Source organism: Anastrepha obliqua, chromosome 5 (genome assembly GCF_027943255.1).
Source record: "Anastrepha obliqua isolate idAnaObli1 chromosome 5, idAnaObli1_1.0, whole genome shotgun sequence".
Classification (NCBI taxonomy): domain Eukaryota; kingdom Metazoa; phylum Arthropoda; class Insecta; order Diptera; family Tephritidae; genus Anastrepha; species Anastrepha obliqua.
Genome location: NC_072896.1, coordinates 40,219,501 through 40,291,589, shown reverse-complemented (window position 1 = coordinate 40,291,589; position 72,089 = coordinate 40,219,501). Strand labels below are relative to the sequence as shown.

Genomic DNA, 72,089 nt, shown 5'->3' with positions numbered 1-72,089 from the left:
CTTAACCGTCACCATGATGATAGGGCGGTGTGTGAGTGTCAGCAGAGTAAAAACGTCTTAAGGTCGAAATATAAACTGCCACATTCAAAATCTAAATTCGAACGAAATCTGTCGGGTGCGCTAGTAGAAATAAGAAATAAAACGAAATATCCGATAAACGAATGTACCAAAAATTACAATTTCACTTTTAAAAACGCAAGAGTGTATCAAATTTTAATAGAGCACCCGCTTAAGTGAAAAATTTAAAAAAATATTGAGTATGGGAATAAGTTTCCGTCCTTTCTTAGCCAAAGTTACGAATTATTTAAACAATTAAATGACACATGATATTATGTGAAGTCTGTGCCATTGGAAGCTACAACTTTACTCCACCTTTCAGGCAGCATACGGATTCCTCTGACGAAAAATTCCACTTCTTTTGACTTGATTCATTCATTGAGTCAGTTGGCGATGCTCTCGTAAGAAGTGAACCGCTCTCCAATAAACGCTGACTGCATTGATCGGAACAGATGGTAACCCGAAAGTGCAATGTCTGGGGAATACGGCGGGTGTAGCAAGATTTCACTATTCAGTCCCTCTAAATATTTCTGGACCGATTTAGCAACGTGTGGTCTGGCGTTGCCTTGCAGCAAAGTTTGTCATGTCTACCGTTCCATTCCGGCCGCTTTTTTTTGAGAGCTTGATTCAAACACCAGTGATGGTTAAGGAGTTCATAATAGATGACACCCTTATTTTCTTCTGATCTCACCAGATGTATAACATAACCTTTGAAGCATGAATATTTTTTTCGCTGTCGATGGACCTGGTTCATCTGGCAGGCTCCAAAATTTTCGACGCCTAGGGTTATCATAATATATCCGTTTTTCATCGCCAGTGACGATGCGATGCAGAAAACCTTTTCTTTTCTATCGTTCAAGAAGCATCGTCGCCAAACGTCTCTCGATATACTTCTCCTTCAATCGATGTGGCACCCAGATACCTGCTTTGTGGGCTATTTCCATCGCAAGCAAATGTTTACCGACGGCTGATCCGCCAACATCCATCATCCAATAATTGTTGTACTCGTAGTTGAGTATCATCGAATTTTTTCAGTGCTCCTTCGCGATCTATACCACTCAAGTCAAGAATGTCAATGATCAATGATCAATATACGACACGTTTCAGCTGCACTTTTCTTTAAAAGATAATAATGAAGCATGACTTTCCGCAAATGCGGTTTTTTCGGGACGAACATAGACATTTTTGACATCAGATAAAAAAGGATCTTTACAGTTCAACGAATGTCAACTACGCCAATCGAGACCTTTGCGATATACACCTTCAAAGTATATTACTAGACCGAACACAAAAATATTTAGTATCAGCAGAGACACCTCTTTTACAAGAGCAGAAACTTATTCCTGTACCCAATATTAAAAAAAAAAATTGGTGAGACAATGCTTGAATATGGAAAACGCATACTAATAAAATAAAACGACTTCATTTGTAAGTAAATTCTATATTAAAACAAAAAAAAAAAAATAAAAGCATTTCCGCATTTTAGTTTACAGAAGCATTACCGCAGTTTTCCAAGCATTTCCAACAAAGAGATTACGAAAATACTAAATGTCTATTCTTAAGTTTTTCTCACTTTTTATATATAAGGTAACCCTATACATTTTTTTTTAATAAATTTATATTTCTCAGAGAAATGAGGATTAATTAATAAATTCGGTCTAAAGACTTCTTCATGTGATTTGACTAATGCCGAACTAAAAATGTCAAAATGACTGCAACTTTGTGCGATGGCTAATGTCTGTGTGCGTAATATATGTATATACATATACATAAATAAAGTTACAAACACTTTAAAATCAATACGTACGTACGCACGCACATAATAAACTATTAAGTCAATAAGTGCATATGGCAATTTTAAAAGAGCGGTCGATAACAAAAGTGTAAAAGAACTGCCACCGCCACTGATATGTACAATGTACATATATACATGCATACATTGTTTGCCGATTTTTACGACATATTCACATTTTGACTAGCCTCATAAAACGTTTACACTTTCAATAAATAATAAATTATAGTGCTTGTACTTCTGTAAAATATGGGTATTGCAATAAGGCGAATTTTCTCGAATTTATTGGCAATGGGCTCAATTTTAAAATGGAGGGTGAAATGTACCTCATACCAAGGCGGCAGCTTATGCAATCGGAAGCTTTCGATGTGGCATGTTGACTTACTTGCTTTACTAACTTTAGTGATATGAACGTGAGTAAACTCACGATACGTGTGAAGAGAAGTCAACGGGTTGCAACTTTCTAGACTGAAGTTTATGTACATTCCTGACCACAATAAAATTCTTTGAATTGCCCCGAAGATGAATTAGCAAGAATACCAATAAATTCTCCAAGCACGAGAGTCGTATGCCTTGATCAGGAAATTTAACCAATGTATTAGTGGATAATTATTTCTTTGAGTCTCGCACAGATGTAAAAGAGATGGACTATGTACAAGGTGGCGCAAAACTAATCGCCCCATCGGAAGAATTTTTGTAAATGGCGTCGTATGTCAATCATATTTGGCATTTGTCAGCTGCAGTTTACAAACATTAAGAGTGATCAGATTGGAGGTACTTTCTCCAATAGTTTTTTTTTTGACAGATTGATGCGTGTAATTACTGTCAAACTAAATACATAATTTGTTTTACAGCGTTTACAAATCGTACAATTGTGTTATGAAAATCGACCCCTGGCGTGAGTGAATGACGAACGGTATCGGGCCATGATAAAAGACTTTTTGATGCCGAAAATTGAAACATTGCATTAGTTAATCACGAGATACAGACAGAAGTACTCCAGCGAGTCAATCAAAATTGGGGTTTGAATTGGTGGCGACATTTGAAAGGGTTAGGTTAGGTTAGGTTAGGTTAGGTAGTGATGGTTGCCCAGAGAATGGGCCCACTTGGACGAAGAAGTTAGGTTCATCGTTTGTGATACCATTGCAAGAGGGGGAAAAGAAGTGAAGGAAAAAAGAGGACGAAAAGGAAAGGGATGGGGAAGGTTGAGTGTTTGTGGACTACGAACGGTGACTAGGCTGCGGTTGTGTTAACCTCTTTATGTTGCTGATGAAGTTCATCAGATTTTTGTTATCAACAAGTGCTATATCAGCAGGTGCAGAGAAGAAGTGAGAACCAAGATGTTTGAATCTTAGTCCCGCGAGAGCTGGGCAGCTGAGAAGCAGGTGCTGAGATGATTCCACCTCATCCTCCATACAGCTGGCGCAAAAAGGACTCGAAGTAATTCCGAGTCTCACGGCATGTATAGCCCGCGGACAGTGTCCCGTGAGGATGCCCACGAAATTCGAGAGATGAGATTTTGTCATCTTCAGAATATCCCTCGAGCGCCTCCTATCCAAACGTGGTCAGAAGGACTTCGCGACCTTACACGTTCGTGTACTTGCCTAGCGCTCGCTGAGTTGGTGCAAAGCCCATCCTTCCAGGAGTAGAGCGCAGGTTGTCAAAGGGATCCCGATCCTCTCCTTTCGCGGGCACACTACCTCACACACACTACTGAATGGTTCTACACAAAACTAATAAAGATTGCCCAATCAATTTGATCTAAATTGATCACCCTTTGCAAGCAATGAAGCGCGTAGAGACCAAAATAAATATTTCCATCACTCAAAATATATTTTTTATTTAGTAAAAAAGTTATTCAGAAACAGAATTGACAAACAGATGATCAATTTTGTGCCACTTTGTACAATTTAGACAGTAAGAATGGAAAACGGTATTGCTGAGTCATTTGAAAGGCATTCATTAGTGGTCCGTGTGTACCCAATTCTAAGGCAATCAACTGTTTTTACTTGATTCGATGGATGGATATTCCGATGGATCTGATCGACTTTATCTCAACTAACCAAGGACCATCCATTTATCTTATCATAAATGATGTGCGATAAATTATCGTAAATCGATGAACAATTGTTTCATTCATTCATTGTATCTCAACGCTGTCAGACAAAATTTCTAATTAATGGAACCTATTTACTTTCTCTTAACTCCTTTTAAACTGTATTAACTCCATTTCAGAAAATGTAAGGTTAGAGCCACCACAATGTTTGAGACCGATTTAAAAATTAAAAACTATGTGAAAACGTTGGAAACCCTTACATGTAGAATTTCTTAGATGAAATTGAAATAAATTTTATTTTCTAAAGAAGGTAATAATCTTAACCAGAACCATTGATGAATATGGCGAAACTCATTCTCTCATGTTGATCTTTCTCTGTATCGGAAATCTGGAAGTTTAGAGTACAATTATGTAACGAAAACTTTGTTTTAGAAAAACTTAAAACAAATGTTCTTATTTTAATTATATCTGCGTTTTTTTTTTTAATTTCAAAGAAAGAATTAAAAAGTTATGAATGTTGTATTCTTTCTATTGTTCACCATCAATCTTATATATATATTTATTTATTTATTTAATTAATTAATTAATACTCTAAAAATACAGTATTTTTTACAGACTATGAAACCAGATTAATTCTAAATAAATTCATCAAATTAAAATTAAACTCATAATTAATTAGTTTCAATTGTAATGAGTGAAAGAAAAAGATAACATTTCTTATAATTTACAGAGGAAGGTTATTAGATAATACTAAGAATTTAGTTCAACAATTCATTTAGTGTCAATTTGAAGTGGTTCCTTGTGGAAGAAAAACCCAGGCCATTATGATTTGAAAGCGAATTAAATTCTGCCAGAGTTCTAAACATCGGAATATTGGAAGCATAATTATGTAGTTCTTACTATCCCTAACCAGAAAAAATCGTGATTCCGTAAACTTTGCTGAGGAATATTGAAATTGATTTTCTCGAGTAGCGATGGGGAGTCAATAACCCCATTTATCAAATCGAAAAGGAAAGTAATGGAGGGAATAGTCCTTCTAATATCTAGTGAGCAAGCACCGACTTTTACAGGATGGAATTGATGAAATTTAAAGAACGCAAAGCATAACGCACAAAAGCGCTCTGGATACGTTCAGGGTTGAACTAATATTATATGACACGCATAATATGGTCTCCAAATAAAAACGGCGTATTCCAACTTCGAACGCACCAGTGACGTATATAACAAATTTAGAGTATATGGATCAACAAAGTCCGAACTAAAACGTCGAATAAACGCAAGTACGGAGTAAGACTTTGAAATGGTGTGATTTAAATGCTTTTGAAAAGAGAATTTAGAATCAAATACCACACCAAGATCCGTAATTTCACTTCGATTGGATAAACTAGAACCACAAATGTGGTAGGAAGTGGGTATAAGAGAACAAGATTTGGAATAAGAAATATAAAAAACTTGCTTGTATTTAAATCATAAGGTAGATTTAAATATAAGCAAGTTTTTTCTTTTACACCAAGCAACAACGTTATCTAAATCAGATTGGAGATTTAAAAAGTCCAATCCCCGAGTATATTTTTAAATCATCGACATACAAGAGAAAATTTGCGTTATTGAAACAATTAGTCATTAATAAAAAGTATAAAAAGTAGGGGGCCCAGTACTCTACCCTGAGGTACACCAGAGGATGCAATAAAAGAAATATATGACGCTCCATCAACATCAACAACACATTTCCGAGAGGAGAGATAGGATTTAATCCATTTTAAAAGAGTGGAATGGAATCCTATAGCACTTAATTTGGAAATTATAACCCTGTAATGTATTTGAAAAGTCTGTGTAAACAGCATCAACTAGAGTTTTTTTTTTTAACGATGATATACAATATTCAGAGAACACAGCAAGATTTGAAACAGTAGATGTTTCTTTCATGAAGCCGTGAAATATAACGATTAACTGCGAAATAAATTTTTTCTTTCACTATTAATTCAAATAATCTTGAAACCGTGGATCATTTGGCAATTGGTCTATAAATAGCAATATTGATTTTATTTCCACTTTTCAATACTGGATTGATGATTGTTACTTTTCAGGCATCTATATTATGAATTCTCCTCGTTCAAGGGATTTTTTAAACATTAACAAAAGTGGATAGGCGATTGCAGAACAGTTTTTAGGAAGATACGAAGATAGCCCATCTACATCAGATTTTGTTGATGTTTTGAGTTGCCGATATCAATATCAGAAAGCGTAAAAGTTACCTCGAGTGAAACTCATGAATTAAATCAGAGTCTACTTAAAAATTTGAACAAAAAAAATCTGCAAACAGATTGACTGCATCTATAGAAGTATGTGCTTCAGTTTCGTTATAGAAGACAACAGAAGGAATACTTGAGCTTGATTTCCTGGATTTAACATAACGCCAGAAGGAACTAGGATTTAATTTTATGTCCGATTCGAACTTGAGAATATAATTTCGCTTTAAATCCCTATCCAAAGATTTAAGTTCTCTAGAGAAATGTAGATATTTATATTTATCTGTGATAGAATGAGAAAACTTAAACTTTTTGAAATATTTATTTCTCCAATTTTTTAGTTTTCTCAGTTCCTTGGTATGCTACGGTACTCTATATGTGTATATACACATACAGTCTGTCTAAAAAAAGCGTGATCTGCAAAAATACTCGTTTTCCATTTTGTTAGGTTTGTGAGAAATCTAGAAAGCGTACGTTGTTTTTGCAAAATGTATGGAAAACGATTTGAAGCAGTGTTGTATGTACACACCTTAAAGGTCCAAAAATTTCAGGTGCATCTGCAGCAAAATATTTGAAGATGTCGAAGACGTTCACAAACAAATGGGTGCAATGGAATAACGAAGTTAAAAAAGTTGATGACTTCCCGGGATGTGACCCAAAAAAATATCTCTCCAAAGCAAAATCAGAAGATCATCGATTTGTTTGTGACACAGCCGAGCTTATCGTTGCGTGAAGTTAAATCTGTTTTAAGGAGAAGTGGTGTTAATGTATCCAAAGACACATTTCGGGGATGTTTACGTGCAGAAGACCTCAAATTCCAGATCACACTCAAAAAACGTTGCACTCATTATCAGTGATAATTTATCACACATTGAAAAACTATCATATAATTCTTGCATGGGCTAAGGAAAATTCAGAACGGCATCGGGCAACTGTAATATTCACGGATGAATATTCTGATTGGGCGCATAGTTTAATATTGATTTACTGCTGATAATCGGCAACTTCAACGAACAGTTAAGGATCATGTTTGGGGCTGCCTCTCCGAAAAAAGGTTTGTGTTTGCCGTCAATATGAATGCAGTTTTGTTAAATAAAATAATAATAATAAATAAAACAAAGCATTGTAAGCTGCGACAATTTTAGCACAACTAGCCAATCTTGGATTTGGACAGCAAAATGGGATTGAAATGTTGGACAGACGTTCACAGTTCCTTGATGTCAACGCTATTGAAAATGTTAAAGGAAATCAAATATGCACGGTCAACCAGTTATCAAAATGAATTCGGCTTATTTGGAGCCGATTACCTCCACACCTTGGGCAGAAAGTATGAGTCGAAGATCTGAAGTCATTACAGCTGATGGTGGTGACTATACATTTTATTGAGTAGATTGCATATTATAAATATTATAAGTCCATACAATGCAGTTTGTTATAATCGAATTGGTCAAATAGTTTCTAATTTATGGTGGTTACCCTTCTATTAGACCGACTGCATATAAGTATACAGGGTGAACGATATGAAGTGTTACCAATTTCACACTGCTTGTATCTGTAAAACAGCTCACGACATCAACGTCAAAATTGTTCTAATGACAGTTCAATATATTGTTTATAAGCCATCAAAAGCATTTGCGTCTCAGTTTTGTTGAATTTTTTTTTTTTTTTTTGTGATGGAATTCAAACGTAATAGTGTGATTGCGTTATATTTGGCAGGAAAATCACAACCAGCCATTGTTCGTGAGCTCAGTCACCTCAAAGTGAATAAAATGTTTGCGTATCGCACTATAAAACGTGACAATGATACTGGTAGCATTGCAAAGCGCTATGGAGGTGGACCAAAATAACCGCAACAACGCCAGCAATGGTTCGGAAAGTGAAGGCTCAACTTGAACGAAATCCACGTCGAAGTGGAAGAAAAATGGCCAAAGAACTGAAAATATCGCAAGAAAGCATTCGATGCATATTGAAAAATGAGCTCAAGGTCAAGGCTTACAAGTTCCCAAAAGCACACGATCTTTCCCCCCAGCAAAAAAAAAGTTCGGTGCGAAAGAGGAAAGGAGTTGTTGCGCTTGCACGAACGTGGCGAATTTCCTAACATTGTGTTTTCTGATGCAAAAAATGTCCCAATTGATCAGTTCATAAACACTCAAAACAATCGTGTTTACTTGACCGAACGCTCATACGGAAATTTGAGCCTACATATGGTCACTCGAAGCAATTTCCCATCGCAAGTAATGGTTTGGGCCGCAGTGACCGCTGATGGACGCTCTCCAATCGTTTTTATCGAGCCTGGTGTCAAAGTGAATGCGACTTATTATCGGGAAAATGTTTTACTCGTAGAAGCTGCTTTAGAGCCGTGGACGCAAACATTTCGGTCGTAGACCATGGACGTTCCAACAGGACTCGGCACCGTCTCATCAAGCTCGTGTGAACCAAGAATGGTTAAAAAATCATGTTTCACACTTCATTCCGTCCACACAATGGCTTTCGAATTCGCCAGACGTAAATCCGATGGACTATTCCATCTGATCCATTCTGGAGAGCAATGTGAGGACTAAAAAATATGCCTGTATGGATGCGCTGAAAAAAGCGATTATACGAGACGGGGCCAAAATACCTCAAGATCACATTCGTGCAGCATGCAACTCATTTTTTGACCGTTTGAAGGCTATAGTCAAGGCAAAAGGTGGTCATATTGAGCTAAAACGAATATACATATGTTAAAATTGTAATCGTTTTTGAACAATTTTGTCTTTGAAATCAATAAAAACTAATTTCGCACAAAAAAGTTACGGTGTTTTAAAAAGGTAACACTTCATATCGTAGTATTTAGTTGCGCTTACAGATCAGCGCTTGCCCGGCTCCTCCACTTATTGTGGTGTGCCTCTTATTATTATTGCATAAATGGAAGAATCGACAGGTTTATTCTGATTCTAAACGGCAGATGCTTTTTTATGAGGATCTTTTTTATGCACAAATACACTAGGAGGTTTGCCATTGCTTGCCGAGTGGCAACTGCTATTAAAAAAACGGTTTCTATCATTTGCTGTTTCGAGCCTAGTATTTTGAAATGGTGCATTTCCTAGTGGTACTCACGCACCGACCCATTCGGCTACGATGGGGTATACAAATTAATAAAATAATTCTTTTAGATAACTGCCTTAAGTAAACATTTTATCGCGAATTGTCATGTTCAGTGATTGATTAATTAATTAATTGTTAATAGGATTTTTTAATACAAATTTGGTAATAAAAATATTACTCCAAACAATCTCTTCGATTTTCTTTTAACTTCATTTGAATGCATTTCGTGGCATGGGCATTATTGCATTGTTATTATTGCTCTTCGTAAGCCAGTTAGCAACAAGATATTTTTCTATTCTAAATATATCTATTTTTACAACATGTGCCAGGATAAAAGCGACAAGTAAAAACTAACCACATTTCATCTCCACAAAAGGTCGGAGCGCGAGTAGCTCTAAGATATAATAATAATAATAACCACATTTCTTTGCATAGTATTTTATTTAATGGCTTTGCAAACAATGTGAAAATAAAAATATAATATGCATCGACTCTATTTTCGGCTGGCAGCCATGCTACATAATTAACATTTTAATAAGCTTATTACCCCAAGCTTATTTCAACATAGTGAAGTAAACAAACGTCTAGCAAGTATTAGTTCGGAACTTCGTAATACCTCTTCGTCAATTAATTATTTGTATTTTGTTTGAACTCGGAAGAGAATTTGTGTTTGTTTCAAATTGACTTCGAAATTGACTTTAAGGACCGTTATAGGGAGGACGCTTGGAGGGTACACGCTTGAATCCAGTCGGTTACGACGGCCTCGACTAATTCTTTTGATAATTTTGAATTTTTATCAGCATTTTTTTAGTTTTATAAATCATTAATATATATTATTTATCCATTTATTTATTGCGATCTGTTTAATAACATTTGTGATATAGTATGATGTATTTGCAATCATTCTGAAAGTTTTCGATTGGAATCTTTGGAGTATTTCGATGTTTGAGCTAGCTGCAAAGCTAACGTTGTTAGAAAGCTAAAGAAATGTCGATTATTTTAGCTCTAGCTCTAGTTGCAATAAATTTTCAAAGGCAGTTTTTTTTTCGATTATGAGTTCTCTTTGCTGAGCCGTACTATAAATAGGTAATAGTACTTAAGGATCATACTATACCACAGAAGAGGGCAGATCCACGGTAGGACAACTTCTGTTCCCTTGTTTGGCATTAATATATATATATATATATATGTTTAATTGGCGCGTAGACCCTTTTTGGGTGTTTGGCAAAGCTCCTCCTCTTATTTGTGGTGTGCGCCTTGATGTTGTTCCACAAATGGAGCGACCTACAGTTTCAAGCCGACTCCGAACGCCAGATATTTTTATGAGGAGCTTTTTCATGGCAGAAATACACCCGGAGGTTTGCCATTGCCTGCCGAGGGGCGACCGCTATTAGAAAAATGTTTTTCTTAATTTTGATGTTTCACCGAGATTCGAACCTACGTTCTCTCTGTGAATTTCGAATGGTAGTCACGCACCAACCCATTCGGCTACGGCGGCCGCTATTTGGCATTAATACTTCATGAATATTTCGCCAAAAACTCCACTTATATTGTTTCGCAACCGTCTTATTCACCTGACTTAGCTCTGTGTGGCTTTTGGCTATTCGCAAGCTCAAAAATCCACTCCGGAGATACCGCTTTGAAGCTCCTGATTTAATATGAATCGCTGCGTGCTTTGAAAGCTTTATCGGGTAACATTTTTTTGACTGTCTTCAAGGAATGAAAAAAACGTTGGCATAAGTGCATTGCGTCGAAGGGGGGTTGCATTGCAGGGAATGAAATTCACTTGGACGAAAAAATAAAAAGTTTTCATTTTATGACCGAATTCAACTCACTTTTTGAACACAGTAATATAAATATTTATTGACAAGTTCGTTAGCTGTGTAAGGGCGGCTGTTTACATAAGCAAAGTATACTTTAAACTCTAAGATATGGTTAACAATCTGTGAAATCGTACTAGTTCTGAACCAGTTTAGGTTTTCCCTGAAGCGTTAGTAAAGAAATTGATAAATAAATATTTAGCTTAAAACTGACTTTTAACTGATATTTGACTTAAATACAGTTTTATTACTTTGCATACATTCTAATCTTACCCCCGACCTAACCGCTTTAGAATCTACGCTTTACTCTACCACTTAACCACTTAGCCAGTATAAAAAAATACGAAGAAAAAACTACCTGAGGACTACACTTGGGATATTCCGGTAGTTTTGGTATTTGTGCTTACCTTTACATGTTCGCTTGATTACGATTCGTCGCATGTGTTGTTTTAGCACTGGAAGGCTTATTAGTAATAGAGAAAGTTGAGGGTGGCCGCTTCCAGTCAAGGACGCAACTAACTCATAAAATAGATAGCAGCGAATGTGCATCTGTATATTTGTATTTATAATGAATGTATAAAATAGAGGTAAATTCCAGTCTGGAAAATAAAAACATTCAATCAACACAATTACTTCCAGTCTGAATATTTAAGCATCATATTTACAATCGTTACGAGTTATAATATGTAAGAACGTGCTTATGGGTTTACATATTATATATGCATACGCACATACATATGCACAACGTGAACAGCTTGCCGGTTATTGCTGGTTCAGTGGTATTGGTTCACGCACTGATTGTTGGTGAGTGTCAATGTCGTCCAATGTCCTGTCAATGGTTATCATAAGTACACGCGTATATAGTACACGGCATGAGGTCAGTTACAATTACAAACATACATACAAGCAGTGGTAGTCAGGGAATTTGGCTTGGCCCTTTGTACAGCTGGACAAATCTCACGCGATATATGTATGTGCACACTACGCTTAGTTAGAAATCGAGTTTTTTCTCAACTTAACATAAATTAGTTTAAATGTTCAAGTAAATATCAACAAAAATTGTAGCTTTATGAAATCGGACGATTAGCTTTGTGCTATCGTTTAATTAATACTCGTAATTAAAATCGTTTCAGTTTTTAATGTTTGATCGGAAGAAAACAATGTTTTTATATACATACAGGGTGTACACGGTAATTGCGGATATGCATATTTGAGACTATATCTTCCCGAAATCATTATTTTTCTTTTCAGATAAGACATAGAGAACCACTATTTAATTCAAGAAATTAAGAGGCATGCAGTTATAGTCGCTGAACGTGCAAATCACACCAATTAAGAAATCTCTAACTTTCTTAAGTGCCCCCGTTCATTCGTTCGTTGGAAGTATCAGGCGGCGGAGAATCTGTTGCAAAACGCAAAACACATGAGGAACGTTCAACAGAATTTATTCTATAAGTGCAAGCGATCATTGACAAGGACCCTTCAAACTCAATGAGGGCCTTTGCGAGGAAGATTTATGTTTCTGAAAATCTCATCCGTCGAATTGTCCATGAAGATCTCTGCTAAAAGTCCTACGTTATGCGCATAAGGCAGTTTTTGTCGGAGCAAACACGATAGCAGCGAGTTATCCTGAAGCCGCTAAGATGTTATGGTGTTTTCTGACGAAACAAATTTTGTATAAACCCAAAACACCAACAGCAGAAATGACCAGAATGACAGGTGGCTATGTTCCAATCCTACAGTACAATCCATGTGCACGAAGTTTCCAGTAACTGTTATAGTTTTAGGTGTTGTAAGCAATAATGATCATGATATGCCACCACACTTCTTCACTCAAGAATTTTGAGTGAATTCTGCTGCATATATCGAGGTTCTAGAGGCAATAGTGAAACCCTGGATCGATAAGGTACGCGATGACCGCCCATAAATATTTCAGAAAGACTCTGCTCATTCACACAAAGCGATGGGGACACAAGATTGGGTGGCCGAAAATTTCCATGACATATAACACCGAACATATGCCCATCTAACTCCCCAGATCTTAGTCCCCTGGATTACTGCATAGTTGAATCATCAAACCCTAATTTCTTCCCTGAAGGCTACAAGTAATACCTTTATGGTCAATATGAATAAGGAGGATTTGATTCTGGCATACAATCGTTTCCGCATCCGGATCGAGGAGGTAATTGCAGTCAATGTAAATTTTATTGAATGATTTTATAAATATATTACCGTATGTACCCTGTAAAAATTTGTAATTGGCGCGTACATCCTTTGTTAGTTGTTTGGCTGACCAACCCCTTTGTGGTATGTGTCTTGATGTTTTTCCACAAATGGAGGGCCCTATAGTCTTATGCCACCTTTAAATAATAGATGGATTTTTTTACAATGACCTTTTTCATGGCACAAATACACCCGGAGGTCGCATTGACTGCGACCGACCGCTGTTGGAAAAAGTCTTTCCAATAATTTTGGTGCCTTGAGTTTCGAATCCGGGTTTAACCAATTGGTAGGCCGCACAACTCATTCGTCTACGCTGACCCACTCTTACATCATAAGAATTAGCGTTTATATGATAGTTTCATAGGCGCTTTCCACTTGTGATTTATTATGTATTCACATTACTAAAGATTGATCGTCTTTTCATTATGACCTTCGCCCACTCCCTTAGCTTTACTAGGCTGTTCAATAAGTTTTGAGGTTCGATTAGAGAAATAAAGTTTTAAGGTTTGAAATACACTTTATACTATACACTATACTGAATAAGTTTCCCTACAACAGTTTATGAAGTTCATCGCTGAAGTGAGAATCTGGATGAGCTGCAAAATACGCTTCCTCAGCTGTTATGGCCTTATTTTTTATTGAAAAACGCTCTCCACGCATAAATTTTTTTAGGTCTGGAAGCAGATAGAAGAGGCCAAATCTGGTGAATACGGTGGATGCCCTAACAATTCGAACTTTAAATCATGGATTTTAGCCATTGTCAAAATGCTCTTGTGACACGGTGCATTGTCCTGATGAAAAAGAATATTTTGGTTTTACAAACTCGATCTTTTTTCACGAATTTTTTCGTTCAGCTGGTCTAAAAGATGACAATAATATTCATCTTTTTCATCTATTGTTTTACAAGTAATCCACAAGTAAAATCCCTTTCGCGTCCAAAACACTGATGCTAAAGCCTTCTTGACTGATTTCCGGACACGAACTAGTTTCGGAGCCGAAGAGCCATGCTCACGTCACTCTTTAGTTTCTTGTTTTGATTTATGATCATGATGATGGACGTAAGTCTATTCCATAGTAATGAAATGATACACATTATCCACTTTATCCTTTCGAAAATGTTCTAGGTGTTGGTTAGAATGTTGCATTTGAATGTGTTTTTGTTCCATTGATAGCAAATGCCTCACCCATTGTGCATTTAACTTATTGAAACCCAATACTTGCGTCAAAATATTGCTTACACTACCCAATGAGATGCTTCTACTTAATCTCTTTCAGTCACGCGACGATTTTTCAACGCGATATTTTGTATTTTTTCACAGATTTCGGGATTGTAGATGTTTTTATACGTCCTTGACGTGGATCATCTTCAAGGCTTGTACGACCACGTTTAAATTCGGCAAGCCTTCTTTCTACTGTACTAATTGATTGCAAAAAGACTTTATACACTCTCAACATCTGTTTTCATAACTGGCGCGATGTCAACCACACCATCGAAAGCATTATATGCGACATTAAACTTCCTGCCGGTAGATCTGCAGGCAAAATATATCGTGCGTAGCACGGCAATAAGGCTCAACACTCTAAGTGTGTGGTCAAATAAGAGCTACGGTCACGGCAAAATCCTGGCTGGCACTTCGGAGATTCCCGGATTGGTGGACTATGCATTCCCGCCCACACTTACCATTATAACGTTCACGATCCTCCTACCCTCAAGGGAAGATCGGGAACGGGACGATGTAAGACAGGGCGAGACTATCCATGTATACACAAATGGCTCAAAGCTCGAGGGCAGGGTGGGCGGAGGTGTATACTCCGAGCATCTGGGAATCTCCTTCAGTTTTCGGCTCCCCGACTACTGTAGTGTTTTTTAGGCTGAACTGATGGCAATAAAGAAAGCCGGGACACTGGTACAGTGTGATGCGATATCTGGAAATGGCATCTACATTTTCACTGACAGCCAGGCGGCGAAACCCAAAACAGTCGACTACCTCCAAGGTAGCCATGAAATGCCGCACATCTCTTAATGAGATGACTGAGTAATTTCCTTGAAGAAATCGTAAGGAAAGCAAACGAAAGATAGCGTAATGAAGCCACCTGCAACTGTCGCCGACTCTCAATGCTAAACGCACAGAATCTTTGCTAAGCCAAACTAAGCACAGTCTTAGCACACTGATTTCAGTCATGACGGGATATTGTCTAATAGGTAGGCACGCCCAAAGGATGGGTGTTAAAGCACATGACTTCTGTAGAAGTTGTCTTGATGAGGAAGAGGAAGAGACAATCTTACACCTTCTGTGCCATTGTCCTGAACTATCCAGACTGAGATTTGATATTCTAGGCACACAATTTTTTAACGAATTGAAAGATCTCTAATAGAAATAGGAGCTATTCCAAAATTGTTGAAAAGCACACACTGATTTTAGGAGAAATAGGGAATGCTCCCACGCGGCATCAAAAGGGGCTATGAGCCTGAGTGTGTCCCACAGGACAACCGCTTCAACCTAACCTAACCTAACATTCGTTAATAAATTTTCTCTGCCTCTAAATTTTCCAAAATCAAAAAAAAAAAAACTGATACCTGATTTCTTCCATTCTAGAAAATACTGTGACACGTCGAAGCTAAACGAAGCTAATGACGAAAAGAATGAATTGACAGATTAAAATGTTAAATTCATATGAAGAGTGTACCAACATAAAAAAATTAGTCTAGTAGCAACGCCCTCTCTTATCGAACCGCAAAACTTATTGAACAACCTAGCATAACTTAACGAAATAGGGCACAATATTAAAAGTCAATATTCAGTACATGTGCACGTATATAAATATATAACGCAGTTCGTAAGGTGTTGAAAAGATTCGTTTACTTTGTTATTACTCACGCACTGCTAGTCATCAGTGAACACGGGTTCGTAAACTGTGCGCCGCGACACCCCAGGGAGAGAGTGAGACGATAGGTATACACAAAAAAAATGTATATTCTTAACAAACCGCTACAGGGAAACTAAAATCATGACTGAATTGCTTCAATACATGTTATTACTGTGAGAAAGAAAAATATACGGAAGGAAAGGCTTGTTATAAAATTTTGAAAGGCTTGTTCTAAAATCGATTCATGATCTGGGGCTAACTCTGCATAGGTGTTAGTCCAATTTTGAATATTCTTTCAACTATTGCTACGTCTTATTTGCGCGAATTTGGCTTTTCTGCAAGCCAAAATACAGATCACAATCAATCAAAATGTTAGCCCCAGTTTACGCATAAAAAATCAAACGCATCCTTTTCATTGATTATAGTATTGCATCTCTATATATACAAATGAATATCTGTTTAGGTGAGGCTTATAGAATCAATTATGCCCTGAAGCAAAATTAATTAAGTTCACATGATAGGTTCGGTATGATACCAGGAATGTTTAGAGCAAATGTACGAAAGTTACCAATAGATGGTGCTGCGTCCTGAGAAGTTCTTATCTATATAAATAAATATGAATCCGTCTTTAACCATGTCACACCATAACTTGAGCACCATTTTTCCGCTTCCATTATATTTTGCTTATTTCTGCCTGTGGAAGGTTTGTAAGGAAAAAAGTGTGTTGCCAGATTTTTGAAATGTTAGAAACAAAATTTTGCTAAAAATGTGTATCATTAACGATATTTTACAAAGAAAGTATGAAAATATTCAGCATAGAAAAATTAGAAAGTTAGATAGGGTTTGGATAGGGCTACTAAAGTAGACAATATAAAAACACTGCCATCAAACATTTGCATCTTCAAATTAAAATGTTAGATTTTTTACTTATTTCGCGAAGGTCGTGAAATCTTTCTGGTAACGTGTGAATCTGAATTTTTCGAGGGATCTTCGTAGGCTAACACAATCTCAGCTCTCAAATTTCGTGGTACCGTTACATTGCTCTCAGATGAAGATTGTATATTCTAGTTTTTTTTTAAATATATATATATGTCTTTATTTAGAACAACTTTACAATTAACAACTTAACAACTACTTTACACGAAGACCGTAAAAAGAATCATTTTAGCACCAGTTTCGCCAGATTACCAACTTGATTTAGCATTTTTTTTTTACCCTCGTAGTTTTAGTTCTTTGCGGTCCGTAGCCGAATGGGTTGGTGCGTGATTACCATTCGAAATTCATAGAGAGGTCGTTGGTTCGAGTCTCGGTGAAAGCAAAATTAATAAAAACATTTTTCTAATAGCGGTCGCCCCTCGGCAGGCAATGGCAAACCTCCGAGTGTATTTCTGCCATGAAAAAGCTCCTCATAAAAATATCTGCCGTTCGGAGTCGGCTTGAAACTGTAGGTCCCTCCATTTGTGGAACAACAACAAAACGCACACCACAAATAAGAGGAGGAGCTCGACCAAACACCTAACAGAAGTGTACGCGCCAATTAATATATTTATTTATTTTAGTTTTAGTTCTTACTTCATGACATTTTTCTAGCCTGTTCTAATTAAAAGTAATGTTTATAATTTTTTAAAATATAATTTTTTTTTAAATTAGTTCAATAATTCACTCTGTTTTATTTAGCTTTACTTTTTATCAACTTCTGGTCGCATTGCCCGCGATTGCAGTTTTTGTTGGTGTCCTTCTGCTTTCAGCAGTCAAATCTCTCTCTCGCTACTGCAGTGTTGCCTAGCTTAGGATATAAGAACGCACTCAAATGCCCATTTAAAGAAAATAAAACACGAAATTTTTATTAATTTACTTAAAGAACTTTGTCTTTAAAATGTGCGTTTTTATAAATAATTGTCTTATGATTATGTACAATTTAATTGATGAGTTTTTTGTTAAGAGAAACCGGGTTGTTAAGAGAACGACTTTTTGCTATATTTGAGGTTATGTAACAAGATAAGGTACTCTTTTTGTAAAAACATTGTTATGGTTTCTTCAGTATTTTCTGGTATTCTGTTTTTTCTGGTATCCTCTTGATGCCCTATGTCCCACTAAGGGTTAAGGACCGAAAAAAACGATTTCACCTCTATGGTTTTAATTCGCATTCAGTAAATTCAAACGCTTTTTGAAATGTGTAAAAAGGTTTTCAGTGTTCAAAAGAGTTGAGACAGGGACATTTAATGTTCTTGCATAACCTTAAAAGGAAGAAAAAATTAAATTTACACTTTCAAAATAGCAAGTTTTATAAGAATCAACAAACTTTCATTAACACTAAAATCTTCTTAGAGTGACCTTTTTTTAACATTCTCTTGTTTAATAATAAAGTTCTTTTTTAACTTATACAGCGTGGGCCATATTGCGTTTGCTTTTTGAACCACCTATTTTTTTGAGAATGGTAACACAAATGACATGTCAAATGTGTTCATAATTTACTTAAAGGTTTGACATTTACGAAATGGTACGCTATACGCTTGAACAAAATTGGGAAATATTGAAATCCTATTTCCAAAGGGGTGAGTCTTCTTCTTCTTTCACGGTTACAGTAAATGGCGAGCGTTACCGTGACATGCTCAACGAGTTTTTGTTTCCGAAAATTGAAGAGGATGACATGGACGACATTTGGTTTCAACAGGACGGGGCACTTGCCACACTGCCAAAGTTACACTCGTACTTTTGGCTACCGTTTTTGAAAACCGAATATTCAGCCAAAATTCCGATATCAATTGGCCTCCTCGGAGCTGTGATTTAAACCCGTTTGACTATTTTTTGTGGGGAGCCGTTAAGGACAAATGCTATGCGAACCATCCAGAGACGATTGATGCTTTAAAACACGAAATCGAAGTTGCCATTAATGAAATTGGAGCCCAAACAATCGAAAATGTGCTTAAAAATTGGGTTGATCGAATGGCCTACTGTACTATTACTATTTTTCATACATAAATGAAAATGTTCAATCTACAAAATAAAGAAAAAGTTTGAAAAAATATTGATTAGATTTTTTTTATAGCCGATTCAAAAAGCAAATTTTACATGGCCCACCCTATAGTTGCGGTAGCTTTGAATTAAAAACAAAAAGAAACAAGCACCAAATTTAAAAATTTTCGCATTTTGGGTGTAAAAAAAACTAAATTTATTGCGAAGAGCAAATGGTTGGCAACACTACACAACTTGGCAAAAGGGACGTCATGCTCTCTCTGATGGGCGCAATCGTGTTTCTATCATTCTTGAGTTGCCTTCACTTTATTTCTCTTGCAATAGTATAAGAAAGAATAAATTTGATTTCTTGGTTCAAGTGGGCCCACTCTCTGCGCAAGCATTCTAACCTAGCCCACCTATTTTTCGCAGAGGAAATTTGGAGAAAAATTCTTGCCCACATACTAAAAAATATCTTTCTTGATGATTATATGTATAAGTATGAACACCTATTAAAAACCTTGTAACAGTTTAATTCTAATAATATTACGCCACTATTGTGGCGCCTACATTTCCTGCGGCATATCAGGATTTTTACAGGCAGGCACCTCGTCGAAACTAACTTTGTCAAGAAATTAAATACTTTTTCGAAATTCACTTTTCATCACCTCTATTCCCAGAAAAAATGTCTCAGTAAACACCTGTCAACAAACATTCATGGACAATACTTAAGTCCCGTCACCAACCCGGAAGGATGTGGCCGATGGTTTCACAAAGTTGAAGGCAAGTTAAGCGATTAACTTGTGATGACGAAATTAAAAAAAAATACACCCATTTCGTTTCACTTATAAAATTATATCGAACATGCAGTAAAATAATGGCATGTGAAATCGAAAAAGAAGAATGGGAACTCACCAACTGTAAAACTATGAATGAAAAAATATTTGATAATAAATGTATATATGTCTAGTATATACATACACATATATTGTATAAAAAATGTTGTATAACGTAGTACGTTTTCTAGGCTATATATAAGTGCATACATATATTTGTATGGTCACGAAAGCCGCCTATCGATACCAGCCAAATGGTAACAAAATCAAAACACCTGCACCTTTGTGTCATGTCAGTGAGAGCACGCAATTCCAATAACAAGAACAAAGTAGCAAAAAGTAATATGTTCATATGCGTGTATGTATATTTGTATTTGTATGGTTAAGCACGGTAGAAAATAATAAATATAATACAAATGTACCTAATAAAGTATAACAGAAAAACTCTGTTGACTGCCAGGAGTGTCAATAAAATAAGAAGGGAGAACTACCTTGTAGCAGGACAATAGCCTGTATTTGGGTTGAATAAACAGAGAACGAAATGGTGAGCATTGCCAAAGAGAAAACCGGAGATCTCACAGGTTTTCCATTTTGTTAGCGACTAAGTATTTTACTGGAATTCTGGTTTCGTTTTGGGTTCACTACTGGACGGAGGCTAAATTGAAAAAGTGAGAGCGATTTGAAACTTCAATAATTCATGAACAATACATTGGCTGGAGACTATTGCTTGTATTTTTATTATGATATTTTGTATGGAAATTCATTTCTGTGTTGCACTATGGCGAGTGAGTGGTTTAATAAATATCAAATGCTAATTTTCAGGAGTATAGAAATTTTACTAATTTTTGTTATCCCATAACAAAATTTGGCATTCTGCCACATATCCGGTGTCCGGTGGCAGAATTAGATATTAAAAGCTAAATTAAAAAATTAATTAAAATGTAATTACTAATGACAAAAGTTTATTTCAATAATTCTAACAAAGAAGACAAGCGCGCGTTTCATTTTTTTTATTATTTCTTCTAAATGTTGACCATTACGTCGGATACACTCTTGGAATCGGTCCTCCGCACACAATTGGTCGAATTATTCCACTGCTTGACTATGCACACCCGACCGTCACTTTGGGACGGTGAAGTGGCTGCTGATATTTTAATAGTAATTATTCTTATTTACACCTCAATTTAAGTGCAAATGGGCTTCATCATTCCAAAAACTTCAAAAGATAGTGTTTATCGTACGAAATCGCTCTAGCACTGAATAAGAGCATGACCATTGCCTAGGCAAGACTAGTTTGGACGAACAAAATTGATTTCCCACACGAGGACTGGCGCTAACACTTTGCGGCAAACACCTTCTTTTTCGAATGCAGTCATTTAGACGATAAAATGTTAACTCTAACAATAGAGCCATACAATAAACCGGTTCATTCAATAGAAAACTAATAGCCGGCTATCGTTCCCACGACAGTCGGTTCTACGTTACCGGAACGACCCGGATTTATATCCGGCTAAGGACTGTCACTTCAGCAGTATTCCCCATATATGTATGTATGGGGAATGTTTATACTGCTACAACAACAACAACAGCTGGCTATCGGCTAAGCGCTTCGCGGACTCTTTGTGGTCTCCGTATAATTTCTTCAGGCGCTTCCTTCGCCATTGCAGGACCAACCGCGGTAAATATTTTGGCAAAACAAAGGAAGAGTGTATATTCAAGGCTGTCCGAGTTTGACGGTAGAGCAAGGCGGAAATTGCAGCAGAAGAAAGGCACTGATAAACCCGGTGGAACGATCACCAAAGACTAGATGGACACTTGAGTTAATACCTATCCTTACGACGTAGTTAGGAAGGAGCTTACGACGTGGTTAGAAAGGAACTATGGGAAAACAAACTAGAAAATGCCTCCTTAGATTTGACTCATAACACCACTTCTTAGCTGAAGGCTGCAAATAATTCCGTTAAGATCAATATTACTACGGAGGATTTGATCCAAGCATGCAATCGCTTCCGTACCCCCATCGAGAAGATTATTGCAACTAATAAAAATTGTATTAAATGGTTTTATACTCATAGATATATAATACCTTAATATGGTGAAGAAAATTCGTTGAACTTTAAATTTAAAATCTAAATTCATAAAATTTAGTTCAAAATAAGAACTAATTTGTTTTACTCTCAAGTTGTCCTAAAATCCGCAACTGAGAAGTAGAGCTCTCTCTCTCAGGACTAAACTGGCACTATACTAACACTCATCATTTCCATCCTAATATATGGCGCAGAAGCATGGACGATGTCAACAGCTGATGAAAAATTTTGGGAGCCTTCGAGAGAAAAAATTCTACGTAAGATTTTTGGCCCCCTCCGCGTTAGTGAGGAGTACCGCGTACGGTGGAATAGCGAGTTGTATGAACTATAGAGGGGCATGGATATAGTTAAGCATGTAAAAATACAGCGGTTACGCTGGGTTGGCCATGTCCCCCGTATGAAAGAAAACGCTCCAGCAAGGTGAATTTACGACACGGTACCCAAAAAAGAAGGCGAGGAAGAGAAGACCACATCTCCGTTGGAAAGACCAAGTGCTGCAAGACCTGTCTTCACTCGAGATTTCCTTCTGGCATCAACGAGCGCAGGGCAGAAACAGCTGGCGCGCCATTTTGGTCATCTTTTGGAGTTAACCCGAAACAGAGACATTTTTTCAGATATTGTAAAAAATCTATAAATATGTATTTATACGGAAGCATATTATTTTGTAAGCATATTTTTATTAATTATTATATTCATTTTATTATTATGCTTAGAATTTTATACATTATATTTTATGCATGATCGCTTACATCGCAAATAAAAAAGAAGAAGGTACTTATACTCATGCTATGATTTGTTCTTGTATCCGCAAAACGCTTTGAATTTCGAGAATTTCAACATATCATCGATCAAAATGCCGTATGTGAAGTTTTTTAAAGTAAATGTGGCCGAAGCTTCTAGACAACCCTATAATGAGGTGAAATAGAGAGTTTTCCGGCAGTCCAATATCAAGTGTAATAAAAGCGCGCCACTGTGCTAGAACTGCAAAACGCACTGTCTGTCTGTCTAACTACCACATCAACTACCACCGGACATACATATGTATGTATGTGCACCGAGGTGCATGAAATATTTGTATGAATGTCTATATCTTGGAAGGGCTGTGTTAGCCGCGCGACAGGAAAGTTAAAAACTCCGTCATTTGTCACTGTGGAAATTCAGTTTGATTTCGACCTTACAACATGTAAAACGTGCCACAAACTAAATACGCATTGCGCATTAAAATAAGTATTGTAATATAAGAAAGGAGTGATTAAAAAACGCTAAAAATGTACTACCACTCACACTCTCTCAGCACCCCAGTACAAACGCGAGAGCTGTATTTCGAGAAAAATTGTTTTCCAAATTGTGTGGATGTGAAATGAAATGCTATAAAATTACAAAGTGCTTAAAACACACACTAATATAATATAAGCACATATTTTATAAGGAGTTTTAAACAATGCAAAATTGAACAATAACATACATATGTATGTATGTACGTACATACTTATATCGATTGAATTTTTTACTGTAAGAAACGCAGTTGGCGACGTGCTTGTGAAATAAATGAACTGTGTGAAAACAATCCTTACGGGTTCTCATAGTTCAATATTTAATAAATTCAATATAATGAATTACCGAATTATTATTTCAAGTGAAACGGAAAAGTTTTCGTTTATTGGCCGAAATAATAACGCATAATTGCCGTGCCAGTGATCTTTTCAAGGCATAGGCAGCTAAATCTAATTCATAGTACGATAAAATATCGTCAGTGTGACAAAGTGATAGCGACAATAAACTTCACTCATACGTTTTGCTCTCCGTTCGCCCCAGCCAAAGCATCCAGCAAACAACGAAAATAGCGTCGATTCCGCTATACTGGCTACCGAATGGATAATGGGTATTTGTTTAGACACAGGTGAGCGAGGATTTCAATGTACGGCAAAAGGTGTTCCAAAGTCATGATATTTATAGATATGTAGTTTATTAAGTAAATTAATGTGGGGTTAGTACATATTATGAGCCGCCGTAGCCGAATAGGTTGGTGCGTGACTACCATTCGGAATTCACAGAGAGAACATAGGTTCGAATATCGGTAAGGACCAAAATAGAGAACAATTTTTTTCTTATAGCTGTCGCCCCTCGGCAGGCAATGGCAAACCTCCGAGTGAATTTCTGCCATGAAAAAGCTCCCCATTAAAAAAAATATCTGCCATTCGGAGTCGGCTTGAAACTGTAGATCCCTCCCTCCCTGTACTATAAACAGAGAAGCAATGGAACGTGTACAGACCTAAATAAAGATTTCCGTCACTCTAAATTAGTTTTCTTTTTATTTACTAAATTTGGAGGCCGCCGTAGTCGGAAGAGTTAGTGCGTGACTACCATTCGGGAGTGCGTAGATTCGAATCTTGGTGCATGAACATCAATTAATAGAAAAAGTTTTTTCTAAAAGCGGTTGCCCCTCGGCCGCAAATGACAAGCCTCCGAGTGTATTTCTGTCTTGAAAGATCTCCTCATAAAAATAATTTGCCATTCGGCGTCGTCTTACTAACTGTAGGTCCCTCCGTTAGTGGAACAACATCAAGACGTGCACCACAAAAAGGAGGAGGAGCTCGGCCAAACACCTAACAGAAGTGTACGTACCAATTATTATTATTTTTATTAATTAATGAAAAATGAAATTGGGTGTCTAATTTTGTGCCACCTTGCATTATGCAGATGCCCAAATAGAATTTTTTTTAAGCGATCATTCACCGGCTTCGGTTGCTTAAAAGATGCATCACCAAATTTTTCCGTTCCTTCGAGTGTTGCTGTCGGATATTTAACCTTCATCTTAGCTGAGCGTTAGTTACAATTTAGTCTATGAATTTAGAACTCAGCTATACGTACCACATTTGCCTATTCAGTGATTCATTCAACGTTTCTGTGTACTCGTGGAGATTAACAATGACATCTGGCCTCTTTAATTATATTTGGTATAAAAGCGTTTCTGTCGTGAGTTCGCCGATTTCAAATATTTTAAGGCTTCTTCGTGCTACCGATTTGACTGTGTTTTCAGTCTAAATCTACGCAATAACTCTGTTGTTGGGAAGCATTTAAGCGAGCTAGAAGATTTCTATTTAAATCTTTGATTTGACTGGGGAGTCAGTAGTGAAGTTATTTTAGTTTCATATAAAAAAAGTTTTTATTTTTTAAAGTAAATGCAAACATATGGGTAGTCCTTAAACAGTTTTCAAATTCGATTTCAACTTCAGCGCCATAATGCTTGTATTAAATATTTTTACGCGTAAGTATCGCATTATGAATAGGTATAATATTATATAAAGGGTGGTTAAATTTCAAGGGCCGATGTTGAATGTGAGCCACACCTAAATGTCAAGTTTTTTTCTGTATTTGAACCATGGAAAGATACACAATCGAGCAACGCGTTAAAGCTATTCAGGCTTATTATGAAAACGGGCGTTCAAATCAAAATGCATATCGCGTACTTCGTGATTTTTTCGGTCAATTTAATCGTCCAAATGTGCGTACAATCGGAAAATATATGCAAAAGTTTGAGCAAACCGGGTCTGTAGGAGATGTGAAAACACCAGTGCATGCTCGTACAGCTCGTACTGCAGAAAATATTGCTGCTGTTCGCGATAGTGTGGTTGAAGAGCCGTCCACCTCAACTCGCCGTCGGGCCCAACAATTGCAGCTCTCACGCTCGTCGTTGATGAACATTATGCATAAAGACTTGCATTTACACGCTTACAAGGTGCAATTGACTCAAGAACTAAAACCTCTTGACCATTTCAAGCGTTGTCAAGGTCAGAATGGTGGCAGGAAATGCCCACAGTGAATGACCAATTTTCGAAGAAAGTCATCTTCAGTGATGAGGCACATTGTCACCTCAGCGGATTCGTCAATAAGCAGAATTGCCACATTTGGGCGAATAATAATCCAAGAGTGATTGCCGAAAAACTAATGCACCCACAAAGAGTGACTGCTTGGTCCCGTTTATGGGCCGGTGGCATCATTGGGCAGTATTTTTTCCAAAATGAGGCCGGTCAAGCAGTTACTGTGTGTATAGTGTTCGCTACCATGAGATGATAACCAACTTTTTATGTCCCGAATTGGAAGATATGGATATGGACGATATGTGGTTTCAACAGGACGGTGTCACTTGTCACACAGCTAACGAAACAGTGGCTCTTTTGCGCGAAAAATTTGATGGCCGAATAATCTCACGTCGCGGCGATGTCAATTGGCTGCCAAGCTCATGTGATTTGACACCGTTCGACTTCTTTCTTTGGGGTTATTTGAAAGAAAAGGTGTACGTCGATAAGCCAGTAACAATTCAAGAGCTAAAGGATGAGATAATACAGCACATTAACGGCATAGAACCTCAATTATGCCTCAGCGTCATCGAAAATTTGTACCATCGGATGGAGGTGAGCCGCCGAGGCCGCGGCGGCTATTTGGCCAATGTTTTGTTCAATACGTAATTGACCATACCAATATTATCATAATAAAGAGAAAAGATAATAATTTCCTAAAAAAATTGTATTTTATTCAAACTCAACACCGGCTCTTGAAAATTAACCACCCTTTATAATTGTACAACAAAAAATTAAGCACTGGCATAAATTAGCCGATAAATATGCTAATTAACTCTGCGTTAGTGAAACACAAAATCGGACCGGACAAATAAAGTGAGGAGGTACTTAAATTCATCAGAAGCCTCCAATTTTAGGCTTGCGGTCAAGCACAATAGACCATATCAGAAGTCGTAGATGATTATTATCTAATAATAATAATAATAATTCAATTTTTATAGGACATAGTTAAAGAGTAATGTTTTAAGGCATCATATCGAAAAATATTCTATGTATTTCGTTTTTTTTTATTCCATATATTTCTTTTATGCGCCTCCTTTTCGAAATCAGAGCTGTCTTATGCATTCATAAAAATAAAGTATAGGGTGATCAATTAAGAGGAGTTTTTTTCATTTGCGCTTTTTTTTACAGATCGCGCGCGAGTTGTGGCAAACTGTCATCGTGGATTTGTTGAACAGCGTTTGTCATTTCATCATGGAAAAACTCACACCGCAACAACGTCTACAAATTGTTCAACTGTATTATGAAAATCAGCGTTCTGTTGCCATACAGCTCGTGAAACAATGACTTTATTGAGAAGTCATTTCGGAGAGCAGCTGATTTCACGTTTAGGACCTGTGAGTTGGCCACCAAGATCTTGTGATATCACACCTTTGGACTTTTTTCTTTGGGGATTCGTCAAGTCCAAGGTCTATGCTGATAAACCAGCTACGATTGAAGCTCTAGAAGCCAACATTACGCGTGTTATTCACGACATACCAGTCGAAATGCTCGAACGAGTGATTGAAAATTGGACCTTCAGAATGGACCACCTTAAGCGTAGTTGCGGCCAACATTTGAATGAAGTCATATTCAAAAAGTAAATGTCAAAGAATGTCCTTTCAAATGATAAATAAAGGTTTTGAACATAATTTACATTTCTGTTTTTTTTAACTACTGAAAAAAGCACCTCATGATTGATCACCCTATATAAACTCGTAACTAGTCTTTGGTCAAAAAATATCCTTGGAATAGTAGTTTCTTCTTCTATCGTTTATATTCTAAGTTACAGACTAAGATAGTTCAATAAGTTTAGTTTAAAAGTTACATTAAGTAGTTTTGTAGTCTCTTAGTAATAACTATAGTTTTCATCATCATAATCATAGCATAACAGTTCGGTCATCAGCTTTTTGTATAATATCAGATACGCGTATAGCTCCAAAGTCTCGATTTCTCCATCGTTTTCTCCGTCAGCCTCTTCTCCTCTTTTTTTCAAAACAATTTAGCTGATAGGTTTAATGGGATCTCAGAACCTAGACTTCACACCCGTATGTGAGTGTAGGTCTTATGACAGTTTTGTAAGTTCGTAGTTTCTGGTTTCTAGAAAGTAATCACGACTTTATTAACTTTATATGCGCGAATTAAAACTTATTTGCAGCTTGTATCCTGTCTTGTATGGCAATAGATGCATCTTGCTGTGTGCTCAGCATAACTCCAAGATACTTAAATTCATTGACCATTTCAAAGTTATAGCTGCCGATTTGCAAATTATGTGTAGCGTTGCGCGTTGCACCTACCTGTGTATTTAGTTTCTTCTGCGTTGAAGATAAGTCCTACCATCCCAGCAGATGATTCTAGACGCATAAATGTTTCTTGTAGGGTGCTGCACCATCCATATAATTAGTTTTTTCTTCGTTGATGATAAGTTCTACCATCCTAGCAGATGATTCTAGACGCATAAATGTTTCTTGTAGAGCCCTTTTGTTTCTGGTTATAATTACGATTTATCCACCATTTGTGTAGATTTGCAAATAATTGTGCATCCGGCACCTATATTAGCTATAACATTTGGTAGTATCTGGTCGAAAGCGCATCTCCCCGTTTAACACTGGAAATCACTTCAAAACGGGCAATGACATTACCTTAGATTCTCACTTTTGCCCAAATGTTTGCTAAAGCTATGCCAATCAGGCGTACTAGCAACATAGCATAATTTTGTATTCGTGAATATCTGGGACAGCGAAAAACATTGGTCAATGGTTGATCGCTCTGCCTTGAGGCCGCATTGATAGTCGACGATCAGTTTTTCAGCATATTCATTCAGCTTATTGTAGAGAATATTTGAAAATATTTATTAGCATATATTTAGCAAAGAGAGGCGTCTATAGCTTCCACACTTGGTTTTATCGCCTCTTTTATGTATTGGGGCAATTATACTTTCTTCCCTTTCCTGTTGTTTCTTGAAACCATATTTGCAATACCAATTGATGTACACATTTATGGAGTTCATATCCACCGTATTCTAACAATTCCGCATTGATTGCGTCGTAGCCACAGCACTTATAATTTTTGGGCCTACTAATTGCGTCTTCAGTGCCTTGGTAAGAGGGTGGCTCTATTCTGTCTTCAGCCGTATACACTTTACAATCGAATTCTATGTGGTCATTATTGTTTAACGTCTTTCCATACGTTCAAAATACCATTAATACGTTTATCACATTATCGTACTTGACTTTGCAAATGTTAGTTCTAGGTTGGAAACCGTTAGTATGTTTCCTTATTCTTCAGTTTAGTTTTATAATTTTACATACATATTTAGTATTAGTCACTCAGCTTTGAATAGTTTAGTTTTACATATAAACCTTACCGAATTAATATTTTTGACTGGTCAATTCGAGCCGACAGCTTAAATTCTACTCCCATCTTCTCTGCTTTTCGCCTCTGGCATAATCCTCTCCATTCGGTCGCTATTTTTCTGCTTTGTTTTTCAGCAGATACAAATACTTCTGCTCAAATATGAACGAGACTTTATCAATAAAACGGTCCGCGGATGACATATGGCAAAAATAAATTTTTGTTGGATGGTAGGACTGTTATAAGCTTACATGGCAAATTTCAGCGTGATATGTCACATAGTTTGTTTTCTGTGCTACTGTAAACAAGTCAAGCTCGAACAAAGAATTTGTTTGAAATTTTGTTATTCCAACAAAATTTCGGCTTCAGACGCCTTAAAAATGTTGCAGACAACCTATGGGGACTCTGCTCTATCGCGTGCACGTGTTTTCCAGTGGTACAAATCGTTCAAAGAGGGCCGTACATCAACCCAAAAAACCACGCCAAAGTCGCTCAAAAATTAAGGTTATGCTGACTGTTTTTTTCGTTTACGAAGGTGTGGTGCACTCGGAGTTCCTTCCGCAAGGCCGATCGGTTAACGCTGAATATTATTTAGACGTTTTAAAGCGTTTGCGCGAGAACATTCGTCTTAAAAGGAAGGAATTGTGGGACAGCAAGTCATGGTTCTTGCATCACGATAATGCACCAGCTCACACATCACGTCTTGTTCGCGATTATTTGAACAAAAATAATGTTAATATCGTTCCGCAAGCACCGTATTCGCCTGATATGGCTCCATGTGACTTTTTCCTGTTTCCCAAGCTCAAGTTGCCGCTCCGTGGAAAACATTTTGAGACAATTGAAGTCATAAAAGAGAATTCGAAGAAGGAACTGAAATCCATACCGAAATCGGCCTTCCAGAAATGCTATGATGATTGGAAAAAACATTGGAATATGTGTATCGCCTCCAATGGTGATTACTTTGAAGGAGATAAAATAAAAATTGAACAATAATTAACCGTTTGTGTTTTATTAAATCAGTCTCGTTCATATTTGAGCAGAGGGTATGTACAATTTAATATGGAATGTGTGAACTTTGCCTTTCCATTGTCTTCATGACACGCTCAGCCATAAAAGGGGCATTTTAAATTAAATTTTAAATATGTAGACGTTAAAATCCCTGCTGTTACATATTTTATTCTTTTACTAAGACAAACATTTTAATTTTAGGATAAATACCTAGGCCATATTCAATATTGGCTCAACCTGAACTGCGTAATGCCGCTGTTATTGACGTTGAACTTGTTGGGACGGAAACCGTGAATTATAATTGTATTTACTGCCTTATTTTATAGACCTTTTTATATGTACACAATACAATGGGACACGTGTGTCATAATAATTGTGCGTGAACTGTTTTCTATCATGAATGCACTTATGCATACATACATACAACTAACATAAACCACAATTTGAAGGTTTAATTATTATAACTTTATTCACTAATTAATACCACAATTGAAAAGTTCATAATTTTATTCACTATGGTGTTCTAACACGTTCGAAACAAGAAACAAGAGTGAGTGAGGAAGAACTTAAAAGCTAAGAACTTACTCTAAAGTAGTAATTGGAATTATATTATATACAGTTAGAGAGAATAACAATGTTTTAGGGAATTGTTGTAGAGACATAATGTCACTCCTCCCTTCCTAAGAAATTGCTGTATACTTAAACTAAATACGTAAAATTCAAAAAAAAAAATTTAATTTAATTATGTTAATGGATTTTAGTAAATACAAAACATCTTATATTTAATTTATATTAATTTGGTTACACATTTTTCTTTCTTTTTCGCTTAAATTGGCTTTTGTATTTTCTTACATTTCTATTTTTAAATTTGACGACAAAATGTTCATTATCATCCTCTGCTTTGACTAATTTTACTTGCTTAAATGGGTTTTTCGATTTATCTAAACGTTTTCTGGAATTTTCCGCACTTACGAAATTAGTATCAATAGCAGTATCTTTTCTTGTAGAATTAATATTTTGGATTCTTTTCTCTTTAATTAGTTGCTGATTTAGTTTAGGAGACAGTTTGTTAAAAAATATATTATATGGGGTCTCACCAGTAGTAGAATGTACAATGTTATGGTTATAAGTAAAAATTGTTTGCTCTATTTTATAATATTTTAATTCTTGATTATGGGAAGTGTTAATTATTCGAAGTTTTTCGTTCAAGGTTTTATGTAAGCGCTCGATGTCACCAATACCAGTTTTACCAGTAGTTACTTCCAACTTTACATTTAGTTGTTCACACCACTGCTTGATATTCACATTATTTATACCTTGGTCTTGATCTATTTTAAGTACCCTTGGGGGGCCCATAACATTAAATACTTTTAATAGCGCTTTCTTAGTTTCTAACCAATTTAGTGAACTAATTTCTTCCACTATAGCATATTTAGAATAAATGTCTATACATGTCAAGTAGTGATGTTTATCCCATTCCCAAATGTCAACAACAAATTTTTCTCTTGTCTCGTAGACAGGAGGTGTGACTTTTAGAGGAATTTTAAACGCGATGTGATCATTTTTGCAATGATTACACAATTCACACTCATTTATGATTTTGGTGATTTCTTTTAAATAATTTGGAAAGTAGTACTTTGCTTTAAAACAATTGGCAACCTTTTCAATACCCTGATGCAGCCCTTCAAGGTGAATTTGTAAAATTTTTGTTTTAAGGTCAGCGTATTCAAATATATTTTCTAACAATTTCGTTGCTCTAACTAGTGAATTTCGTTTATTTTGAAAGACCGATTTATACACATTTTGAAAAATTACAAAGTCATAATCGTTTGGTATATATATAGCAACTTTAAAATTAAGCAGATACTTACTAATTATTTCTTTTATCAATACAGTGCTAAGTTCAGTATAAGTTACTGTAGTTAAATTATTTTTAAACACATTTTCTGTTTTGAATGAATTCTTGTCAGCTCGTATTAACTTTAATTGCCGCTTGAATATATTTAAGGGTCTTTCTGTAATTTCTATGAAGTTTTGAGAGTCTTCAGAAGCCGAGTGAATAGTTCCTACAACTGAATCATCTTCGCCATAGTTACATTCCTGAATTTTAATTCTTGATAACGCATCAGCAACGTAGTTTTCTTTCCCAGCAATATATTTCACTTCAAAATCAAACTCGTTCAATTTAATTTTCCACCTTTGCAACTTTGAATTCGGCTCTTTTAAATGGTGTAGCCATTGCAAAGGTCGATGATCAGTGTGAATAACGAACTTCCTACCATATAGGTATGGCCGAAAATACTTTGTTGCCCACACCAAAGCTAGCAATTCCTTTTCGATTGCTGAGTAGTTAAGTTCATGCTCATTTAACGTACGGCTCGCATAGCACACAGGTCGCCCATCTTGGCTTAGGACTGCCCCTAGAGCTTTATTCGACGCATCTGTTGTGAGAGTAAACATTTTTCTGTAATCAGGATAAGCTAATATCGGATCCTTAGTAATCAGCAGTTTAATTGTATCTATTGCTCTTAAATACTTTTCATTAGTTGAGTCGATTTTGTTACCCTTTTTTAAGCAATGCGTAAGGGGTTTAGTTATGTTAGAAAAGTCTTTGATAAATTTGCGGTAGAACCCTGCTAAACCAAGAAATTGTTTTATTTCTTTTTCTGTTTTAGGAACGGGGTATTTAAGAATTGCTGCCACTTTATTGGGATTTGGTTTTATCCCGTCTCTGGTAATAATGTGGCCAAGAAATTCTGTCTCGTTCTTTAAAAACTCACACTTGTTTAATTGGATTTTTAAATTAGCTTTGCTTAATCTATCAAAAACTTTATTAAGCGAATCGATATGCTCCTGTAAAGATGTACTAAAAACAATTATGTCATCTAAGTAAACTCTGCAATTGACATCGATTAAACCATCCAGCACCGTATTCATCAGCCTCTGGAAGGTCGCCGGAGCATTTTTCAACCCAAAAGGCATTCTGAGAAATTCGTAATGGCCATTTTGTGTTGAAAAGGCTGTCTTTCTACGATCTTGGGGATCCATTTCTATTTGATGGAACCCCTTTGCTAAATCTAACGTGGTAAAATACATAGATCTGCCCAATTTGTCGAGAATTTCATCCATATTTGGTATGGGGAATTTATCGCTGATGGTAATATCGTTCAACTTACGATAATCGACAACGATACGCCAGTCTTGAATGCCCGATGCATTGACCTTTTTTGGCACAACCCAAATTGGTGCAGAGTATGGCGAACTACTATTACAGATAATTTTCTGGTCTAACATTTCTCTAATTTGCTTGTTCACCTCCTCCTTGTGAACTTCTGGGTATCTATAGGACTTTGCATAAATAGGATTATCATTGATTGTTCTAATTTGATGCTTAACTGAGCTTGTAAATGTTAATTTTTCGCCTTCCTTATAAAATAAGCTACTGTATTTATCTAAAAGAGTTTGCAAATTTTCACGCTCTTCTTCATTTAAGTGGTCTAACCTAAACATATTTTCTTTTGAATCTTGCCTTATGCCTAATTCATCCAACAGATTGATACACTCGCTACGAAAGATTTCATCAACGAACTTGTATTTTACTCCATTCAAAGTAATAGCTTTGCTTGGTATGTCTATATTTGCGCATAATTGGTTGAGTGCATTCCATCCTAACAATCCGTCGAAACTATTAGAAAAATCATATACGTAAAATATTATTTTATTTCTTTTATCGTCAACTAACTCCTGCGTGTAATTTATATTTATTGATCCGGTAACGGTTTTTAAAGTTATAGGGTCGGAAGAAATTATTTCACTATTTATAATATTTGGCTTGATTAAGCTGACTGAAGAGCCAGTATCAATCAAAAACGCACACAGTTTGTTTTGAATATTCAACTGAATTCTTGGTAATTTCCCGAGGCCTGCAAATGAAAATTTTGCTCATCTTGTTCCATAGGTACTGGAGCACCGAATCGTCTAATGCGAGACTGATTAGAATTAGCTCGATTTGTGCGAGTACCAGCTTGAACGCTACGCTGATTAAAACGAAACTGATTTGAATCAGGTACTGGCATATAAGGAACGCGGTGTTGGGCACTTTGCTGGCTGTAGTGCGGCATATTTTGCACTCTACTACTGGGAAAACGAGGCTGGTACGGATAAAAACTAGTATCTACTGCAGAAGAAAGTGGATAGGGATTGAAAATAGGAAAATTTGGTACATTATTTTGGAAACTATTGTCTTTATGCATATTTTGCTCAGCAGTATTTTGCTTACTAAGATTTACGATTTGCTTATTTTCATTGTATTCACCATTTTCTTTCAAAATTCGAATAGCATCTCTTAAGTCAGCTGGTGAATTAATATTAATCAAAGCAGTAAGATGATTCGGTAACTCTCTTTTCAATGTTTTTAAACTTATTTGTTGTAATTCCGTTTTCAAAAAATTTTCCTGAGAAATACCTAAATTACCTAATTTAATACGATCTCTTATTTTACATACTTCTTGATTAATATCATCACATAATTGTTTTACACTCTTGCTAAGCTTAATATTATCAATTGACAATATAAGAGTAGTTATGGGTGTATGCTCAATAAATTCACTAATTAATAACTCGCGTAGTGTAAGCCAATCAGATGGTTGTTCTCTCCTTATTACATCCAACGCTGCTCCACGTAATGTGCTTACTATACACTGGAAGTAGAAGGGCTTCTCTTCATTTGTAAGAGAAGTGAATGGCGGAATGATGTTGTCAATACTGCCAATGAAGAGCGATAGGTAATTTCTGTCTCCATCGAAAGGGGAGACTAACTTAATGCTTTGCACGACGCGGTCTCTTCTTTCTCTGATTTCTTCCATCGTTATTCTTTTGCAGGTACTTATATGCAGTGAGCCGATTTGTGTGCAAATTTCGTGAAGCTGTTGGTCTTGCATACGATATGTTTATTGTTGTTTTTATTCTTCTTTCTCCATTCTTCGACCGCTATTTGACTTTGCTTACAATTTATTTGTTGTTGTTTTTTTTTTTTTTTTTTTATTTCCACAACCGCTTTAGTATGAACAGTTATTTTCATCAAAATGTTTCTTCTTCAATTTAAACTTTAATTTTATAAATGTCTTATTACTTACATATGTAGCTTCAAGTTTTTTTTTTTTTTTTTTTCCTGTTTTTAAATGCTTATTAACGCAAATATATTAGTCCAAACGCTGCTCACTTGAGCTTGTGTATTAGCTTGTTAATATTAATTTAATTATTAAAATTATTAAAAGGAAGTTTTTTCGAAGGTTCGTTTAAAGAGTCATGTTCTTTGACTCCGCGACTGCGCCACTAACATAAACCACAATTTGAAGGTTTAATTATTATAACTTTATTCACTAATTAATACCACAATTGAAAAGTTCATAATTTTATTCACTATGGTGTTCTAACACGTTCGAAACAAGAAACAAGAGTGAGTGAGGAAGAACTTAAAAGCTAAGAACTTACTCTAAAGTAGTAATTGGAATTATATTATATACAGTTAGAGAGAATAACAATGTTTTAGGGAATTGTTGTAGAGACATAATGTCACTTACATACATGCATACACACATGTTTGGACACATGCATGTACATATATGACCAGATGAGTGCTATTGCAGTTAATTGTATTCGACCTGAATAAACTAATGATCTTCTTCTTCTGTGGCGCTACAACCAGGTGTCGGTATTGGTCGAACTCAAAACAGCGCGCCAGCTGTTTCTGCCCTGCGCTCGTTGTTAGCAGTTGGAAACTTCGAGTGATGACAGGTCCTGCAGCACTTTGTTGTTCGAACGGCGATGTGGTCTTCCTCTTCCACGTCTTCCTTTTTAGGGTACCGTGTACGCGGTACTCTTCACTTCCACGGAGGATTTTTCTCTCGAAGGCTCCCAAAACTTTTTTATCTGCTGTGGACATCGTCCATGTTTCTGCACCATATAGCAGGACGGGAATGATGAGCGTTTTGTAGAGTGTCAGTTTGGTCCTTCGAGAGAAAGCTCTATTTATCAATTGCCTGCTAAACCAATAGTAACACCTGTTGGCAAGATCTCCAGGCCGACGTCATTTCTGTTGTTGATACAGGTCCCAGGGTCAACAAAGTCCTTTCCAACTTCGAATTGTTGCTTGCCAACACTGACATATTGTCCAAGACGCACAACGCAGAGGCTCCTCGGGTGTTGAGAGCAGGTACTTCTCTATCTTCTGACTTTTTCAACCTCTTACTGGAAGAAATCTTTCGCGCTGCCGAGCTAAACCGCACTTGTACATACAACATATTATATGTCTACAATTCATATATTCCTTCGTGAGCTTGCTTTTTTGATATCGAAGCGAGTCGATGTGCCAGCTAATTTCGCATTGTTTGTCAAAAAGTTACCCGCGAATTACAGCTTCCTAGAGCTAGACGGTAATATTAAGTAAATAGGACTGAAATCAGAATAAAATATATCAGTCTATATAATAGCCACGAATGAATAATAGGTTCAAACATTGAGAAATACATAAAATTGAGATTTAAATATTTTTTAAGCAACCAAATAAAACACATCCTATCCTATATTCAGAGACAATATCTAAAAAGCACATCGTTATATCAGACGGTATCACTCGTTATTCAGCGTAAAGCAGCTCTTTCCTCATTTCGAAAGAAATAAGGACCGATGATGCCGATGATGATTTTTTCAAAGTAAATTTTCACAATTAGGAAGCGTTGTTCTGGCGCTAAACGATTCATGATGACTTGCCAAACCTTACTGAACAAAAACGTCAACATAATTAGCCATTCCCAGATGTCAAACTACTTGTATAGTGATCGAAATCGATTATTCTCATGCATCTAAAAAAAACTGATACACTCACGATTTCGCCTATGTCACACACGGATTACATACAGCTACATTTTCGACCGCAATCAAGCACCAATATGCCACTTTTGTGATAAAGACATTTTACCTGTCTAACACCGAACAACTAATTATCAAGCCTTATGAGAAAACAGAAATATACTACTCACCTTCATCAGTGAAGATTTATTAACCGAAGTGAGTGAATGAAATGTCAGAACTTCATTAGATTCATCGCCAATATCAATTCATATTTCAATATTTCGAAGTATAAGTGATAAGACAAGGCGCAAGCAGATTGCCTTGTAGCCACTATTATGATTGTAATTATGTATGCTACTTTTTAAATCTCAAGCAAGGATACATTTTTTTTGTAAAGAAAGTATTTTAATATTATCGATATCCTTACTGTGTTTAAACTGAAGCCAACTGGAAGTCAACTGTGCCCAGGCCTGGTCATAGGTCGATGTAGAAGATGTTACCGGGACTCATAGCCTTATATTGAGTGGGATTTGAATGTATTAGGTTGGGGAATAAGCTCGTAGCTTTTTTATCGAAGACTTTTATTTAAACATAAAACAATAATTATATCCATAAGTTAGTCAATTATATATTCCCCGTTGCTATTTACAACCTCTTCACACCTCTCGACCAATTTGTTGGTGCGATTCCGCTAAAAATCGCCTGGTGTGGTGCCAAAGAAGTTCTTGAGCCAGTTTTTAAGGACCTCTTTCTTATCAAAAGTAACGCCCTTCATATGGTTTGACAGGCAGCGGAAAAGATGGTAATCGGTCGGTGCATGGTTCGGAGAACACGGCGGATGGTGAAAGACCTCCCATTCGAGCTCTTGGAGTGCGGCTTTAACTATTTGTTCAACATGAGGCCTAGCGTTGTTGTTGAAGGAGTATGGTTTGCCCATGTCGATCAAGTCTTTTCAGTCGGAAAGCCTCATTCACGCGTTGTATCTGAGCAATGTAAAGCTCCTTGTTGACCGTGGCATTCTTTTCAAGCATTTCCCCGCGCCCCATGCCCTCTCAGTCCCACCAAACATATATCGTGATCTTCTTTGGATGAAGATACGGCTTGGCTCTAGGCTTTGGCGTATCTCCTGGAACCACCCACTCCTTTCTTTGCTTCATATTGATGTACACGTATAGGCACAATTTCTCATTTCTCACCGCGTGTTGCTCGATGACGGTCGAGTTGCGGAGAAGCAATTTGAAGGCGACTTTCTTTTTTTTTTCGTTGAGCTCGCGAGGCACCTATACTCCTAATTTTTCGGTAAACCCCATTGAATGATGGTGATTGAGAATCGTTTTATTATCTTAGCTCATTTTTCCCCGGTTGGTTTGGCGAACGTTCTCCTTCGAAAGAGAATTCTTCATCGAATTCAGCTTTTTAACCTCACAGAAGAGCAGATGTCGAAAATGTTGTTTTTTGCGTCCTGGATATTCTATTTCTAAGTCTCAAAACTAATAAAAAATTAAATAACTCAGAAATACAATTAATATAGTTTTGTAGAGCAGAAAGAGTTCTATCGAATGAATACAGGAAACAAATCTTTGAAAAATAAAAGAAAATATTAAAACACTACGAACTTATTCCCCAACCCAATATTTTCAATTCACAAACCAAAAAGTACGTGTGGCAAAGTTCACATCTATGTAGCTCAGTGACTTAGTTCACAACCCAAATGAAAATCCCCCAGCATAGTTAATATCGCCGAGTTTTAATATCGCAGAGAATGGTTGGAATTTTTTGGTTGCAGGTTATGGATCCTCGAACAACCAGCCCTGCACTACTCAACGCTTGTGGCAGCATATTGAATAGATCTCCATCCTTATTTTTTCAAACCTTGTTACCCTTGTGAACAAACCCTTCCACTTACCTGAGTTGTGTACTTTGATTAGCCAGTGAAGCTACTATCTTAATGAATGAAGGCTTTACAGCCATTATCCACGTCTGATGTTTTTTTTTTATAGACTTGCACATTAAAAAAACCAGGGAGACGAGGTGAGCGTTGGTATCCACTATTTTGTCATACATATATATTATATTTGGCGGGTACACCCTTTTTTGGGTGTGTGGCCGAGCTCCTCCTATTTGTGGCGTGCGTCTTGACGCTTTGCCGAAACTGAAGGGATATACAGTATTAAGCCAACTCCGAACGGCAGATATTTGTTTATGAGAAGTTTTTTCATTGCCTGCCGAGGGACGACCGCTATTAGAGAAAACTTTTTCTTCATTTTGGTGTTCGAACCTACGTTCTCTGAATCCCGCATGGTAGTCGCGTGCCAACTCATTTGGCTACGGCCGCGGTATAGTGCCATACATAGTGCAGAATTAGGAGCTTTCCAATTAGTGGCGTTGTAATTGGACGGTTTTTAGATTATTAACAATGTAGTACTTACAGCGCATGGGAGGTAGCTATTCGAAAAATCACACTGACTATGTTCTTGTATAAGAAATCGACTAGATGAAGATCTAATAAAACAAAATTGTTTTCGATTACTTCAGTGAGAGGTTCCCATTTTTTCCTATTCTGGAGTATAACTAAGTATTTAACTCTGCCCAAACTATAAATTGAAAGCCACTTTGGAAAGTTACTAAACAAGGTGACGATGTGCGTACGTGCTTGATTTAATAATCAATTTCAGATAGGTCTGCATTATTTCAAACCTGCATACCTCATACCTAAGAGGTGAAACGTCATCTGTGTATGTAACCTCTTAGAAGGACCCTATTGGCAACTCCTGGAGGGGGCTAGTTACAACTGTCCAATATGATGCATACACTCCTATGTGTATTATGGAGCGAAAAACGTTCCAAAATTACATAATAGGTCAAAGCAAAGCCATAAATCAATGAAATTTATATATGAATAAAATTAATATATGAAAAATAGGCACAACAATAAAATTATATTGGTTTTCCCATGTGGCCAATTAATTAAATTATTTGTGCCTATATGTCATATATATTATATCAAATATGTTAGGTGACAATTATCACTGTTACGTGTTATATGCAGACCAGCTATAGGATTTGATAAGTTTTTTTGAAAATGCCTGAAAACATTAAACATTAATTCATTACGAGTAAAAGGATTAAACTCTGTCCAATTAAAATGAGCAGAAAGTAAGCTTTGCAACTGTGCATAAAGAACAAATACAAACAACAAGTAGTACATAGAACAAAGCTAAGAATACGAAATTAATGGAACTATAAAAATGAAAAATTAAATCTGTGTTAATAGACTTTTAGAAATGTAAAAAAGAAATCGTTGACGGATATCTAATTGGCAAATGAAACAATTGTCGAAGCATCCGTGAGCCTATTTCTCATCTCGGTAGTCGGAGTGATTTTAATATACTTGAGTAAGGAATGGAGCGAAATAATACATAAATATTTGTTTATTTGCACTCTCAAGCTCCTAAAAATAGTAATAAGCAATTAGGTAGTAAACATGTTTTTGCTCTTTACTTCTTGTTCAATTTCCAATAAAACGGTTATAATACAAAAAAAAAACACATAAAGCCAGAACAAATCCACGAACACAGTTTTTTACCGTACAGCAAATTCGTGTTTGGCCCATAGCCCTTTACCCTGTGAAATACTTTCTATATTTTTCACATTTCGCTATCAATTTATCCATACCCGGCCATTCCAGCTTTTCAAGTCGCCATAGCTTGAACCTCTGCGGTGTCTTGAAAGCAAAAACCGAAGTTATACATACGTTGTGCAGAATACAAAGATGCACCCAACATCAAGTCGTTAATCGGCTCTCATCGAATTTGAAAGAATAAAGGATATGGCAGTGGTTTGTTTTCAACAGTGGTCGGCAAAAATTGAGATTGTTTTTTGTTGATATACGAAAAAATTAACGCAGCCATTGCTCATATTACTTCGTTGCCGTTTGAACCGTAGATGACGAGTTTCGCATCTACTCTTTTTCTCGTGAAAACGGTGCCAAAATGTGCAATTTTTATAACTTTCGTTAGGATTTTTTTTCTTTGTTCATTCCTCTCGGGAGCATAGGGCCTCGACAAGACTTGTCTTGCGTTTGTTTCGTTAATCTATTTGACTTCTGACAGGGTAGGTGATTAGCCTACCGCTATCACACCCAAGTAGTGAGAATGCCCATCTGTCTTTGCTTAGGAACAACTATTTTTCTACCACAAGGATCACACAGATTGTTGAGGACTTAGCTAAAGTGGTGTATCTGCGCTATTACCGCGGCTACCTGCTTCCTCTTGCTGGCGCCACTGATGCAATATGTAACTGTGTGCTTTTCTTGGTTTTTTTGCTTATTTTAGCAGCCTTAATGAAATAATGTGCTGACTATTGTGCGGGAGTAAGGATGGAAAGAATAGAAAGGATAAGGTTTTGGGTGTTTTTTTTTAAGAAACACGGAAAGTAGGTAAATCTGGAAAAGTGCGAGGACCGTGCATTTATGGGATTCGAATCCACAACCTCTAGGAGGGTAGTCTAGTGCACTTACGCCAGATTACCGAGGCTGCTTCGTCAGGGATTTCACACTGGAAACAACATGAATTGCAATTTTTTTAAACAAAAATTGGAAACTTTCAGTTTCCGTAATTAGTGTTGGGTGCTACGTATAAAAATACTCAGTATAAGAGTACATAAATAAGCAAAATTTAAGATCTAGATGAAACTTTCAAATATTGAAAGACAAAAATAATGAAGACGAAAAATACATTTTTTATTTACAATTTTTTAACATTACATAAAATGACAAACAGAATAAGGTAATGCAAAATAAAAATAACAAGTACGAACATACATACAAGTAATACATAGCTTCGGAATCAAACTCACAACTTTCTATGTTTTCTAAGTTAAGTGGAGTTTAGGCTAACCAAAAACACGTAGTGCTGACATGGTAGTGGGCCAACCTGTAAAATTATGTCTAGATCTAACAGAGCTCCTACTCTCACAATTTTGCATTGGATGGCCAAATATTGTATTCCATCAATTTTGTCTATTCAGAAGCTAATGATAGAAAAAACAAGCGATAGCGTCGAGGACCTTTCAAACGTTCTGAAACTTTACATTAAAATAATATAATATGCATTTTCCTTCACACTTTCCCATTCCGGGTTATTCCTTTTCAATAGTTTGCGAAACTTGTTATTTAGAGGCATACCAAATTCAAAACTAATTCTCACTCATTATGGTTTTATTTTGGTTTCAAAGTCATGCAGGGCTCATTAAATGCATTAAGTACGAGTATGTACATACATATGTACCTGTATCTTTTTCGCAATACATAGGCAAAAACACTTACATGTGTATGAATATATGTAAAAGCCTATGGTGCCAGCACTCACTGACGTTATCGTAGTTCCTTTCTGTTGCCCATCTGGCAAGCCTGTATCTTTTGACAGAGACGTCAGATCGCTTAATGACATACCGCGTTGGAAGCGTCAGTCCAAGCAGATTTGTACCATGGAACAGTACACGTCACGCGAGCGCACCCAAATTGTTGAAATTTACATTCAACAAAAGAAGTCAATTGTGAAACTCAACGTGCGTATAAAAAATTAAATACTGTGAAAAGTGCGCCTTCTAAGAACACCATTAAACGTTTGTACGAAAAGTTTTCGACTGGTGATGCTCTTTCTAATCCAAAGAAACCAAATCAAAACCGACCAAGGCGATCGGATGAGAATATTGCTCTTGCACGGGCCAGTGTTGAGACGTCGCCAAGGACATCCCAAAATCGCCGTTCTCAGCAGTTGGACATTGCTCGAACCACTTTACAACGAATTATCCGCATTGATTTGCATTTATTCCCGTATAAGATTCAACTGACGCAAAGATTGTTGCCTGCGGACAAGTCTCGTCGATTGGAATGGGCCCAAGAGGTCATCGAAATGGCTGAAGATGACGAGCAATTTTGGAACAAAATCATCATATCCGATGAGGCTCGTTTCTTATTGAATGGGACGGTAAGCAAGCAAAATTTCCGTATTTACGCCACTGAAAATCCTCACGAAATTCAATGGGTACCTCTTTACGACGAAAAAGTCACTGTTTGGTGCGGCGTTAGTGCGAAAACGTTTATTGGGCCGTTTTTCTTCGATTTTGACTGGCCACCGCGTTCGCCCGATTTAACGCCTCCTGACTTCTTCTTGTGGGGATATTTAAAATCAAAGGTTTATATTAATTAGCCAAATACCATAGAAGAGCTCAAGAACAACATCCGTGCGGAAATAGCCGCTATTCCAACCGAAATGTTAGCTAAAACTATGGAAAATGCTGCAAAAGGGGCAGAATACGCCCTACAGGCTCAAGGCGGCCATTTGAGAGATATCATATGTGATGTCCACAAATCTACTTGAACCAAATAAAATGATTATTATCGTCAACATTAAAAAAAAAAATACCAGTCTAACGGTTAGACGCGATAGAAGTGAAACCTTCCGTAAAACAAACTGAGAGAGAATGAGACGAAAACAGCATTAGGGGCGGGATAATTATAGGTTCATTATAATATTGATATAAAGTTCATATTTTATTTTCTTCATTTTATTATTATTCATCCTCAATGTTTTCAATTTCAACAAATGATACGAGTGGCTTATGATAGCTAAAATATGATACAAATGCTTTGGTTTCGATGTTGTCAACATATCTTTGAAATACCGCGTCAATTGTTGTTTTTGATCGTGTTGTCGATTCAGTGCGATTGTTACACATTTTTAAATTGAATGTTGTATTGAGAAAGTCAATTGAAGGAACCGCTGTGTCCAATGCAAAATTTACGTTGAAATCACCTCTTAAAATCATTGGAACTTTATCGTATCCGCGATACTTCTGGTGTATACTTTATTAAATTTTCGTGAATGAATTCCGTGATGCTATTTATTGATTTTGGTTCTCCGTCACCTTTGGAAAATGTGTAAACAGTAAGCAAACTTTATTCAAATATTTTCCCTCATTTTTGCATCAGTAAAATTAAACAAACGCCGTATCCGAATGGGTTGGTGCGTGACTACTATTCAGAATTCACAGAGAGAACGTCAGTTCGAATCTCGGTGAAAACACCAAAATTAAGAAAAACATTTTTCTAATAGCGCTCACCCCTCAGCAGGCAATGGCAAAACACCGAGTGTATTTCTGCCATGAAAAAAAGCTCCTCATAAACATATCGAGCCATAACCGCCGAAAAAATGTATCCCACAAACTCGAAATTTTACAGGGGAAGGTTTTTTTTTAAATTAAATCAGTTTGAATAAAGCCATTATTTAAAAATTTATAATGTAAATATTTTTTTGTGTAATACATTTAATTTTAATAATTTTAAATAGATATTTGCATCATAAGGGTTGTTTTTGTGGGATACATTTTTTTTGCTTTCCTTCTGGCAACCGATTATTAAAAAAGTGTGTGGATTACACAAAAATTTATTTTAAGGAAGTGACTTCCCGTTTTTTTTTATTTCATTTTTTTACTTAGTCCTTAAAATTAAATTACATTTGATTTGAAAAAAAAAATGTATACATTTCTTAGTATATTCGATGTCCAGGCAACAAGTATGTGATTTTTATATTAGTCACAAAATTAGAATTTTCAACAAAATAGGTTAATGTCGCAAGCATAGCTCTGTTTTTGTTCTGTCCTGCGCAGCTATCACAATAAAGATGGACTATCAACTGGGTTTTTCTTTCATCGACTAATTTAAGCTATTGGAAAACAGTTGTGCAAATTTCATTACACCCTCGTTTATCATCCTTTTCTCCCCATAAAAAACATAACCCATCTCTTGTACCACTCTCATAAAAACTTTCATTGTAGAATGAATATTTTCTAGAATAGAACAAAGTAACACTTTTTCCATAGGAAGTATTTAAGACCTTTTGCAAGTCGAAACTTAAATAAGCCGGATTCTCTTTGCATAGCTTTTGGTCCTCCAAAAATATTTGCTTACATTTCTCTTTGTCCTTTAGATGAATTTGATACTCTTCTGATGAACGCAATTGCTTTTTGGATTCTGTGTCTAAATTATTGTAATTCTCGTATAAGATGCATTTATCTTTTTTAGGTAAATGAACGCCTAAATTGAAACTGTTTCTAAAAATATTACGGAATACTCTTAATGATAACTGACTATTTACTTTATTAAGAGTTTTCAAATGTTCTACATAATGCTGATATACAGATTTTATGTTTCGAAATTCTTGAGGTAGATATAATTTTGTACTTTTATTTCTGCAATAATGTGAAGGAACCGCTGGTAATTGTTCTATAAAGGATTTTACTAGCGATATGCTTGCTTCCTCAGATTTGTTGTGTAGTCCCCTGTAGCCCCTTTTCGCAACACACGTTTCCTCCTCGACTTCTTTTAAACTTTCCAAACCATTTAAATCAATGAAAGATTCATCTGAATCGCTATACGGTACCAGGGAGAGCTGTAAAAATGTCCAATAATTGAAAACAAAAACATATTTTGCAAAAAAAAAAAACAAACTCACACCTTCGACATATTGTTCTAAAGCTTTATCTTTAATGAAAGTCTCAAAAAATTGTGTTTTTTTTTAATTTTTTCCCCTTGTGTTTCATTTATTTTAAAAGAGAATTTAATTGTATCCCACACAAGCGTTCAAAGAAAATGTAAACAAGTCACCATATGCATTTACATTAAAATTGTTTTTGTTATAAAATCATAACGGTTTAATCTACAGCCATGAAATTTTGACAGATGATGGAAATGATGTTGAACTATCGATTTCGATAACAAAACAAAAATCGATTATGGTGTGGGATACATTATTTTGGCGGTAATGGCTCGATATCATAAAAAAAAAAAATAACTGTATAAAAAAATTTTTTTTCTTGTGATTCGAACCAAGGATTTTGGATCGGAAGCTCACATTGCTAGTCGCTCGGCTACCGCGCCATGCTGTCGGCGCTGGCCTAAAAGTTATTTAGTTCGTCGCTACGTTTATATCAACATATAATATAACGCTTCGTAGCTAAATAACTTTTAGGCCAGCGCCGACAGCATGGCGCGGTAGCCGAGCGGCTAGCAATGTGAGCTTCCGATCCAAAATCCTTGGTTCGAATCACAAGAAAAAATAAAAGTTATTTAGTTCGTCGCTACGTTTATATCAACATATAATATAACGCTTCGTAGCCAAGAGGGTCGCTATTTCCGTTTCACTTTTTCTCAAATCACTCCCAACGATTCTAAAGAAGTTTTCACTTCAAAAATTGTGTTTTTCTTTGATTTAAAAAAAAACACATGGGTCCGTCGAATATGGGCAACCCAGTACTTAGAAAACAGCTGCTTTCTTTTGGTTACATATTTACACAATACATCGGTCTGTGTTTGGGGGTATCGACACTATGTTGCCATTGATATTTTTGCATACACACTTTTACACACATCAGCGTTATCAGTCACACTTTTTAATTGTTTAATTAACCAAAGCCAAAACCAACAAATGCAATTTGTTCATTTATCTATAATGAAGATTACTAAACATTGCTTTTAAGTTATATTAATAAAAATTAAAATTTTATTTTGTAAATGATTTCTAAACCTACTGTTTGGCAACACTGTTTGGTGGGAGCGCAATCAGCTGACACGTTTCTACGGAACAATCCAACATTTTTCATTTACCCATGTCAACGATCTACGATACTACGGAACGGAACGGTAGTGATTTTTCATTTACATGGGACTCTCATAAGGTGTTCGTGTCAGCTGACACGAAACGTAACTTTACGTTGGTGAGTGTGAGCACCATTACACTTTAAAGAACGATGGAAAACTCACATACAAGTTTATGAATAATTTTGTTATGAGTCATTTTGTTTACTTATCGTAGTCGCCTACATGTTTTTGAAAACAATGTGAAAAAAACTATGGAAGTTGTATAATTTTTCGAGTTCTTATTGGTATGAGTTTTTGCTGAACTGTTCTTATGTATTTAAATGTGTAAGTACATACGTATGTATGTATATATGTACACCTTTAGTGGGTCAAAGATGTGCCTATATACATACATATACATATATGTACATTAGATACCTTATGTGCTCCATACATTTTGTTTAAGTATTTGAGATCGTCCCAAACAATCACAAAACTGAATTCTGAACTGAGTCAGACCGTAGGATGGTCGGTATAGTACAGGGTAGGCCATTTAAAGCGGGCCCATCGGGCAACCCTATAACTTTTGACAGGAACGTCAGATCGACTAATGACATAGCGCGTTGGAAGCGTCAGTCCAAGACAATTTTTACCATGGAGCAGTACACTCCAAAAGAACGCGCTGAAATAATTCAGCTTTACATCCAAAATAACTTCTCAATTGTGAAAACTCAACGTGCGTTTAAAAAAAAAAATAAAGTTAAAAGTGCGCCATCCAAAAGCACTTTACAGCGTTTATACGCAAAATTTATTAACCACGGTAGTCTCAGCAATACCAGCCACGCATCCAGACAACGTACACGACGTTCTGCTGAAAATATCGAGGCTGTACGAGCCAGTGTTGAGGAGGCTCCGCGAACATCGAGTTATCGTCGTTCTCAGGAATTAGGCATCGCCAGGACAACACTCAGGCGCATAATTCGCATCGATTTGAAAATGTTTCCGTACAAAATTCAAATGGCACAAAAATTAAACCCGATTTTTTGAAGCCATTGTTCCCTGGAAGGTTGATTTCGAAAAATGGTGATTTTCCGTGGCCACCGAGATCACCAGATTTGACGCCACCGGACTTTTATTTGTGGGGTTATCTGAAATCCAAGGTATACATCAACAAGCCAAGGACTCTAACTCAACTTAAAAACAATATCCGACGCGAAATCGCCGCCATACCGGCCGAAATATTGGCCAAAACGATGGAAAACGCCGAAAAAAGGACACATTTGGCCATCAAGGCCAGAGGCAAACATTTGAAGGATATCATTTTCAAAAACTAGCTGGAACAAATCTCCTTGAATCAAAATAAATGATTTTTCATATCAACACAAAAAAAAATGTTTTTTTCAATGTTTTTTTTTCAGAAACAAATGGGCCCGCTTTAAATGGCCTACCCTGTATTTTTTCAGTGTTTGCATTAACTATTTCGTTGCTGCACTACCAACGAAACACTGCTCTGATCTGAACTTGAATAGATGAGTAATAGAGCGGGTAGCGCAAAACACGGCATCAATTGTAGTAGCTCAGAACAATAGTCAAAAAAAGGTTTAAGTGCTCTCTGTAGTAGCAGGGATAGCAACATATTTGGAGTCGGCCGGAGCACTACTTGTGAAAATATGTATGTATGCTCTAGCTACCGTTACCGCTTCTGTTGCTCTGCTACTATTCCCATAACTGCTATTTACACTTTTTCCTTTTTTGTTTTGTTGGATGCATTTGGTATTTCAAAGTCAATGCCTGTAGCCTAAACAGTGGGTTTATTGAAAGGAGCAAAATCGGCTTCTCTGACGAAGCACATTTCCATTTCGGCGACTATGTTAACAAGCAAAACTGCCGCCTATAGGGATTGGGAAACCCGCATGTGATTGTGGAGAAGTTAATGCATCTTCAGAGAGTATAGATTTTGGAGAGGTGGCATCATATTCTTTGTAAATACTGCTGGAACCATCATTTCGGTCAACGATAAGCACTATAGAAACAAGGATAAACAATTTTTTGTGTCCGAAAATTAAAGACATCAACTTGGACGATCTTTGGTTTCGGCAGCATAGCGCGTCAATAATTATTAGCCGTCTCCACGTTTGGGCGTCTTTGGAGTCTTATGCGTACAATCTATTAATAATTCAGGCCTTTTAGATGAATATGGAGCTAACCATTCGTGAGGTATAGACAGAAACCGTCACAAAGGTCTTCGAAACTGGGTTGGTAGGATGTGTTACCGCGAAACCAACCAGAGCAGCCACATTACTGATATCATGTTCCGTAAATAATGAGTATGTCCGCTCTCTCGAGTAAACTAATAATACAACGAAAAATGTTGGTTTTTGTTAAATTTTTGAAAGAAATCTCATGGACCACCCTGTATTGTTACATGTATCTGGATATAAAATTTTATTTAAGGTTGATGTCACAGCCGCTACGCCACACTTTTTCCACTCATGAAAATGAGAACGTATGACAGTTCTGTTATTCGATGTAAATACTTAGGCGCACAAAAGCAGTTGAATGGATATGTAGTTAGATATGTACATATGTGTGTATGCATGTGGGGATTAAAAATATGTTTATAGGACACTAATTAGTTGGGATGAATTAATCAATTTTTAATGCCTTAGAATAGATTTTAATAATTACATACACTTACTAGTAAATTTGCAGATTTATCAGAAATGGACGTGAGAATTGATATATACTTTTTTATCAGAGCAACCACCTAAATATGATATGAATATTAAAAATTTTACTTATTTATCTATTTATTTTTGCTTTCATATTTTCTAATTACGGTACACCTCTGTGTGTTGGCTAGAGCCAGACAAAGCGCCACGTGTTTTATATGTAAATTGTGGCAATGTTGTAAAAGGGCTAGTGCCCTACTACATACCTATTTTGCGTACGTTTTCAAACTGAGAAGAGTAGACAAATGCACCGAGGGCGTTGTAAATAATTGTGCAAAGTAAATGTGATCAAAGATAATATAATATTATTGGAAATTTCTGCTAAGGATTTGTTGAAAATTAGTGCAGCGGTATGTAACAAGCTCCATATAATTGTGTCATACATACATATGTATATATAAAGGAATAGAAAGCAATACAAATGATTTGTAGGGAATTATTAATATCTCATGCTGAGCAAAGCTCTGCGCATTTAGTAATTGCTGTTCCTTCTAGGCATCGTACAAACATGTATACATGTATCCTGGCAGAGTATAAAACGATGGGAGTGTGTGAGACTACCTTTCGGTAGATCTCTCCATTTGTGGAAAAACATCAGGGTGTTTTGTTGCCGACTAGAAAGACTTTAACTTTACTTTACTTCCTGTAAGAACAAAGACGGCGATCTGGTGACTGACATCCAGAGCATACTTAAATTATGGAGGGAACACTTTTCGAACCTGTTAAATAATTATAGCTGATGCCGATACCCCAATCGTCGACGACGGAATTGTCGTTCCGCTACCCGACCAAGACGAGATGAAAACAGCGATAACGCGTCTAAAGAACAAAAAAGTCGCGGGCGCCAACTGACTGCCGAGCTATTCAAACATGGCGGCGAGGAGCTGGTAAGGTGCATGCATCAGCTCCTATGCAAAATATGGTCGGATGAAAGCATGCCTACCGATTGGAATTTAAGTGTGCTCTGCCCAATCCATAAGAAGGGCGATCCTACAATCCGTGCCAATTACCGCGGGATTAGTCTTCTAAATATCGCCTATAAGGTTCTAGCGAACGTATTGTGTGAAAGGCTGAAGCCCACCGTCAACCAACTGATTGGACCTTATCAGTGTGGCTTTAGACCTGGACAGTCTACCATCGACTAAGTATTCACAATACGCCAAATCTTGAAAAATGCTCATGAAAGGAAAATCGACACACACCATCTTTTCGTCGACTTTAAAGCTGCATTCGAAAGTACGAAAAGGAGTTATCTGTATGCCGCAATCTCTGAATTTGGTATCTCCGCAAAACTAATACGGCTATGCAAGATGACGTTGCTCAACACCAGCAGCGCCGTCAGAATTAGGAAGGACCTTTCCGAGCCCAATGTGCCTGTCGTGCTTGGAGGAGGTGGATATCACTGAGCACTTTCTCTGTGCATGTCCTGCCTTTGCTATAGCACGGCTACGAGATTGGGTTCCGATGCCGTGAGAATGAGTAATATTCGTTCTCTAAAACTGAAGGATATTTACAGGTTTGCCAACGAATCTGGAAAATTCTCACAGGACTAACTATTTCTATCTCTGTCACTATTCCTTCCTATCTCTTTCTCTGATACTTTTCTCCTTCCCTCCTTGACTATCTACTCTCTTTCCAAAGCTCTAAATACAATGGGCTTTTTAGCCTGAGTGTTTTAAGAAGCACCAAATCTCCTGGTGCTCTTTGGCTCAACTTGGAACTTCAACAACTTAATAACTTAATTAGCACACTGGGCCTAGTAACCGGTGCTATTTTTAATAGGCATATCAGAGTAATTTTCGTTTATTTTATTTTCAAACAGGAAATTTTCGATCATCGTTTACAAACAGAAGATTAACTCTTCACTTTTAGTTAAGTTTAGTTTGACTGTTGTTCTTATATAATATGTATTTAAACTGAAACTGTAGGTCCCTCCATTTGTGGAACAACATAAAGACGCACACCATAAATAGGAGGAGGAGCTCGGCGAAACACCCAAAAAGGGTGTACGCGTCAATTATATATATATATACATATATATACAATATATATGTATTTTAAAATTAAATACCCATTTTGTCTCTCAACTTCTTTAAGCTATAAGATGTCTTGATCGAAATTTTCCACTTCCTTAATTAAGTTCTTCCGGTTATTTCCCTCAACCCAAAATAGCACCAATTTGCATTAAGTGTTACATAGCATTGTGAAACAGGCTCGTCGCATTGCAGCTACTCATGTAAAAAAACCAAAAACAACACTTGAAGCTTGTCGGCAAAATATTTGCATTTAACGATGTACTAATGACGATTAAAATGACGCGAGTCACGCCAACGCCGTTTGCTAAGAAAGCCAAGAAAATTTATTATTCTTGTAAAGCAACATGTAACATGCAACATGCCACGTTTAGAGCAACGAGCTGGAGCATTTCGAGCAAAGGTGTGACTAACAACATTTTGCCACTTCCTGCTGTTAGTGGGACGACTGAAAAGCGCAACCGAAGCGATTTAGCTCAGCGATTAGCCAATTTGTATATTTCCGCCACAAAAAGTGCAAGAATAAGGTCGAAACCTTTATTTGTTGAAGAAAAATGAACAATAAATCAACTCTTTATGAAGGAAAAACATTTTTTTCATTGTGTAGTTTCTTCAGCTAAATACGATTTGTATGCCTAATGGACGGTTTCTTGTTTTTTTGTTTTTTAATATACTTGGTTCTATTTATTTTTATTTACTCGTTTCTTTTTAGATGCCAGCGCGGCACAAGATACCGGCGAACCCGGGAACGATTGGAATCATATACGAACTCAAAACAGTGCCAATGGACGGATCGGTACGGGAAACATGGTCGCCATAGACATGCCAAATGCTGGAAAAATAAAATTCGATCCGCCCAAAGTGCCAGTGATATTTGTTTTAGGCGGCCCAGGTAGTGGAAAGGTGACACACTGTGACACATTTATGCAGGAGCGCCGTGGTGTGACACATATAAATATGATGGATTTGTTGCAGCAGTATGCAATGGGAAACGGTAAGTAAAGCGAATGCTTAAACAAAATTTCCTCATCCCACCGATTTTGTTCGTTCGTCTCATTTATTCGCTCATAGATATGCAAGACTTCTCGCAACTATCCTCAAAAACCGTCACTGAGGTGCTCATGCTGGAAATGAAAATGGCTCCAGCTGCCAAAGCGTACCTAATTTCGGGATTTCCACGCTCAATGCGCGACGTGGTCGAATATTCGGAAAAGGTAATGTAAACAAATGTAATCAGCTGTTGCTTATGTCTTTACATTTTTAATTACTCACTTCTTGGATTTCTAAATATTTCTGTATAGCCTATATGAACTAATCTCTGCCTTTGTTCTCATAAGCACACAAATATTTATTACGTACACAGCTTCCAATCCAAAAATGATCACACCAATTATCGCACTCTATCATTACCCCACAACACTAGAAAAATACATAGTATGTGAGTACATACTTGTATAGTGAAATCATCTGGCGAACTTCTAGTTCACAAAAAAAGTGATGACAAAGCAGTGATGTCCTACCGGGGTCGATAGTCCCTCGGGTGTATAATTTTTGTATATAGCGGAGCTAGCACTTGGTTGGACAGCTGGGTACTTTTGTACCCAATTCTCTCCATGTGAGACTTTTTTCAATAAAACCACTTAATTGCTAAATTTAAAACGCTTTCAATCCGTATGAGTCCTTTTGTCTACTTGATATTTTTTTTGCTTGATATATAAGTACAACAGTTAAAGCGATTCAAAAATCCTTCGAAAACAATATTTAAGAACGGAACAAAATCATAAAAAATAGTCAAATCATAAAAAATGCATACATTAATATAATATTTTGTTAAAAATCCTTTTTGATTTATTTCTGCTGCACAGCGCCTTTCTTGTTCTTCTTGATTGGCGCGATAACCGCTTACGCGTTTATGGGCGAGTTAAACAAAGCGCGTCAGTCATTTCTTTCATGCTAACGGCGCCAGTTGACACACCCAGTGAAGCCAAGTCCTTCTCCTCTGAGCTCTCCAACGCAGACGAGGTCTTCCTCTTTCTCTGCTACCACCAGCTGGTACTGCGAATACTTTTAGAGGAGGAACATTTGTATCCATTCCGACGACATGACCCAACCAAAGAAACCGCTGGATCTTTATTCGCTGCGCTACTCGCCGTCCCTAACATACAAAGGGCCAAAAGTTTCCCGCAGGATCTTTATTAGCGTATTGGTTTTGTTCGTCGAGAGAGGACTTTACCACTCAATTGCCAACTTAGTCCAAGGGCCTTTGTATGGACATTATTAAAGCTCTTAAACGTTCAACAGGAATAGATTCCATGCTACCTGATCTTTTCAAATAACTGAGCCAATTTTGTGATATTTTGCGTCCTGAGCGCATTTCTCACGTCGTTTCAAAGATGGGCATCTTCAAGTGCGCAATTCAGAACAGTGATCACATTGTCTTCGAAAAACTATTTTTCCATACGAGAAGTATGATTCGGGTTATTGTCTTGGAGAAATTCCAAAATCACCAGTAAACTCTCTTCCGCATAAGGTAGCTTTACATTTTGAAGTATCTCAACATACTTGCCTTCCATGTCTGACATACTTGGCATCCATATTACCTTAACTTCATACGAAGAATTGGAGCCACACCGTTCCGGATCCATTATTGAGCCTCCCCTTGTTTTATGATTGGTGAGACGATCTTGGGGCACATTTTGGCCGCCGCACGTACATAGTACCGTCTGCGCTAACTCTATTTATTTTCATTTCATCGCTGAATAAAATATAACGCCACTGGATTTTGAGTTGCGATACTCTTACAAATGGCTTCTTCCGTGCCAAACGACCTGAAGCCCTGATAGACTTTTCCAGGTGAACAAAACTGTTTCGATGTATGACAGCAGCATTCTTCCTGGGATTCTGTTTTGGCAATCTAGCGATCATGTTGTCAGTCTCGTTAGTAGTATTTCGCGCTTTGGTTTTTCTGGGAATGTTTTTTGCTGTTTTATACTCAAACAAATATTTCAAACCATCGTTTTTGAATCGTTTAATTGTGTTGAAATAACACTGTAGGATAATCCGGTCTTCTGCAACTCTATGATTGCTTTTCGGAGAGCTGGGTGCAATTTTATCTCTTTCGACACTAGAGAATCGTTTCAACAAATACTCTCGCTACTTTAATTTTTACTTACTTACCAGTTACAATATAAAACAGAAAATAATTCACCAAATTGTGAACGTAATCCAAATCGTGTTTTTAGGTATATTTCTCACAAAAATAGCAGTGCTTCTACTAAAACTCAAAAATTTCATGTGAACGCTTCAAGAGAAATAGATAAATGAATGCATTTCAATGAATGTGATCACAGCAAATACTTAATAGCAGGCTTCAATAAGTGCCCGTGTTAGAAATGAAGGCACCATTAAAAAAAAATTTTTTTTTTTTCAATATAGGCCCCTTGCATAAAGATACACTTCTCCAGATGCTCCGGCTATTTTTTTAACCCCTTCAAAAATAGGATTTGTCAGACTCTCCAAAATGCGCCTCCGCCTCGGAGATAACTTCCTCGTTTGAAATAATTTTTTTCTCGCGAGCCATTTTTTCGGATAAATGTGTTGGCGCATTATCGGGGTGAAACGGCTCCCTCTTTTTCGCCTAATGCGGTCGTTTCTCCTTCAACTTTTTTGCAAGCGGTCCAAGAACTCACTGTAGTATTGCTTAGTTATCGTTCTTACTTTTTCTAGAAAACCTTGCAGATGACGCCGTTCGCACCCCAAAAAATTGTCGCCATGACCTTTTCGGCCTATGGAGTTGTCTTCGCCTTCTTTGGAGCAGATTCACCGGGACAAATACATTGTTTTGATTGTGGCTTAGTTTCTGATGTGTAATGATGAGTCCAGGTTCCATCAACGGAGACAACTCGACGCAAAAATTCAAAATGCTCCAAATACTGCTGCGAAGTTAACAGCCGCATCCGCTTTTTGTCCACCGTGATGGTGGCCGACAAATTTTTCATCGCCAACTTATTATGTAAAATATTAATTGCCATTCCAGTCGACCCACCTATGGCCTCCGTTGCTTCGCGCACTTTCGTTCGTCGATCAGCAAGAATCATGTCATGGACTTTTTGAATGAACTGGGTAACCACGTCTGCCGGGCGTTCTGGTCGCTCGTCAACAAAATTGGATGTTTGCCCACGTTTAAATTCGTTGGCCAACCAATATCTAACTGTGATCATAGATTGTGAAGCGTCCCCATAGTCAGCATCTAACATTGCTTTTATCTCCTCGCATTTTTTCCTATCCAAAAACAAAAAGGGAATACCAAACGGTACTGCTCTTTTTCCATCTGAGCAAAAATCACGAAACAGGTCTAACTCGAATAGATGCCAAATCCAAACTAACCAATAAATCAGCCAGGAAGTTGTTTTGCCGTCGTTTGATAGATAGCAGCACACGATGCTAACACCAACTGCCCTCAGGAACCCCCTCTGTCATCAAACACTGTTACTTATTGTGGCTGCCAACGCTTATATGGTTGCCAACGCATCGTTCTTAAGTATTTTCCAACGGCTGTTACATATTTAATTAGTATTGCGCTAGACTAGTCTAGGCCTCAAAGCACAGTTATAATCAAGAGACGTAATCAAATAATTTATTAATGCAAAGTTAAATTAATCATATCCATTTACGGTGCAAAAACTGCTGGCAATGACATTTACATGTGGGCGTATGGTATACCATATTTTACCATCAGAGACATTACTCAGGCTTCTAACTCCAGCTTCTTTTCCGTTCCGAATCGCTACTATCACTTTTTTATAAATACTGCTATACACTTCACTTTAGTACAAAAACGACACACATACACAAGTGCATACGTACATACAGGTCAAACACAAGTAGTACCAAATTTACAATTTTTACAGATTCAAGTCGTGAATGGCGTGATTTTGATATCCTGGCGTCAATCGGTTCTGCAAAAGCAAATTGATTATGGCGCAAAATTAGGTCATGTCGTACTCTCCTTAGCCAAAATGGAATTAGAGAATTTCTTTAAAAATGTGATGCCTGTAGCAGACTACTTCGATCAAAGTGATATGTTAATAGCTGTAAGTAATAACTGATAAATAAATAAGCCCAGTTGGAATGCGATAAGTCGAGTAACGGTTGAACAAATAAGAATTACTATAGACATACGATGCATTAATTAGAGAGAAAGAAATGGCGATTTTGAATAAAAGAAATAGTAATTACTTTTTTTTATTTTTATATTTATTTTATTGTAATAATTTAGAGAGAATTTTGATTAAAAAAAATAGTTTTTTTTATTTTATTGCAATCTCTTTTAAATTTAAGCATTAAGCAATTTACATATAATATATAACTTGGGTTATTGAGGCGATATTGGGGGGAAGTCCAAGTTCACCTAAAGAATTTGCTCATCATATGCTCTTGATAGAAATAACTTACCCAACATGAAGTGAGAGCTGTGACATTTTGAGGCTGATTTCATTTTTTTTTGTTTCATATGGTTTGAAGAGGTATACCGCGCGATGTGTAAAAGGTGATATATAGGAAAGTTTTCCAAAACAACACACGTAAAATTCAGAAAAATGCATGAAATTTTTATTTAAATCGATAGTACAGTCCATATAATTTAATGTTTGAAGATTATTTCATGCAAATGTTGACCGCGACTGCGCTTCAAATGATTCATCCGCTTAGTCCAATTTTGGCATACTCTTTCCAATTTTCGGCCCGTATCTCACATATAAATGCTTTAAAGTTGTCTTCCAATGCGTTAATTGAAGCAGGCTTGTCTGAATAGACATGAGCTTTAACATAGCCCTACAAAAAATAATCTAAAGGCGTTATATCGCACGATCTGGGTGGCCAATTGACAGGTCCCGAATGTGAAATAAAATGTTCACCGAACTCGCCTCTCAACAAGTCCATTGTTACGCGTGCTGTGTGGCATGTGGCACCGTCTTGCTGAAACCACATGTCATGCAAGTCAAGCTCTTGCATTTTTGGCAAAAAAAAGTTGGATATCATTTCACGGTACAGCTCACTATTGACAGTTACGTTACGATTCGCAGCATCTTTGAAGAAGTACGGTCCAATGATACCTCCAGCCCATAAACCGCACCAAACTGTGACCTTTTCTGGATACATTGGAAGCTCTTAGAAATTCTTCTGGCTGATCTTCACTCCAAAATCGACAATTCTGCTTATTTACGTACCCATTGATCCAAAAATGAGCTTCGTCGCTAAACACAATTTTTCGACTTTAAACTTTCTTAGCAGAATATGCATTTTTATAATAAAATTCAATGATTTGCAAGCGTTGTTCGTTTGTAAGACGATTCATGGTTAAATTATAGATCAAACTGAAGATTTTTGACAGCGAAACAAAACATGAGACGTGCGTCAGCTGTTTAAACCAACTGTTTAAAAAGATAATAGCTACATAGTCAGCCGTTTGGTTGAATTATGGTCCTGGAAAGCGTTCACTGAATCGTTTTATCTCTGTCCGTACTAAAAGTATCATCGTTTTTTTTTTTTTGGGTACTAGCTCATTGCTAATATCAATCCGAGTCTCCGAAGGTTATTAGCGGTATCTTTGCCTGGAACCGCTCTCTCTCTCTCCGTTCCCCATAACTGTATGCCGTAAGTCCAAATGGGTTTAATTACGCCTTTGTACAGAAGAGGTTTGTTTTCTAGAGACAGCACTAAGTTTCTTCCCATAAGCCAATGTGAATAAGTAAATTTAAGAACGAGCTACGTTAGGCGTCTGTCCAGGTGCATACCCAAATATAGTATTTCACGTTATCCGCTTGCGGAAGGTGCTGATCGCATAAGGTGGCGGTAGCACATGTTTCTTGTTTCAGTGTGAAGGTAAATTACGGGGACTTTGTTGGATTAACCTGTATACGCCATTTCTCTATAGTTTTTAATGTTTTCTTGTAGAAAATGTGTCGAGAATACTACTGTAGATATAATGGCGGTATGGTCAGCGTAAGTTGCAGTCTCAACCATTCTTGAGAGTGTTAGATCCCCAATAAATATTGGGTCAAGGTCCAAAAACAAGGGCTTCCTTGTGGGACACCTCCAGAGATCGGGGCTAAATCCGTGATTTCGTCTCCTAGTTTGATTCTGAACTACCTGTTATTGAGGTAGGGGGTTAAAGAAACTGTGCGGCACTGTTCTTTTTCTATTTATACAGTAAACCGAGGTGCCAAACTTTATCGAATACCTGTGAAACACCGAAGAAAGCCGCAGTAGAAAATTTTCTTTCTAAAGCTTTGCGGTTAGTGTTATAGACTCGGTGAACTTGTTCCGTTGTTGCGTGCTCTTTGCGGAAGCCAAATTGATGATGGAATATTAATTGCTTTTCTATTAGTATTGACGATTTATCATACTCGATTCTTTTTAAAAACTTTTGATAAGATTGGGAGAAGACTAATCAGTCTGGTGGCTTACTAGGGATGGAGATTTGGATAATTTCAGCGCTTTTTAATTACTATGGAACATAACTGGTTCACAAAATGGCATTGAAGAGCTACGTGATGTATTTTAAGCCTGCGTACGGGAGTTCTTTTAGGACTTTCCCGGTTAGGAGGTCGTATGCTGGGACCTGTTTGCATTGATGACCATAATGATTTTTGTGATTTCTGATATTTTTCTAAGTACAATCGGGAGAGACATTTGGTGAGGTGCGTCAAGATACTCAAATATGTCGATTTCGTCTGTTGGCGATGTGTATAGATGCGGAGTAAATACTGATGTAAGATGTTTTGCTAAAGCTGTAGCTTTGTGATGGTCTGTTTTGAGTCAGCCGCTCAACTACCTCTTAGTGGAGGAACTCTTGTTGTCGGACGAGCGAAGTTTTTCGTTGCCTTCCATAGGGAGTAATCACTATATTTGTTTCCACACCGTCCAGACAGGTATTTTGAACTTCGCGCATAAATTTCGACTTATCGATTTCTGACTGCTGCTGACTACGCACAAATCCCTTCTTTCATTTAAATACTCATGGCAATATTCAATATTCCATATTCTTTTAAATTTCTAGGTAAATGGTGAGCGGGCGCCAGCCGAAGTGTACAAAGACTTTCGTACTGCTGTACTCGACATACTGAGCACGCTTGAAAATCAAGAGGCCATGCTGAATGGAGTTACAGGTATGGGCAGAGGGATAAATGATATACCCGGCAGTATTGTTAGCGTAGACACCGCACCTAGTCAAGCCGCGAATATTGCAGACATTTCAAATGCCAACGCCAACAACAAAACTGTATTTGCTGCCAACACCAACCACAACAACAATAGAAGCCATTACAACAACAATATGGGCGATCAGAGCATAGCGAATGCAATGGGCGCACACATTGCTTCAGGTGTCACTGCTGCTGCTGCGACTGCAGGAATTACAGATGCTGAAGTCATCACCTCACAACCTGCATTGACGACAACCAATAATGCCGCGACGAGTATGGACCACAATTTGGACAATATACCGCCAGTAATTTGGGTCATCGGTGGACCAGGTAGCAATAAAGCGAGGCTGTGCATGAAGGCTGTGGGTTTGAATCCTGGTTGGGGGCACATAAGGTGAGGCCAAGCCATGTTGAATGCTTAGTAAATAAGTTTTTCAAAGATTACACTTTATTGTAGCATGGGACGACTTTTGCGTGCCATAACCGACTCGGCACCACGTGCCAATACTGAAAACTATACCGTCAAAGAGTCACTTTCCGCTGGCGAAATGGTGCCGGAGAAGGCGATTAGCAACATACTCGATGTGAATATACGGCAAATGATGGATCGTAAAGGCATACTGATCGATGGTTATCCACGAAATTTGCAGCAAATTAAACATTTTGAAAATAAGGTGAAGTTTTCCCATTTTCGAAAGAAATCATTAAAAACTATTTTCTATACACTCCATCTCCAGTACAAACAGCGACCTCCCATTGTGCTGCTGGACTGTTCAAAACTGCAGTTGGGCCGTGGACGGGTCGATGATACTGTCTCCTCGTTTCGGCGTCGGCTAGAACTTTTCCGAGAGCAAACCTTGCCAATGCTGAAAACTATGGATAAAGATAATCGCCTGCAAATTGTGAGTAAAACAACAATAAGTTCTTTAGAGCTAAGCATTTATAATCACAAACGTTCCTCAACCACTGCAATAGGTCGATGGCGATACAGACAGCCCGTCAGTGCAGCGCGAATTCGAAAAAATCATACGCCAGCACATACAAAATATACAAGGTGATGGAACTCGACCAGCAAGCAATATGATTGATGCTGGCATGATGACCAATCATGTGAATCGTGATCAAACCGATGCCATTTTACATGATCTGGAAAATAATGTTCCGGGTGCAGTGCCAACTATAAGTCATCATGTTTCGCTCATGAATGGCCATTTGAAGAATCGAAATAACAGTGCAGCAAATAACTTAAACAGTAATCAACCGACAATGAACGGCGATATACGCGTATCGGGAATGACCGGTAGTATGGATTTTAGACACATGCTCGAGGAGGCTGAGAGATACCCCGTAGACTCGTATATGTAAAAAGGGGGCAGGAGTATGCAGTAACAGAAAAACATAAAGCTAAAAGAAATGTATTTAAGTGCATAAATTCCTCTAAGTATATCTACTTATATTTCCGTTGTTGTGTTAAACATTTTGAGAGTCCAATTATTCCGAAAATTCTGTTACATGCGCTACCGAAACCTTTCAGTCGTTTGGCTTGTTACTATTAGCCTTCATCAGAGTTTCATGTATCGAAAACTTTCGAAAACTGCTCCAGAAAAATGTGTGATTCCCTTTCACGGTCCCTTTAATTTAAATTTATTTTAAAGTTACCCGGTGTACAAATATAATTGATACTGAACTTCAGAAGCGGGTAGCTCCAAAACGAGCTGTTTAAAGGCTTCAACAACCTACAGACGTTGAAACACATTGACTGCGCATTTTATTTTTGACATACTTGTGATACGTGAGAGATCGCATTGTCTTGGTGATCGCATTCGTCTTCGGTGTTTGGTTTTCCTTAATACTGCGAAAACTTCTGGCAAACAACTGGTTGTGTATCACTCAGAATTGACTAGTTTAAGTTTCTCTAGTGTTGCAGTCACGACAAGATCAGATGCTTTGAGGTACTTCTTCCGCGAACAACTTTTGTTGTATTGAGCTCATCACGGAACACCCATATTATCGATTGTTATTTTGTTTCCGACTCATATGCACAGACCCAAGATTATTTACATAGTAGGATATAACAGACATGATTTGCATCATCGCGGCTAAATTTCTTCAATATTTCTTTGCATCAATCGGCACTAGTCCTTTTTTGGCCAATTGCCAAATTATATGGAAGAGAAAATCTTCTTGACGAGCAAATGTTAATGCAATATTGAATGTATGCTGATCTCACTAATGTTCAACAAATACCTCTATCTTGCGATATGTGACATAACGAGCTTGCGTTATCGATTGTACCAGTGTTTCACTGTGGCTGCTGTGTGATGCTTCAATATCAAACTTACTTAAACTTCATCAATGGACTCCTGTCTCGATAATCCACGCGAAATTCGTAATAATTCAGAGCAAGAAAATTCGCCCGAGCTCTTTCCAAATTTGGGGCGAGAGGAATTTTTCAACTTACTGAAAAAAGAAGAAGAGAAGAAAGTTCGCAAGTAAAAACATTGTATGTAAATGTATGCTAAAAAATACCAAACTTTTCGATAAAAATATCGGATTACACGTAGTGTTGCAAAGGCGCAAAATATAAAAGGCAAATCTCGTATTCCTGGAAACCATTTTCAAAGATCGCTATACCTCCTGAAATTCTACTTAGTCCGTCTGCAAATCAGTAAGTGATACACTAAACATTTTCTGACAGTATTTGATATTTGGATGATCAAAATATGTAGCTTTAGCATTAGTGTGAAGGTTTGCGGATTAGGGCGAGTCCGCTTTTGACAAATCGTAAGGTTTCGCATTCCCAAGTCCTCACAGTAAAACAAGTAATTTTTAAAGGATAATTTAATAAAAATGTAGATTTGCAGAATTTAATACCTACTTTACAGGGTGGTTCATATAGTAGAATTTTTTGTATCAGAGTGTATTTTGTTAGTGGGAGCTTCTCCCCTTTGGAAATCTTTACAGATACTCAATATCATATCTCCGTGCAACAAAATAAATAACTCAACGCTTGAAAAACGTTGGGAAATATTGCCAACTTATTTTCAAAGTCAATGCTGTGTAGCCAAACAGTGCGTTTATTGAAAAGAAGAAAAATCATTTTCTTTGGCGAAGCGCATGAGAATCGGAAAGCCCGTACGTTTCCAACAAGCAAGTGGATTCTCATAGAGTGACAATTTGATACGGATTTTGGAGTCAGGGCATAATCGCTTCATTTTTCTTTGGTATTTGGAAGCATAATAATCTTGGGCTCTCAAAATCTGTATGTTTCCAACAAGCCAATGGATCCTCGTAGAGTGACAATTTGGTACGGATTTTGGAGCGGTGACATTTCTGACTTATTTTTCTTTGAATTTTCTGCTGGAAACACTACTTCGGTCAACGGTGAGCACTATAAAAGCATAATAAACGATTTTTTGGCCGAAAATTGAAAACATGGACTTGAACCTCCTTTGGTTTAAGCAGGTTGAGGCGCCACAGGTTTTATTTTGTGGGGTGGCGTGATAGACCCATTTTATGCGAATAATCCATTAATGATTCAGGCTCTTAAAGCGAAACTCGAAGGTCTTGGAAAACTGAGCTAACAGCATGCGCTACTACGAAGTCATTCGAGGCACTTACATGAATGAAATCATGTCCCATAAATAAAGGTATTTGACTAATGTTGCTCATACGCCCCGTTTACCCATTTTTATTGGGCCACATAAAATTGGCCGCCGAAGCCTAATGGTTTGGCACGAAACTACCATTCGGAGTTCATTGAGAACGCAGGTTCGAATCTCAGTAAAAGACCAAAATGAAGAAATTTTTTTTTGTAATAGCTGTCGCCCCTCGGCAGGCAATGGGAAACCTCTGAGTGTATTACTGCCATGAAAAAGCTCCCCATAAAACAAAATATCTGCCATTCGGAGTCGGCTTGAAACTGTAGGTCCCTCCATTTGTGGAACAACATTAAGATGCACACCACAAATAGGCAAATAGGAGGAGGAGCTCGGCCAAACACCCAAAAAGGGTGTAGGCGCCAATTATATATACATATAAGGGTGGTTAATTTTAAGGGCCGGTTTTGAATAAAATACAATTCTTTTAGGAAATTATTTTCATTTCTCTCTATTATGATAATATTGGTATGGTCAATTACGTATAGAACAAAATATTGGCCAAGTGGCCGCTGCGGGCTCGGCGGCACACCTTCATCCGATGGTACAAATTTTCGATGACGCTGAGGCATAATTGAGGTTCTATGCCGTTAATGTACCGAATTATCTCATCCTTTATGTCTTGAATTGTTGCTGGCTTATCGGCGTACATCTTTTCTTTCAAATAACCCCAAAGAAAGAAGTCCAACGGTGTCAAATCAGATGATCTTGGCGGCCAATTGACATCGGCGCGACATGAGATTATTCAGCCATCAAATTTTTCACGCAAAAGAGCCATTGTTTCGTTAGCTGTGTGACAAGTGACACCGTCGTGTTGAAACCACATATCGTCCACATCTATATTTTCCAATTATGGCCATAAAAAGTTCGTTATCATCTCACGATAGCGAACACTATTCACAGTAACTGCTTGACCGGCCTCATTTTGGAAAAAATACGGTCCAATGATGCCGCCGGCCCATAAAACGCACCAAACAGTCACCCTTTGTGGGTGCATTGGTTTTTCGGCAATGGCTTTTGGATTATCATTCGCCCAAATGCGGCAATTCTGCTTATTGACGAATCTACTGAGGTGAAAATGTGCCTCATCACTGAAGATGATTTTCTTCGAAAATTGGTCATTCACTGTTGCCATTTCCTGCCACCATTGTGACCATTGACGACGCTTGAAATGGTCACGAGGCTTTAGTTCTTGAGTCAATTGCACCTTGTTACAAGGTTACACGCTTAGCGTGTAAATGCACTTCTTTATGCATAATGTTCCTCTACGACGAGCGAGAGAGGTGCAATTGTTGGGCACGACGACGAGTTGAGGTGGACGGCTCTTCAACCACACTATCGCGAACAGCAGCAATATTTTCTGTAGTAGGAGCTGTACGAGCATGCACTGGTGTTTTCACATTTCCTACAGACCCGGTTTGCTCAAACTTTTGTACAATTTTACCGATTGTACGCACATTTGGACGATTAAATTGACCGAAAAAATCACGAAGTGCGCGATATGCATTTTGATTTGAACGCCCTTTTTCATAATAAGCCTGAATAGCTTTAACGCGTTGCTCGATTGTGTATCTTTCTATGGTTCAAATTGAATTTGTCTGAAATTGAAAAATGTCAAATGAAATACAGAAAAACATTGAGGTTTAGGTGTGGTTCACATTCAATATCGGCCATTGAAATTTAACCACCCTTATTATTATTATAAAATTGTGGTGTCTTAATTAATCATGCATTGACTGATTCATTAACTTATTTATTCATTTTAATTTATTTTTTATTTACTCATTTGAATAGTTTTTGTTTGCCGGAAAAAATTTAAAATTTAAAATGTTTTTTAAATTACGGACTACCCTTTACCGATGGCTTTGCTATAATTTTATTTATATAGTCAGAAAATTCCTATTCATTTAGAATAATTTTATAAACACCTAGAAATTTCCATTTTTGTCACAGCCCACATATTATTTTAGTTGGAATTATGAGTTCAACCTGCCACAACTCTCTACCATATTGTGGTCCTGTGGCACGATCCACTCAAAGATATACCACTTTTCAGCACCGTGATTCTGGCTTGTTCGAGATATTCCTATGTGTTTTCGCCCAAAATGTTAGGATTCTTCTAGCATTACGTTATTTTCCAGCAGATTTATTTTTAATATTTCGTGCAGTAGGATACAAAGTGTTCAAAAAACTCGTTAATTTATCGTGGGAATATTACAATAACATCGACTTAACAATAACATTTGCTGGCTTTCCCATTTTTTGTATGAATCGAATTCAAGCTACGAAATATACGTCAAAGATTCTTCAAAAAAGTATGTAACTACTGAATTACGCAATTGCAATATAGAGTTATGACGATTTTTATAGGACTCGTCATGTTTATGGTTAAAAAACGAAAAGTGAAGTGCATTCCACTATGATTCCACTTGGTCGCATAGTTCAGTAATAGATCATCAATAAGTCAAAAATGATGCCTGAACTGAAAGTCGAGATCTGACGTGCCAATGATAAAATTAAGCCGGGCGCTATGTCAAAATGGCTTAGAAAATTTTGTCAAACGAGTTGCTGCCACAATGTGGCCATTTATTGGGTATTGTGACGTACATAATATGTATCTATGCCAATATTTTATTACAAGCAGAAAACGTCAGAATTTCTGAAATAAACTCTGTGAAGATTCGAATTTTAAAATAGATGGTGTTAATGGGTCACCCATTATTTTTTATAATATTTCCCTACCCTCATATACCGGGGCAGCAGATGAAACTTACTTAATTTTGTGAATAGTAATCTTTGTTTGACTATACATCCGCTTCCGAAATTATAAGCACACAATCATTTTACTTACACATATTTGTCATGCTGTTTTAGAGAAAATTTCTTTACATGCACTGTTCGAATAAGAGAAACCACTGCACATTACAAGCAACAAAAACAACATATTGTATTAGGCAAGAAAAGAGTAGACAAATATAACTGCAAAATTATAAAAGCAAAGTACGGTAATTAAGAAATCTAGAAATTTGAAGGTGCTTTGCCATTTTATATCAAGATGCCGCGTGGTACCCACCTTACAGAAATGGAAAAAGGTTAAATTTTAGCTTTTGCTTCATTTTGGGAAATAGGCCGACAAATAGAAAGAAGTGATTGCATCGTGTGAAATTAAAAAAAAAGAAAATTATATACTATAAATAATCAACGTAGATGAAAACAAATTTTAAACACCCGTGAAAGGGCAAAAAGTTATTCGCATGGCCTGAAACAGTACAAAGAGCTTACGTGATATGAAGGCTGAATCTGATCTCAATGTTTCACGAGCAAGCTATACAGCTTGAGCACGAGCAATTATATACATTTGAACGAGCTAAACAATCATCACCATAAACTTTTTGCATGAATTCGTACGTCTCACTAATGTTTTTCCAAGTTTAACACCGAATTTAATATTTGCTCTTTGCTCCATTGTGTTTTTACGACACAAGCACGAAGCATACTGTGAATAAAAGGCGCGTAACTTTTGAACCTGTCAAACGATTTACATGAAGTTGGCTGCGGTTGAAAGCTGACGCTTTTTCAATATGATCAAAGTTTAATAGATAGCTCTACGTGTTCCATGACTTAAATAAAAAGTTCTGTTATTTATTGAACATACTGTGATTATATAAATTTTTATTTTAAGTTAGTCGCATCTTATCATGATATGTTGCTTACCCCGTCAGCGGCCATTTTTTATGTTCTCTTAATTTTTACGTAGAAGGTACTTTACTTGTCGGTTTTTATGTGCTGATATGTAAAGGGTGGCGCAAAATTAATCGGGTGGCGCAAAATTAACCATTCAACTTTTTACTAAAAAAACAATTATTTTGAATGACGGAAATCTTTATTTTGACCCTTACGTGCTCCATTGCTTGTCTGTTTGTATGCTGCAGCTGTCTAGCTCACAAGTGTTAAATATGATTGCCGTAGGACGATATTTGCAAGTATTATAAATCTTTCCATAATTGATTAATTTTGCGCCACCTGTTACAATAGAAACAGAGAGTGTACATTAATGCATTTCTTTAACATTCTCTGGTACAACGGTCAGTGCGTTAACAGAAATATGTAAACATTGGAACTCTGTGTTGACTGCTTGTGCTCTAATGAGAAGATACCTACAACCCGGTAATGCAGTTGTTGCATATATTTACGCTACTATTTATGGTATTTAACATTTTTGGAAGATATGTTCTAACCTTCGATAATACATACATACATATTTGGCCATGAAAAGTCGATTTTCAATCATTAACTTGATTCGTTTGTTTAAATACGGGTTAGTATTTTAATAAAAGTAGGTACTAATTTAACAATAAATAAGAAGTAATAATTTTCGGGACGAATGTAAGTTTTAAGTTTTGCGCTAGTAAGCGTAAGAATCGTTTATTAAACTAATGAAAAGTTTTAATACATTTAAGGTATAATTAAATATTAAGTAAACGGATTAAACTGTTTAGGCGCATGTGTAGAACATTTTGTGCAAATAATGTATTACATCGATTGTTAAATACTTAAATAAGTACATACATGTGTATGTTTAGATGTGTGACAACCCTGGGGAATCGTTAAATGCTTTAAATACTAGGTATAAAAACGTTATTTATATGAGGATTTATTAATAAATTTAAATTATTTTTAAGCATACATCAACACAATTATAAAGTAATAAATTTATTGTTTTAAATATAATTATAAATTTTATATTTATATCTATTAGTAATAGCAATAATTAAAGTTACAAGTGTTTTATAGAAATGTTCACATTATACAAATGCTTTTGTATAAAACAAACGTTTGATTGTTGGTTATATAAACTACATACATACATATTTTACCGAGCAGTGCTCTTTCAATTTGGGAGACAAGTGGATTTAATTTACGAAAAATTAATAATATTTAATTATAGAACTATATAAAAAATAAATGAAAAACTAGAACTAGAACTAGAACTATATACAATACGTAAAAAACGGTATATATAGCAATGCGTATGTTCAAAAATCCTAGTGTAATTTAAATAAAATGTCAGTACTTAATAAACTGATTGATTGGGTTTTCGTTGTACTTCAAAGTTGAGCTTAAAAAGCGAACAAAACATTCATTCACAATTCGAATAAATTAGGAATTTTATAAGATTTTTTTTTTTCAAATTATATTTTATGAGTACGACACGCAATTCAGATACGAGAGGAGTGTTGTTGTTGAAGTGGTTGAATATTTCCATTATAATACTCCTAATTAGTGACCAGCACCGTTTTACTGCCACTGTCTCGTGTGATGATATCGAAGGAGTGGAGTCATGCCCTAACTAGCCTTGGACATTCACGTAAATAGGGAAAAAGACGTTCCTTCGCCCCTTCCGCTTGACAGCTTCTGCAGATGGGATTGAAGGGGAGGTTGAGTCTAGCTGCATGCTCCCCCACTTTCCAATGACCTCTGAGGATTGCAGTGACGCGTGAGATGTTTGGCCGAGAACATCCTAAGAGGTTATTCGTCCTCTGGATTTTGTATGACCGCCGTGTGTTTTTTGTTTTAATACATCTAGTTATTTGCTTCCATCTTCTTTCGGCTAAAGCATGATAGTGTGAAGCAATGGATGCTTTTAATGTGTTGAGTGGGGTGGAGACTGCCACCACCTCTGCTATTTCTAGTGGCGAACCTTTTCTTGCTAGCTCATCCGCTATCTCATTACCCCGTATGTTCCTATGACCGGGAACCCATATCAGAGTAAATTCAAGCCAATGACTAAGCATTTCCAGCTCTTCTCTACACTGTAAGTCCAGTTTGGATGAAATGGAGTTGGAGCCTAAGGCCTTGATAGCTGCTTGATTGTCTGAGAAGATAGCTACTCTTGCACCAACTTCCTTATAGAGCTTTAGTGATTTGCATGCTTCTCTGATCGCTAAAGGTTCTGCCTGGAACACGCTGGCATAGTCAGGAAGACGAATTGACTGAGACAGGTTGAGTAGCTCCGAATGGAAGCCAGCTCCCACACCACAGTTCATCTTAGAACCATCGGTATAGATTTCGATATCGTATCTTCCAATCACCTTCCCTTTGCTCCATTCGGCTCCCGGTGGAAAACGTACCGTAAAGCCTTTCTTGAAGTTAAGGTCGGGGACTGTGTAGTCTGATCTGTTTTTGAGCAGCGAGGGTCCCTGTAGGAGGATCTTACTGTGACCGTACGACCTTGTTGTCCAGCTTCCTATGTCTCTGAGTCTCACCGCGCTGCAAGTAGCTATTGTTTTAATGTGTAAATCTAATGGCAATAGATGTGTTAGTACATTGAGCGCTTCAGAAGATACACGCAGTTCTTTGTATCTTGTTCAGCTTAGTTTTGTTGTAGTTCTTTCTTTTCTGTTGCAGGCCACCAAACTAATGCCGCATATGTTAGTATTGGCCTTACAATGGCTGTGTAGGACCATTTAGATATTTTGGTTGGAGACCCCATTTTTTTCCCAACATTCTCTTACACGTGTAAAGAGCTATATTCGCTTTCTTTACCCTGTACTCTACGTTGGACTTCCAGCTGAGTTTGGGGCCTAGGATAACACCTAGGTATTTTGCCTGTTGGGTTAGCGTAAGATTGACGCCGTTTAGTTTTGGGAGATCAAAGTTTGGTTTTTCTAGGGTTTACACTTAAACCACAGTCCGTGACCCATTTGCTGAGTAATACCAGTGCTCCTTCTATAATCTCAGTGATTACGGTTGGAAACATTCCTGAAACCATAAGCACTATGTCGTCCGCGTACGCCACTACTTTAATACCCTTTCGGTTGAATTTGGTAAGGATATTGTAAGCGACTAGTAGCCACAGCAGAGGGGATAAGACTCCTCCCTGAGGGGTGCCCCTGTTGACAGAGCGTTGTACCGTGCTACTGCCTACCTCACCGATGATTATTCTAGTTTTAAGCATGCTCTCTATGCGTTCGTTGAGACCTATGTATATGCCTAACATATTAAGAGCCTCAATTATGGGTCTTGTGCTAACATTGTTGAACGCTCCCTCTACGTCGAGAAAAGCAACTAGTGAGTATTGTTTGTATTCTATGCTCCTCTCAATCGCACTTACATCCTCATGAAGAGCTGTCTCTGTGGATTTTCCCTTGAGGTAGGCATGTTGGTGAAATCGTTGTGTCTGAAATCTTCTCCCTGAGATATACATCCAACAAAGGCTCGGGAGTTTTGAGAATAAAAGAGGATAAGCTGATGGATCTGAAATCTTTCGCTGTACCATGACCGCGTCTACCCGCTTTGGAGATAAAAATCACCTTGACCCTCCTCCGGTTTTTTGGAGGAGTGAGTGGAGAACTCCGAATGAACCAAGACGAAAAAACAAAGCCACGTCGTTTTCAGTAAAAAAAAGGGATGCTTATGGTTTTCATGGATTACAACGGAAATTTGTCAGAATATCAGACAGTTAATAAGGATTATTTTCTATTTGATCGAGTCAAAAAACCATTACCGGGAACGCGTTTTAACAGCCAAAAAGAAGAAGTGGAAAAATCGAAAACGGCAGAAGGCTACACCAACAATAGAGTTTCAGAAAGGTTTCAAGAGCTGAATCAATTCTGGCGTAATGGTGTTTTTTGTTTTGTTGGGATAGACTAGTGCAAGTTCAACACTCAGACACAGTTAAGTCCATTGTACTGCACTCGGGTTCACTTTTTAATTTTCTTTAAATCTACTCGACCTCCAACGAAATCGGGGCAGATTTTGTGGTGCCAAGGAGCCAAAGTGGTCGCTTCTTAACACATTAGTGCCACAGACCTGATTCGAGCGAAGGCTAGGCAAACGCACAGAAAAAGGTCGGCCGTCTCATCCCCCTCTCCACATACTGGGCAAAGTGCACTGTCTGAGATGCCCACCTTTCCTATGGGATTTGCCCATAGAAAGTGGCCTTTCATCAGTGCAACCAGCCGCCTACAGTCTACTACTCTACTTAGTGACAGAAGGAACTGCGACAGTCAATCGGACATGACAGGTTCTGAAGCCATCCGTGAAAATGCGAAGACAGTGTTTGCCGGGCTCATTTTCTGAGTTCGTTGGATCGAAGTCCATGCCTACTCTGTGGTCCAATGTCGGACAGGGGCCGTACCAATTCCCATTGTGTTTCAGTCTGCAGATGGCCTAAAAGGCCTCTCTTTGGATGAAAATATCAAGTAGTGATAGACTAATCAAAGCATTTAATGCCGGGCCTGAAGTAGTCGGAAAAGCTCCGACACAACAGATGGCCACAGTGCGTTGTAGTCTCGATAAGGTACTCCTGACTCCCACGAGAGAGAGAGACTACTCATCCAGACCACTGATGCATAGGTGATAATAGGTATCATTATAGCCGTGTAGATCCATAGGAACTTGCTAGGAGAAAGACCCCACGTTTTCCCAAAAACACTCTTGCGCTGCCAGAAACCTGTCAGTTCTTTGGATGTTTTTTTTCGTTTCAACGTGTGACTTCCAAAGGAGTTTACTATCGTGGATTACTCCAAGATATTTGATTTCTTTGGATAGCTGGATTGTGACTCCTTACGCTTAGGCAGAATGAGTCCATCAAGCTTCCTCCTTCTGGTAAAAAGCACAATGCCAGTATTGGTTGGGTTGCCGATAGCCTATTCGCACAGCACCAAGTGTCAATTAGAGAGTTGAGTTGATCGCGAGTACTTTGAAGGCGTTAATACCACTTTGGAGGAATAATT

At 37.2% G+C, this 72,089-nt stretch overlaps 1 protein-coding gene across 1 annotated transcript; it reads left to right on the top strand.

Moving 5' to 3' along the window:
* Nucleotides 1-23,848: 23,848 nt before the first annotated feature.
* LOC129248072 (adenylate kinase isoenzyme 5) lies at nucleotides 23,849-61,057 on the top strand. Its single transcript, XM_054887505.1, has 8 exons — nucleotides 23,849-23,930; nucleotides 52,201-52,482; nucleotides 52,560-52,702; nucleotides 56,399-56,581; nucleotides 59,548-60,086; nucleotides 60,150-60,366; nucleotides 60,430-60,594; nucleotides 60,668-61,057. The coding sequence occupies exons 1-8, from the start codon at nucleotides 23,909-23,911 to the stop codon at nucleotides 61,055-61,057; spliced, it is 1,941 nt and encodes a 646-aa protein (XP_054743480.1). The 5' UTR covers nucleotides 23,849-23,908.
* The last annotated feature ends 11,032 nt before the right edge of the window (nucleotides 61,058-72,089 follow it).

Coding starts and splice junctions, on each gene's coding strand:
- LOC129248072 (XM_054887505.1), top strand. CDS start 23,909: ATGGGTATTTGTTTAGACACAG. Junction 52,483..52,559: donor GCAGTATGCAATGGGAAACG/GTAAGTAAAGCG, acceptor ATTCGCTCATAG/ATATGCAAGACTTCTCGCAA. Junction 52,703..56,398: donor TGGTCGAATATTCGGAAAAG/GTAATGTAAACA, acceptor CAATTTTTACAG/ATTCAAGTCGTGAATGGCGT.